At 43.1% G+C, this 60,948-nt stretch overlaps 4 protein-coding genes across 4 annotated transcripts; 2 read left to right on the top strand and 2 right to left on the bottom strand.

Moving 5' to 3' along the window:
- Window positions 1-27,474: 27,474 nt before the first annotated feature.
- arsa (arylsulfatase A) lies at window positions 27,475-32,203 on the top strand. Its single transcript, XM_084555194.1, has 8 exons — window positions 27,475-27,791; window positions 27,886-28,126; window positions 28,216-28,434; window positions 28,625-28,794; window positions 28,974-29,098; window positions 29,504-29,631; window positions 29,713-29,815; window positions 29,912-32,203. The coding sequence occupies exons 1-8, from the start codon at window positions 27,571-27,573 to the stop codon at window positions 30,205-30,207; spliced, it is 1,503 nt and encodes a 500-aa protein (XP_084411320.1). The 5' UTR covers window positions 27,475-27,570; the 3' UTR covers window positions 30,208-32,203.
- Window positions 32,197-56,503, bottom strand: mapk8ip2 (mitogen-activated protein kinase 8 interacting protein 2). The gene is made up of 14 exons (XM_084555192.1): window positions 56,174-56,503; window positions 45,309-45,414; window positions 39,583-39,822; window positions 39,405-39,483; window positions 38,812-39,015; window positions 36,187-38,425; window positions 35,837-36,045; window positions 35,233-35,308; window positions 34,506-34,678; window positions 34,307-34,416; window positions 34,097-34,219; window positions 33,876-33,946; window positions 33,685-33,783; window positions 32,197-33,121 (listed from the first exon to the last, which is right to left on the bottom strand). Exons 1-14 carry the CDS (start codon window positions 56,236-56,238, stop codon window positions 33,049-33,051), a joined length of 3,867 nt encoding a protein of 1,288 aa, XP_084411318.1. The 5' UTR covers window positions 56,239-56,503; the 3' UTR covers window positions 32,197-33,048.
- Window positions 47,082-49,487, top strand: LOC311496060 (gastricsin-like). Its single transcript, XM_084555799.1, has 9 exons — window positions 47,082-47,200; window positions 47,317-47,455; window positions 47,547-47,664; window positions 47,975-48,093; window positions 48,331-48,530; window positions 48,607-48,723; window positions 48,823-48,970; window positions 49,116-49,214; window positions 49,313-49,487. The coding sequence occupies exons 1-9, from the start codon at window positions 47,148-47,150 to the stop codon at window positions 49,475-49,477; spliced, it is 1,158 nt and encodes a 385-aa protein (XP_084411925.1). The 5' UTR covers window positions 47,082-47,147; the 3' UTR covers window positions 49,478-49,487.
- Window positions 56,504-57,913: 1,410 nt separating the features above from the next.
- LOC311496218 (zona pellucida sperm-binding protein 3-like) lies at window positions 57,914-60,295 on the bottom strand (the record flags this gene model as incomplete). The annotated part of the gene is made up of 8 exons (XM_084555981.1): window positions 57,914-58,267; window positions 58,412-58,545; window positions 58,627-58,709; window positions 58,835-58,952; window positions 59,045-59,222; window positions 59,309-59,412; window positions 59,619-59,737; window positions 59,843-60,295. 8 exons carry the CDS (start codon window positions 60,293-60,295, stop codon window positions 58,203-58,205), a joined length of 1,254 nt encoding a protein of 417 aa, XP_084412107.1. The 3' UTR covers window positions 57,914-58,202.
- Between the last annotated feature and the right edge of the window lie 653 nt (window positions 60,296-60,948).

Genomic DNA, 60,948 nt, shown 5'->3' on the forward strand with positions numbered 1-60,948 from the left:
GCACACAGTCCACAGGACAATGCACAGAAGAGCTGAAAAAAGGTAAAACAGCAAATAAATATGACAAATAACAAATTAAATAAAACAGTAGTTATACGTATGTGGTCTGCTGGGAGCAGGCTTGGTTGTACAGTCTCACAGCAGCAGGAAGGAAGGACCTGCGGTAACGCTCCTCCACACAGCCGGCTGCTGAAAGAGCTGCCCAGTGCTGTAACAGCACCATGAAGAGGGTGGGATTGGTTTTCCATCAGGGATGACAGCTTTGCTTTCATCCTCCGATCACCCACCACGGGCAGAGGTTCAAGAGGGGCTCTCTAGGAGTGCGAAAAGCTGTCTGATTGGTAAAGGTAACTAGTTTTATTCAGCCACTGAATGAATCCGGACAAGTAGCATCCAAATGCAAACTATAACTCAGTCACTGCCAGGTTCAGACAGGTGGCAAAAGTGCTATGATGAGTCAATTCTGAGAAGCATTTGCTTGGAGGTTGACGCCAGATACATATTTCTCTTTGTCAACAAGTGATTCTGCTCCTCTAGATAAAACCGGCAATAACCTCATCAATTTATGAAGTAAAATGTTTTTATGCATTCCTGGATAACAGCTGCTCATGTATGACCACGTCCAAGCAACTAGATTAATCATCTGCTGGAAGAACAATAGAGAGAGGGGCAGGAGAATCAAAGGAGTTGGCGAGCATGGGATATCTTTAAACTCTACACTACAGCAAACTTTCAAGCAGACTTTGAATGATTTCTTCACCAAGACACATACAGAAACACAAGAGGCGCAGGCCGGTCTGGATTCGCTCCCTGGGAACAGCAGTGTTTGATTTGTTGCGATGGTGACAAAGACATAGGAAAAGCGCCCAGGAGAGGAGGGAGATTTTTGTGAGGAAACATTTAATCTCTTTCACACGTGGCCCGATGACACTGCACAGAGACAAACACACAAACACACACACGAAGAGATCATGCTCAGAAATTGGTGTGAACAGGAAGTGGGATGGCAATCTCTCCAAAACATGCAGTGACTGAACATGGGATGATTTATTACTCATCCACCCACTGATCGGGTAAAGAGGTGACTTCATGTTACCGGATTGAGAAAATGTGACGGTGCGAATGAGAGTCACGTTGTGCAAGCTGGAGTTTGACTGACGTTTCCTAAGCCTCTCCAGAACATACAAACAAAGCCACCCTTCAGCAATGTTGACCAGCACATACACATTAACAGACAAATACAGACATGCATACACAAGGACACACAAACCCACAGTGACAGAAATGGGTGATAAGGAGGCCAAGGACTGGACAAAGAATGTGTTTCGCTTGTTTTTTTAGTTTTTTTTTGAGTTTTCACTGAGAGAAAAAAAGAAACCGGGAGAGATCAAGGAGTGAGTTTGGATAAGTGGGTACATTTAAATGCTGCTAAAATGTTAATCAAGTAACAAAAAACAAAAAGATTGTCTTCATCTGTCTAAGGGTATTTATTCTCCACACCTTGTTGTGGTGGTAAAAAATGGTTTAGATGCATACCACATAACTTGCAACATAAGATTTGTGACAAATCAAGAAAAAACATAATAAAAAAATCTGTATAAAGATATTTCCGAGGGGCAGAAGTCAAGAAAAGTACCATCTGTCTCTAACCTCCTGAAAGATCATGCAGAGTCATCTAAAGGAAGAATTAGGGGGTTGTTGTGGCAGCATTGGTAATATTTTCCTGCCAAGTGGCCATCTTTTGTTGCGTCTCTGGGGAGATGGAAATCAATCTCTGGATAATCCCAGCAGGTCCCGTTACATAGACAGATAAACGTCTCTCCTGACTCACTCCTTTGTGTGTCTTTGGGTCTCTCTTTTTGTGCTTGTGTGTTGAGTTTTGTGCTTGTTGTGTCAAGTATTCACATTAAAATCATTAAATCATATGATAAAGACTTTGCTTAAAGGGGAACTACTGTTTTTTTTACAACCTGGACCTTATTTCTGGCATAAAATACGATTGTTTACTCACCCATATAACTTTTGTGTAATTTCTAGTCAATCGGGAAATATTTAGATCTGCGTATGTCCATATAGTGGGAGTGACTGGGGCACCGAAACGCAGACTGCTATGGTTCCTGTAGGTCAATCTACAGACCCTGGATGATGATAACAGGTTACTCCGGACTCAACGGGGAATAGCACTAGTGTACAATAACAAAATATTGGTGAAATGAATGGGTTTCGTGGCAGATAATGCGTTATTTAGAGGCTGCGTTTCGGTGCCCCAGTCACTCCCACTATATGGATATACGCAGATCTAAATATCTCCCGACTGACTACAAATTACACCAAAGTTATATGGGTGAATAAACAATCGTATTTTATGCCAGAAATAAGGTCCAGGTTGTAAAAAACAGTAGTTCCCCTTTAAGGTCAGATGAAGGCTATTTTAACATTGGAGTAAGTGTAAGGATTAGGCAAGTTACGGTTATTGGTAGGGTCTTCAGGAAATGAATCTAAGTCAGTGGAATAAGAAAACACAACTGTGAGCGTGTACTGATTCATTTACCCCTTTGGTTGTCTTTGCTGAACACCTATCTGAGTCTTCATGGTGGTGCATGCGCTTATTAAAGCCGTCGTTCCTAGCAGTCCAGCTCATCAAAGACTACCAATTACTACCCACTATACAAAGCCTGCACTCGTGTAAATGGACGTGTGGTTCCGCTTCATATCCTTTCAACCAGCGATTGCCTGACTGTGGAGCTGTGCGCTGATGAGCCTAACAGGGCTTTGATTAACCTGACTGGGCTTCAGTGATGAAAGAGACGAAGTAATAGTCGAAACCGAGTTCCCGCGACCATTAGGATAAGTGCTTAAATGGTGTCAGAGAGTGTTCAGCAATGATACAGTCAGTTGTGCACTTGCGGTAAGACACCTGTATGTATGCACAGAAACTAAATAAAAAGCCGTTCTCAAAATATCGCTACTAGAGACCAATGCAGGGAGAGACACAATACCTCAAGGTCTCTTTTACTCTCTTTTACACTCTTTCTGTGTCCGTCTCTCTCTTCTTGCTGCAGAGTTTTTGCTGGGTCGCTATGGTAACTTAGGTTTCCTGCCAAGATCGCTTCCAATGCACCAGATCTGACATTCCTCCGTTCTCCATTTCCACCTTTTTCTTCCCTGTCCGTCAACCTGTCTTCCCTTTCTGTTCTCACCTCTCTGTGGCTCACCTGGTTGTCAAAGAAGAGCGTATCAGTAATCCACCTTAAACACCAGCTGGCATCAGTTGAGCTCAGGTAGCCCTCATCTTCCTCATCCATCCACCTATGTCACAAAGTGGATCTGTTCTTTGTTCGTGTGTTGACTCTTGGTTTATGAAGAGATTTTACAGTGTCTGGTTTTCCTAGTAAAAGAATTGACGCTCTATAGCATCATCTTGCACGCGATGAATTAAATCTGCGCTGTATCCACTTTTATAGTTACTAAAACTAATTAGCTTCATCAAGAGAAAAGCCTTCTCATAGCTGCACCACAAACATGTAAGTACACTTCTTTCTCTCCACTCATACACTCACGCAATACACGAGGAGCTGGTGTGTGTTCATTCCAGGAGCATAATTACCTGTGTTAATAGATGTAACTGTGTCAGATGTGTGGGGATTAAAGGTCCAATCAGAGTGTGATTATTAAGGCGTTACTCCTCACTGGCTTTTCCAGGGTGAAGGTTTCTCGAGGGTCTCCACTCCAACAGGGAAATCAATCTCCTTGTGTTTAGCCTCCCCTGAAACCAAGCGGCCTTAATGTCGTAAGAGCAATTATTTTGACTTACTGCACTCCTTCAGGTCAGCTCGGAAAGAGCACAACATTGAAAGTGATGACTCTACTATTTGTTACTTTAATGTACAAGGAAGAAATTATTTTTGCGCCAGGTAGCAAAAAACTGATAGACAGTTTTATTTATATTGGGTATACTGTGGCTCTAATTGATTTTTTTGTATTGACATTTGCAAATGACAATAAAATTAACCGAAAAAGTGGAAAATGTGGTCTTTTGTGCATTAAATGCATCGATAACCTTGCCCAAAACATACCATCCTCACTCCAGTTTGTCATGAGTGTAGACACAGGAGAATGTCGTACAAGGAGATGGGGGAAATAAAAGAAACTGTGCACCAAAAACGAACTACGGATGAAATTATAATGAATTTAAATCATACACTTTTAGTCTGAAACTTCACTTCTCACCAAACATTACACATTTCCATGTGATCAAAGCCACCAAAGATCTCCGGAGCTCCCATAAATCACATCACCAAGTATAATTTGTCCTATCCGAGTGCAGAACCTCGGAAAGTTTTAACAGCAGTATGTTTCTAGTGGCTGTTGTGCTCTGACCTTAATGTCCAGGGCTGTCAAGTGGCAACAAATGCTGTACGGGACGTTCAGAGGACAGAACCAGACTGAGGGACACACTTAATAAAAGACCGAGCGAGCACTGACCTACGCACGCACCGGAACTTTTCAAGGAACATCTGTTATGAAAGCAAACCACATACTGAGGTCAATAGGAAGACAGACTGACTGCATGAGCTCATCCAAACATGCACACAAGCGGATCCTATTCACATACTGTACATTCACTTTCAAAGCCACAAATCTTTAGCTTAATAAATGCTTGCCTTACACTACACCCTTACAGACACCCTGGTCTGTATTCTGATTAATAACCTTCACACCATGAGAAATCATTTTCCTAATGAGGTCTGGAAAGCCACCCTTACACGCAATCACTTTCCTCGGTTTTCTATTGCAGTGGGGCTTAGTGACTTCACAGGGATGAGCCCTCTCTCTTATTCTCTCTCCCTCCATCTGTTCTTTCCTCTGTCTCTATTCTCTGTCTCACTTTTTTTTCTCTCCTGCCTTATACACACACAAAGAATCCCTCCAAACTGTGGTGCCATCCACTAATTACTCCTCTTTCAGCTCCTTAGTTTGGTGGAGAAGACAGCGATCTGCTGCCCAAAGGGACCGTCTGGACCTCTGCCTGGCTATGAGATGAGAGGCTATGAGACCTCTTCCTGCTTGTGTCTGTCCAGTGGCCACTTCTGTCAAAGCCGAGACAGACAATGAGGACACAACTCGGGCCCAGACCTGATAAAGAGAAATACACCTGAGAGATATGACAGAGACAGATTAATCACCGTGATAGGACAGTGTTTGCCTAGCATAAATGCAGACTATGGAATCTTAAGCAATGCAGCATCATAGGATATTGTATAAATGGCCAGCCACTTCAAGCAACTTTAGTTCTTTTTTTTTCCATGTGTATTTTTAAGGTGAAAGATGATAATGGTTGAGCATAAGTGCCCAACAATGGCAGTCACTTCAGTGGCCACTTGAAGCTGCCTCCAAAGGATAATCATTCCCAGTAGACGTTGGTGTTAAGATGTCTAACACCACAGCTGAAATAAACACCTTTAAAGCCTGGTACAAACAATTTGGTTTGATTTTGGTCTCCTAGCAATCCCCATGCATAACAGTTAGTAGGAGTCAGGCCAGGACCCCCTCACCAAGCTTCAAAGGCGCTCCACGTATGGATAACATCACGGAGGGTTCTTTATAAAATGCATAGATGATCCTATCAAACAGTGTAATACACGTCCCATGTCAATCATTTCAATGCCTACTGGCCCCTGACATACACCCAGTCTCTCTAAATGTGAAGATTGATACATGCAATAATCCCAAGACCACTGTAAAATGCTGAAACTAAAAAAAAATAAAATGGACTGTGACAGTAAAGGAAAACTGAATTTGGGAAAGTACAACTCCCATTCATTTCAGATTTATGTTGTCTCATTACCCTATGAGACCATAGTAAGCGTCACCGAGGCATACATGCACACAGAGAGACAGATATATTTATTTCGTTTTGCAGAAACACTTTTTTTTTTGCAGCCTCCACCCAGAAAAAGAAAATGCAACTGGAAGGCCAGACGAGCAGTAATGAGTTTCTTTGCTTTCTTTGTTTTTTGCCAACAGCTGAATCGTGATCCGAGCATGTGTGCTACCAAGGCTCGGGATGGAGAAAGGGAACGGCACCGGTGAGTCATATTTTTCTTATTTTGCGCAGAGGGCACGACTTCAAAGACTAACCACCAGGACTCAGCTTCAACGCTGTTAATTAAGTAAGTTAATTTATGTGAACCAAACACAATAATTCAATCAGAAAGAGAAAGCGCAATCATTAAATCCGCATTACTATAGTAATTTTCTTCCATTAGTAATGGCTAAGCATTGCTAATATTGTTTATATTGAAAGTGTAACGACCGTATTGTTTTATATGCTCCCCTGTGGTTCTTTGTAATTGCAGTTACTTCATTCTGTTTGTTTGCGTACATATTCGTACATGACTGCCCTCTGTCTGCCTGTTCTTCTGTTTCTCTGTGTGTCTGGCTGTCTTTCATCTTCATCCAGAAGACCTAAACTCTCTATCCCACTTCTGTGGGTAAAACCTTCAGGAGCCAAAGCTGTAAGATTCAGAGAGACCCTGTCTCTGCAGCATGCAAATTGCAGCCCCTCAATCAGTGCCCAACCGTGCCTGTTTGTTCCATATCTGAGCTCACCTCTGCCACTGAGCTCTGCTTTCCATGTAAACAGCAGGTTACAGCTGAGACTGAGCCCTTCATCACCTCCAGGATAGCTCCATCTAACCCATTCCGGCTCTCCCTGATTATAATGGAGCTGCTTAATTGAGTTAACCACTGCACAGTGCTAGGGGCTGCTAATAAGAGTGCAACAGATTGATGAAGAAGTTAACCATCTAAAAACAACGGCGGTGAGATACTGTAGCCTTAATCCTCTGTTTAAAGCCTCGTTTGTGACTTTTAAAGGGTCACCACTTTCAGAGTGCCTTCTCTGTGTGAAGTAACCACAGAAATCTCTCTCACCTACAAGTGTGAAAGTGATATAATTAAAAACTGAAACATGACCCATCTCTTTTATATCGACCAACATATCCTCTAAATTGAAGCTGCAGAACTGAAGATGCTTTGCAACTAATCCATGAGTCCTTTTCAGGTTTGAACAGAAGGTGTCCAGGAGTCTGGAGAATTTTATTTGGACTGTAAAGAAATATTGAGGGACAGCATTATTCTATGCAGAAGAAGAAGAAGAGGCAGACCGACTGCTGCTCACAGCATGCCTCTCACAGATCAGATGTCTCTCTGCTAATTACTTTATGAACCTTGACAACCTTGGCAAGACACAAGCAATGGTGAATAGCAGGGGAGTCAACTGTGTTTTACGTACGCAGCAAGCCGCACAGAGATTCCAGTGAACAAACTGATGAGGCACATAAACCGCTATTACGTGCAGCAGAAGGGTGATAGAAGTCTAGCTCGTCTATTTGACCCGGCCTGCAGGTTTCATGGAGAGGAATCCAAGAATCCTGCGTGAAATAAAACCAAGGTAGTTGCTTTGACACCAGGTAATGTAGTGGGATTAAAGGAGCAAAGCATTAATGACTGGTGGTCCGCAGCTGATGACCCAAACAGGCCTCCCAGAGGTGTTTGGTTTGGCTGGCTTCCCATAGATGGAGGTCACACTGGAAAGGCAATGGTGGAAGTCCAGCAGACAGCAATGTGTGGCAAGTTGACTACCCGGGGCTCTAACCCTAACCCTAACCCTAACCTGGAGAGAACACATGGGCTAAAAGAAGCAAGCATTACTTGTAAGCATTACTTGTATGCTGAAAATCTTTTTGTCTACTTGGCTTGACTTGTGGGCAGTGGAGTCCTCTAAGGGGCTGTGATGTTCTGCTCACTGATCCCTTTGGAGCCACCAACCCTACGCACTGATGTTCTATCCACATCTATCACAATATAACTTCAGCCAATGAGTCACTTCTCACTTTCATCATCACAAACTACTAGTTGCTCCTCACACAATGCTGGTTGTTCTGAAATGTCGTGGTCCAACCACAAGATCAGAGCCTGAATCCTGACACGGTGGATTCTTTCTCGTTCTTGTGATCTCTCAAATATCACAAGGATCTTGGTATTTTACAAGATAAAGATTGGCCTGCAGCGCGTAGGGTTGTTGGCTCCAAGGGGATCAGTGAACAGAACATCACAGCCCCTTAGAGGACCCCACTGCCTGTGTGAAGTCAAGCCAAGTAGACAATTACAGATTTTCAGCATACAAGTAATGCTTACAAGTAAAGCGTGCTTCTTTTAGCCCATGTGTGCTCATAGAGCTTATGTCAAGGCGTAACCTTTCCTTTTTAGGCCTAAATGGAGGATACACATCTACTTTCTACAACCCTGCCAAACCTATGTAATGTATAGCAAACACACTAATATCTGCTCTACTTCGCAACAAAATAAGCCATTACCAGAAAACAGAGGCTTGATGGTAAAACCCATTCCTGTTTGAATCTGAGTGAATGTGTGCAATCCTGGGGTGGTTGCAAGAGAATTACAAAATAATCCATGACTTTATTAAACCTCTTGTTCTATTGATTTACATCTACAAGCATTGGACGTAAGCAAATTTCGCTTCTACCAGCAGAGGTATTCATCAAGCCCGTTTGGACAAAACATTGAATGAGTAGCTCTGCCACATTCAATCAGCAGAAAAACTGCTGCATTGTATTCAACAAAGATCACGTCCATGCTGGCTTGAGACGGTCAAGTCTCTAGAGGCACTGGCCCTTTAAACCAACTTTCAGTGCTCAGCATCCCAAAGCCGAAGGCATTCTTTCTAACTGAATTCTACAATTTACTCCCATAAATGTGCTTCATTAAAGAATAAAAGTGTATTACAAAATAATTTGAGCAGCACATCTCAGTCCCAACACATAACTGTGGGTACATTTTAGTTAAGATTTGAACTGTTGGTTGAAATTTTGATTATGCAAGCCTGGAGGACATTTTCGTCACCCATTATACAAGCATTATTGAGAACATACAAGAAAGTAGCTTGTTAACACCAGTAGGTGTTATACCGAATAGTGGGCTTTATTGCTGTTTCATGACGCTTTAAGCAGGAAGTCGACTAGTCGCGATCACGTGACAATAACAACACGGACGCCTCTGAAAAGACATGTGAAGAGCCTAGTGGGTCATTGCAGCAAACTATCAGCGGTTCATCAAGTGTGTGGAAATACTTCACTAAAGATGAAGCCTATACTACCGTGACATGCAGAATAAGTAAATAAGTACTGGAATACAACAAATGTAGACAATGCACACTCATCTGAAAAGACATCTGCTAATGCCACCAGAGGAACGGTCCAAATCCTCTCAACGGCAATCAGTTAACGACTTAACTAAACGTCCTACCGTAACAGAGAGAAGGAGGCTGCAAATCAATAATTTGCTGGTAAATTTCATTGTCTAAACTATATTAGACCTTTAGCTGCTATGGAAAAGGATTCGGAGATATACAGCATACACACTGTGAAGTACTATTAAATGCTGTTGATGGTGCAGATTTATGCAGCGAACAGTACTGATAAGCTCATGTGTCCATGTTGAGTTCTGTTGTGTGCTATTAGTTGGCATTGTCGCTGTGGCTGTAGAGGGTGTTTTTCTTTTTTTCTTTTTTTTTGCCGAGCGAGAGCTGCATATTGGAAGTGTCAGACTGACGGTGTTCATGGTGTTGTTCAAGCTTCAGTTACCTTTGAGAAAAGCCCCCGTAGCTTCTTTTGTGTGAGACGCTACAATATGCATTCAGGTGAAGAATATTGAGTTCATTGTTGCAAAGCATTACTTTCTACTGTGTTTTTATCTCATCGACTTGTCGACGTCGACTCGACTTTCACCACATATTAGTCGACTTTAAAAAATCTGAGGTCGTTCAACCCCTAAACTCTTGACATCCTTTATACTCTTGCCGGCTGAGGCTCAGAAGTTAACCATTGTCTATGAAGCAGAGGGTTAGTGGTTCGATCCCTGGTACATGAACCACATGCTGACGTGTCCTTGAGCAGCTGAAATCGAAGCTGCTCCCTGTGCACTTGGGTAGGTGTGTCATTGTGACTGTAAAGCACTTTGAGAACCAAAAGGAAACTGTTGGGCAAGTATAAATCATAGTTTCTGCAAGCATACATTTGTTATATCTTAGGCTGAAAAGGCACAAATACATCTTTCCCTAGTCACTTGAGGGAAATTAGAGAAAGAAAATAAAACATTCAGAGGAGTGGCGCTTCACTTGAGTGCATTTCTGAGGTCATTCTAATGTTAAATGCTGAATCAGTCCGAGCAGAAGGAGGGGACAGAGAGCAGACACATAAGCGAAAGAGATGCAGAGACGAAACGACAGTGGAAATAAGAGGGACAGCGGAGCCGGCGGCAAAGTCAACACTGTCATTACAGTGACGATTACATCAGCGGGAGGGGTGAACCAGGGAGCAGAGACGCTAAACACCGCTCAACGCAGCCGAGAAGCTCTGACGTGACCTTCACGAATTAGCCGCCCAGCACTCACATGACCCTGCAAAGCCAACGCGTGAACCAATAAAGTAATTAGAATGACCTCTGATAAAGCAACAGGGGCATCCAGACAGTAATGATTCTGCATTATGGGATTTATTGTTAAATAACTAGAGGGAAACAATGTCTTCAAAATGAGACTATCAAACTCGTTAACCTCCACAAAAGTATGTGCAAAATGAAGTATTATTATCTGTTTTTGCACGCACTACAGAGCATTTTAGAGATTGCATTTAGCTGACAGCTGGAGTTCACTGCAGATTAAGATTCAACATAATAACAAAACAGTGTAATATCTAAAAACACACCTGTCTAAATGCAATAAGCGCTTTTCAATTGTTGTTGTGTGCAGTAAGGGATTAAACACAGAGTTTATACTTAGCATCAAGTATTTTATATTGTTGTATTCTCCCTTTTATTTAAATAAAGTATCTGCACATTTCTTCCACCACTAATCAAGATACTAGTGACGCTGTATAGATGGTGTCATAACAGTGAGCTAGCTGGATTGTAAGTCGCATTGCAAGTTTTTGCTGTTCAACTCGGATAGCATTTAGTATTAATGAAATGTAACATTTGCAGCTCAGCCGAGGTGCTAATTATTCAACAAGTTCCGTTATATAGCTCACATAGAAGCCTCTTAATGAAATGATGAATGTTACTGACTGATTGGATTGTAATCAGCAGCACGAGGACAACAGTGACAGTCACTGACAGTTGGTTAAATGTGGTTAAAACGTGATTCATGCAGTTAAATGAGTTAAATGTGGCTTCTTTGTTCCTTTAGCGGGACATTGCCCTATTGTACTGATCATGTATAGAGGCCATATATTCATGAGCTGATGATAATGTGCTCAACGACTTGTCTGTACTTTAATCTGCATATTAAAGGAACAGTATGTAGGATTGTGGCCAAAACTGGCCAAAACTGGTACTGCAATCACTTTCAAAATACTGTGGAACGGTGTATCCCCTCAGCCTCCCCCCTGACTCGAGGTTGCCAGCTAAGCTGCAGGATCCAGCAGGAACGTAGGCTGCTACAAGGAGCTTCCAATGGCAAGTGACAAGTCCTACACAGTAAGTTTTTTTTTCTGTTAATAAAGTTTATGCTTCATGAGAGATGTTTTGCGAAGTAATTATGTATCGCAAAAATTTACTAATTTGGCGATTAGCCAAATATTTCGTAAAGATGTACTGTAATACCACATTTCAGTCGGAACATAGATTGTTTTCATACCGTGCTAGTGGTGCGATAGCGCTTTTTATGAACGCATTTAGCACGGGCGACCATGGAAAATCCACTGTCTATATGTACGGAAGCACGGGGCTTTTAGCCTATACCAACAAACATGGTAGAATATAGCATCCAAAAGTCGAGGGTCAATTCCATGCCATTCCGGACTTTGTCACGACGTAGTTCGGATTCATAACGAGGTCTTAGGTTTCGTAACGTTATACATGTTTTATCCGACACGTTCGTAGCTGCAGCTGTGGTAACTAGAGCAGAGCTGGCAACCCGGAAGACCAAACTCTACTGACTTCGTGATTAGTAGATAGCTTGAGGGTGGCGCCTCAGGCCAAAACACAACATGACAACATCAACATCAGTTGAGGGCTGCAACTTTCACTTTTAAATGACAATATCCTGGCCGGACCACTGTTGTCAGTGATATAAGTATTTGAAATGAACATGATTTCTTCATGTCTAGTGACATATCAGGGCCATTTTATGATTAATTGAAATACATTTCTTACATACTGTTCCTTTAAATGAAGAAATTAAATAAAAAAAAAACTGAACTCTGGGATACAATCTAAAAAAGATCTCATTTAAATGCACAATTTGTACAAACACAAGTTGACTATAGGGCGCAACATCTCTCTCCAACAAAACGAATCGGTTCACTCAAGGTGCACTTACAGTTCGTTTTCAGAAGCAGCACGACCACCTGTCCAGCTCTGGATGTCATAATACCTCAGGTTGTTTCTTGACTGATTCCACGTCTCATTAACTGTCGTCCAAACCATTAAAAAGCTATGTCTACACTCACACAGTGTTTAACCTCCAACGGTGATTGACCCTAGGTTCGTCGACCTCAGCATTGGTATTTCTGTTATATCAGTGAATGACATGTCGGAGAGAGAGAGAGAGAGAGAAACGGTGGGCCTGAAAGTAACAGATGAGTCTAACTCTTGCCCCAAAGTGCTCATCTCCTCTAGATGGGGGGTCAGAGACAAACCGTCAATCATCCTTTGCTCCCCCTACAGCTACCTCTCTGTCACAGAGAGATGAAGGAGAAACAGCTTCAGAGTGCACACCGAGCTTCATGACTAGATGGAAGGGAAAAGTCTAACTGCTGAGCTGAGAAGACACACGAAGACAAAAAAACGGATATTAAATAAATACGGCTTGTGTTTACTCACGGCTGTAAAGTGTTCCCCAGAGAGCATGGAGTTTGTCACATTACTCAGCCGTCTAATAATATCTCTATGTGAAGTGCACTTACTTTACACCTGTGAATAATAAGGTTGTGTGAACTACACAAAGTTACAAGGTCGTATGGGGGGATGTTTGTACACAGCTTCAAGTAACAGCTTTAAAACTGGGAGGAGCTTTAAGAGTTATTACACTTTAACTTCTGTGTGTGTGTGTGTGTGTGCGCCTGTGTGCGCCTGTGTGTGTGTGTACCGTGCACAGGGGCATGATAATTTCCTTAATCGTTGAAGCATTCTCAGAGGAAGACACTGTAATATAACCAATTACTCTGGTTTCCGCCATTAGCGATGACAGGCATTAGTTTGAAGGTAGGAGAAGCTTTAACGACGTACTCCGGCACTGAAATACAAAATACCAATCATGCCTCAGGATCTCCTTTTCATTCGTTTAACTTTAATCAGATTTTTCTTTTATCTTATGTTTTTTTTAAATGTGCTTGCTGCTCTTTCTTGCTGAGAGTTATATGAGAAGATTACCTTCACGCTCATGTTTGCACTCTGAATATAAAGTTACCTGCGGTAGAGCAGAAAAGAAGGTTTCCAGGCAACCAGTCAAAACTCCAGAAAGTGGCTGATCCACAGCAGGAAACAGTCCAGCACAACAACACGTGGACAGGTCTAGACAATTTTTTTTTTGAGGGGTGCACAGACTCAGAGAAGGGAATGCCAATGACGTTGTTCCATCCTATTAACTATTATTGACTGATCAGTTGTAACATTATGACCACCTTCCTAATATTGTGTAGGTCTCCCTTATGCCTCCAAAACAGTTCTGACTCATCAGAGAATAGACATGGGCCTTCTGAGGGTGTCCTGTGGTGTCTGACAACAGAATGTTGTTAGTGGGGGCCTTTGGGTCCTATGGGTTAAGGAAAGGGGCCTCTGTGGATCAGGCTTGTTCCAGTTCATCCCACAGATCCATCAAGGAGTGTCATTGCTATGGGGTGGGGGTGCCTGGTCTGGTCTAGGTGGGTGCTACATGTCTGAGTAACATCCACATGAATGCCAGATCCAAAAGTTTCCCAGCAGAACATTCATTGTATTATCACAAGATGGTAATTTACTTCTCCTGTCAGTGGTTTTAATGTTGTGGCTGATCAGTGTATCTGGTGAAAAGTGCAACTGACCATAATGTAATGACAAACCAGGTAACATCACAGCTTATATGTGGTGTCTAAATGAGCTTCAGAGTTTTTAGAAAGTGAATGTTTTCTCAGTCGAGCTTTCGTCTCCAATGCTAAGCTAACTGTCCTCTGGCTGTAGTTTCATTTTTAGCACACACATGAGGGTGGTATTGATTCTCTCATCTAACTCTCATCAAGTATGCAAATATGGGTACTTTGCAAAATGTTGAATGTTGAAGCTTAAGGCTGTATGGCAGAATAAATTCCACAAAAAAACATTTTATTGTGTCTCTTCATGTTGGACATTGATTGGAACTAAACTGGTACGAGGCTGCCCAGTGTTTAATGGGAAACGCTAACACCAGGGATGCCTGTGTATTTTTCTTTCTCTCGTTGTTAATTTCATTTTTAATTGCCAGACATTTTCTGTGCACAGATGCCTCCAAGCGTTCTGAATGAGCGTTCTTGTTGGTCTGCTGTGAGATTTAACAAGCTGCCTGCATGCCTGCAAGTGACCACAGAGATAGAAAGTCATTAGTGTTTTTCTGTCTGTATCTCCTCAATTCTTCAGGGAGAATGTCATTAGCATTTCTCCCTGTGTCTGACAAGGAGTCAAAAGAGCATCTGCTTCTGTTCTGCTGGTATCACATCCTCTAATGCTCCTTCCTTGAGGCACTCAACATTACGGTGCCATAGGTTGACCGAGCCAGCATACATTAGGCTTATCACAACCATATAGATCAGCGGCTTTTTTCTTTCAGTGGCGGAGCTGCAGGTCAAACACAGTCCTTTGCTGGTAACAGGCTTTAACACTTGTGATATTTGCAGGGCGCACAGATGTACAGATCTAAAGGCTTTTGATCACCTTCATAACTACATGAAGCACCCTGAGAGCATTTTTGCTAAGAACAGAGAAATGGATTCAGGCCTGAAACGACTCAGTCCCTTGTTCCTGTGCGAGAGCAGGGACACAGACTGGCAGACATCTGGGCCTGACTGTAGAATTTTAAAACTGCTCAGAGTTCAAATCTGGCTAAAGGTTTGACAGATTACAGAAAGCGGTGCCAATTTAAGCAGTGGTGTATATTTTATACTGACTATTTTATATATTTTATCAGCCAAAACATCAAAACCACTGACAGGTGAAGCAAATAACATTGACCATCTTGTGACAACACAGTGTTCTGCTGGGAATCTTTTGGACCTGACATTCGTGTGGATGTAACTTAGACATGTACCACCCACTTAGACCAGATCAGGCACCCCCACCCCATAGCAATGACACTCCTTGATGGCAGCAGCCATCCCCAGCAAGATGCAGGCACACACAAAAATGGTTTAGGAGCAACTCAATAAAACATGAAAAACAGCACAAGGTGTTGACCTGGCCTCCATATTCACTATGTCCCAAATTGATCAAGTACCTGTGGGATGCATTGGAACAAGCGTGATCCACAGAGGCCCCTCCCCTCAACCCATAGGACCCAAAGGCCCCAACTAACAAGATTCTGTTTCCAGACACAACAAGACACCCTCACAAGGCCCATGTCCATTCTCTGATGAGTCACAACTGTTCTGGAGGCACAAGGAGGGAGACCTACACAATATTAGGAAGGCAGTCATAATGTAATGCCTGATTGGTGTAGGTTAAGAATTATCTGTCCTCTCATGACTCTAGAGCTATCAACTGCTGACGTAAGTAGCACCTTAATTGTTGAAGTCTTTTGTTTGGTTTTGAACGATGTAACTGCTTCCTGTGCGACAATCTATGACTTTGCTAACACAGTTTCCAATAGCTGCAGAAGCATTCAGAAAATAAACAATCAGCAGAGTTCATATTTCTTGGTTTTGGACATTGGCCAGATGTTTCTCCGCCCTCAGCCTTTAGACTAAGCAATAATTCCTGGCTGTAACTTCATATTTAGTAAACAGACATCGATCTTATCTCTCTCCAGGCAAGAAAGCAAATAAGCATCGTTCGTTCACACTGCCACGTCACCTTTAGTGCATTATCTCATTTTCTTTCTTGTGGTTGCCACTGAAAAAGTGATTTGAGCATGTGGGAATATCATGGCGCACATTGTACATACTTCTTCAACAATCTGAGTTAAAAAATTTGCAAGTCTCGTTCTCAATTTGAGATAACATTTAAGAGATCCTGACAGCAAAGGAGTGCAAGATGGCCACCAAGAATTCAGCTCTTGAAACACTGCTCCCAAAATAAAACTCGTTTCATTTGTGCGAGAGAATGGGCCTGCGTACCAGATGTTTTTACACAATGCATAGTTAGTTAATACCATTACTCAAGGAGCTACAAATGACATTTTCAGGGAAAATGACATACAATGCAAGAAGATGCACAAGCTGAAAGGCATCACAAGGTTGACTGACCGGAAAAATTGCGTGAAAACATATTTTCCAGTCACTCTTAGCAAAGTGTGTCATTCAGCAGTATTGGAAACAGACAAAGCTCAGGGTCTTCCATTTTCACTGCTATCCACATTAAAGAGAAGCACAAACACCCTGTCAGAAAGGCTGGAAGAGAAAAGTAGAGGTAAGGGAGGTGAGGGAGGTGAGTGTATGCACGTGTGTTTGCATCCATGTGTCTACATATCCTACACTTCGTTTGTCACCCGCTACTCATCTCCATGTGCCAAACTGGTCCCAACATGCCACAAATCCTCTTGGCAGCCCCTTTATGGCAAAGAGCCGCCCGCCTCGTACTCTCACCTGTGCCAGTGAACCCCCCTCCCCCCAACAAGCACAGAGTGACTCCTGTTTGTCAGCTGTGTGCACCTGCAGCTCTGTGGCTGCGTGATCGACCTTTATGCTCCACCCTACACTCCCGCTAATTGATACAGATGGAGGAGTTGAGGAGGGTTGAGTAGGAGCCCTGAGGGCAGCATTGATGAAAATAGATAAAGAGGTGCAGAGCACGTCGAGGCCATCGGGAGAGGGCACTAACTTTTCAAGAGCATGTAAACAAACCCTACTTAGCAACTGGGACTCCTAAACCCTGCAAAGTTCATTCAGGTGTCTATTGAACTGTCTGACAGAACAGGCATCAGTTACTGCACTGTTGAATAACGCTTTAATATTTTTCATTTAATTTCTACTCACTATCCCCTACTTATTGAATCTGGAGCTTTCTAAATGTGATATTCTTTAGGAGATGTGTCATTATTTATTAAATTCCTGGCTTTATATAGCTGATCTAGGCTTCTCAGAAAGAAGCTCTCTGCTTTTTGCCTGAAATCAGACTATTTTTTCCGGAGGAGTCGTCACATTCATGAAACGTATGTGCATTTTTAAAAAAATATTAAATAGTTGTCATTTCAATTTGTGCCAGAGTTCAGGTCCTCCTCAGACAGTAGCTTTGGAAGGGAAGTCACGGAGGCCACTTCCCATATATTGGTTTCCAACTGAACAATAAACCCTGGTTCTTTTTCCTGCAGATTCTGTGTTCTGCCCTTGATTTAAAAATGAGACATGGATATTGCACTTTCTGCGGAAAATGTATGTTTTCTTCTGATGCTACTGTTATTATTACACTGCTTCCTTTATTAAGGCTACCCTAATATTACAGGCTCGTGAGAAGGACACTGTTGCGCTGACATTTTTCAGTTCTTTACTTTTGTTTCGGTCTCTGTGCTGCTTCAAACTTCTGAACATGTAGCGTACATTTGAGTTTGTTTAGTGTACCTGAATATCACATACAGCTTCTCAAAAGGCCCGATAAGGGTTTGGTAAAATATCAAAAGCTTTTTGACTCATTTGAAAACTTCAAAGAATATGTTTGGACCAAAGGAAAGAAATAACTTTTAGAGAAACAAGTTAATTCAATGAACATTTAGTGAGAATACAAAAAACAACAACAATGGGATTATAGGATTATAAGTGACCAAGTGCTAGTGTCACGCATTTAAGTTAAATAAATGGCTCCAATTAAATGCTCTATTAAACAATGTTAAAATTAAAAATGAAGGATTATTAATGTTTGAACACAGAATCATTATTATTAATATATTTTATACAAAAAATTAGATGAAAAATTAAACTTATTCATGAGTCCTACCTGAAGAGGTTATTGTTGGAAACACTGATGAGTCCCAACAACTTCACTTCAGAGGTGAACAAAGATGCAGACAAATTCTGTTGTGAAAAAGCAGCAAACTCCAACCATGACGAAAGATACTGTCCTCCTCTGAAATGCTGGAGAGAATGTGATTCCCTTGCAGCTTTCTAGACAGACGGCTGGGAAAAATGTGACTGCAGCTCTCAGACTGTCCACCGGCTACTCTGTCTGATCCTCTGCTTGTGTGTTGGTGTGTGTGTGTGTGTGTGTGGATGGTATGATGGCCTCTCTTTGTTGTCCATGGTAAGCGGATCCTGGCTAGTGAAACAATACCTGGCCATTCAAAAGGAGATGAACAGACTTAAGTGAGTCACGCTGAGCCAGGCTCGGACGGACCAGACAGAGGCGGGGGGTGGGGGGGGGGGGGGGGGGGGTACTGAATACCTCCTCTGTGAGGCGAGGAAGGAGGCAAAGCTTTCAGCAACCGGCCATGTCATTAACTTCCCGAGTGTGTTTGTGTGTGTGCATCGTGAAGCAGCTCTGAAGGTTCCCTCGTGGAGTCAAAGGGGATGATATGGCTGAGGGGGTCCGCTGGAGATGAAAGTGGGAATAGGAAATTGGGCAGATAGAGGGAAACGGATCACTTTTTACCTGTGTGTAAACTCTCCCTCTCTGCAGTGGTAATCCACACCTGCATTAATAATTGAGGAATGCTGTGTGTGTGTGCCTTAGAGGAATCCAGGCTTTGTTTAGCCGTACTGTGCGGTAAAAATCTGCACCCTGTGTTTTCGCCCTCCTTTGAAAGTCAACAGAAATCCATTTGGCGTATTATCAGATTTAAATTGAGGGAATAAGGATTAAGCTCTGATAATTACCACTCTCAAGCTGTGGCATGATGTCTTTATCAGTACAGTTATACTTCACACGGCGCGCACAGCCCAGCACTCCCAGACATTCACATATGCTTCCTCAGCTGGCCTAATATTCCTCTCACTCTTACTAGAAGGGCAGCGGCTGTCACTCATGTCAATGAGATTTCTGGGTCTTTAACAGTCTGGGAGTCAGTCCACTTCAGCCTCAAATTGATCTCATCTCAGATGGAGCCAAAAAAAGACAATTTACATATTCATGGTGAAACTGAACAATGCTGACTAAATTTGATGAGGGTCACCTTCAAGGAAAGCGGCAGCGGATTTCCCCTGAACAGTGTCAAGAGCTGTTCGTACGGAGAGAGAAGAAGGCAAAAGGAGAACAGTTGATGGGATGTCAGCACGCAGCCAGCATAGAAACGAATGCTTTTACATACATGCAGCTGCTCCTACATTTTATCCCCGCTCACCAGCGAAATATTCAAGAAGATGCGGCACCGATTTTACAGTGATTGCCAATGCATTACTTATTATTGCATTATTTTCTGCTTTGTCTGTCTTCGCTCCACTTCAAAGCAATCCGCTTCTTACCCCAGCACTCTTAACGGACCTCTTCCGCTTTTATACTCTCACTACTTCATCTCGATGTTCATTTTTGTACGGCATTTTATTTGACAGTAGCTTTTTGTTAGGGAGAAAAAGCTTGATGTCCATCTGTCTCACCGGGGACAGCGCAAGACTTTGTTGTCAGGAAAGTAGATGCTGAATTTTCATCAAGGAAAACAAAGCACTCGCCTCTGAACCCAATAGAGAGGAGGCAGTGTGCACATCAGTGTGTGTGTGTGCTGCAGAAGTGATGACAGCTACTGATTACTTGTGTTTTTGTGCAAATTGCTGCACATCGTTATATTTAAATAGACAAGCCTTTTGCACATAAATGACAGACAATTTATTTTATATGTAGAGAACTACTTAAAGGGCATGTTCACACTCACTTTGAAAACAGATTTATTGAGCAAACATTGGTGGCAATGCAGCAATGAAACCTCTTTCAGTTTGTCAGTTGAAACTTTTCTTCAGAGAAGAAGGTGATTTCATCTTGAGAACAAGATGGCAGATAAAGTCAAAATTTGAACTATGACTTTCACACCTGCAGGAGTTGTCTTACTCCAGCTGCAGCTCCGAGTCACTTCACAAAATGTGAAATGGACAATGCTTTAAAGATCTATGACACGAATGAAAAGCAGCTCCAGCACAGAGAGACAGACAATGTAGAAAGACGGGGAATAGATTTTATCGAGCGTGACACAGAGAAATGGGATCTGGGTTTGTGGGCACTGAAGTGGTAATTGATTCAAGGGCCTAGATCTGCTCTGAGGCCAACCTCAGAAACAGTGTAGTATGGGGGCTGATATACAGCGTGATAGCTTAAATACCCATTCGACGGAAAGGGAGATGCAGCTCCGTGAAGAGCCGCTCCTCAAAGAGACGTGGCTAATAGCTTGTCATGCAAATTCAGAGTCAAAACTGTAATTAGACACTTTGTATTGCCACACTCGTTAAATCATTTACATCCATTTCCTGCTTCCTCACCAGATGAATTCCTTGTGATTACAGCAATCTGGTTCTGGAAATGGAAACATGGTTGATTAGCAGTACTGTACTGTACAGTAGTTGAAGTCAGAGCAGAGACAATGGACTTAATTATGTAATTGAGAAAGACCAAAATGGTATTTATATATATGTCAGTTATATATAACTTGATTTTATCTGATTTTTAGCATTTATTAATCTGCTCATAATGGTTAATTACAGATAGTAGTTCATTTTTAAGATGAGATAATGTTGTTGTTTTTGTGAACAACTTAAAAAAATAAAAAATAAAAAATAAACGTGAAAAACATCACAAGATGTAGACCTGTGTGTACACAATATTAGGACATATCAGGTCATAATGGTATGCCTGATTGATGTATATGCATATTACACACATACAAACACACACAGTAGTATAAATGTAATAGTGTATATAGTGAGTTTAAATGTGCCAGTTTAGAATAAGAATGTCAAGGACAGAAAAGGTAACTCTCCCTCCTGCAGCTCTCACATTCAAAATGACTGATGTTGCAAGTCTCTTACCTTCTTATTTGCATATTATCAACTCTTACCTTGATCAGATACTCTACCTGGGATGAACTGCAGCGGAAACCACGTCTACCGACAGCCGATCAAGATAAATACAAATGGAAAAATAATCATTAAGTCGGCTCATGTGTTTTGCATTCATTACAGTTTGCGGCTCCGGCGCCGTTAGGAGGGATCTGGTGGAATATTGTACCCTAGCAAAGAGCTGTACACTGCTAATGAAGGGCCTAACAATCTTGTTTACATCTTCAACTGTGGCATATATTCTGTTAGCATTTATCAGTGTTTGACATCCGTTTGTTCAGTGCAATGACTGATAGAACCTGTGAATATGTAAACATGCTGCATTTACAGGAACAGAAAGTGTAAACGTGAGTGTGGTAAGTCAGACCCAAACAGTGCTCTGTGTTTATAATGGCTACACATTGGTGTCTATGGTATTTGCATTGCTCTCCGTCTTTGCAGAATGGAGCACTGTGGGAATTCAACCAACACAACGCAGGTACAAATGCTTGTTTGAACTGGAAAGGGAACAAGCAAAGCACACCACTAGTAGTATGTTAAAACAATGAAGGAGAGAGAAACTAAAAAATGTGACATAAGTTTTTTTGTGTCATAGGCAAACATTTTTGACAGCAACAGGTAGATGTGTCTTCAAAGCTATGTGTAGCACCAAAGCAGTACCATGCTGGAGCAAAGATGAACAAACCCTCTGTGATGTCACCCACAGACTTCCTGTAGAGCGTTTTTGAAGCTCTGCGTGGGTGGCAGTGGTCGTCGCCATCTTGCCAGTGCCTGAGTCCTCCTTAATCTACTAATTCAAAAATGCGTGAGACCGTTTCTCAGAGCTGCCATGCCTTTATTCATGCATAACTTTAAGCTTTATCATGATTCAAAGGGGTCAGTTACATAGAATTTCACCCATACACAGTTGTCATACATGGGTAAATCAGCCATAGGGTACCAAAAGCACTTTTTGTTAGAGTTGGTATACTGTGTTTATTTCTGCTGCGAATTTTAACATGGGCGTCTATAGGGATTGTCTCACGCTTGAAGCCAGTCTCAACTGGCCTTTCAAGAAACAGCAGTTTTCTGCACTTTATATTTTTTGTGTAGGCTTAATTTTCAGCCTCCAGAGGTTACCACCTGGCTCAAGCATTTACTTCACGTCACAACAAGCTGGGGGGGGAGGAGCATGGTGCAGCCTAGGGGGCTGGCCGTGTCTGTTCCAATTACGAATGATGACAAAGCAAAATTCAAATAGGAAAATGAAAGAAATTACCATTTACTTTCAACGGCAGCATTTGCATGAATATGGAAATAGACGAGCGGAGCTGGTCTTTGTGATTATACACTCTTGGTAGATGATAATAAATTCAGCCAGAGTTGTTTACAATCAAAGCGGAGAGTTTTCTGTCCCTGAGGACAAGCTGAGCCGAGGCGCATCTCAAGGTGAGCGGAACAGTAGATGGAGGATCTGGGGTGATAAACCTCAACACGCATGCACGTCTGCCATTTATCTCATGTGACTTCAATAATTTCGCAGCTTAGCCCACGCCGGCTATCTAATAGCCTAACACATGCAGCAGGAACTACATTTTGAGTTTTTGTTATCTTACTCTGCGACGGCCCGTTCCTCTTGAGTCATCTCTGTGTGCCTCTCAAGTCCGTCTGTCTGCATGACGAGAGCAAGGGTGATGCAGGAGTCAGCCTGGAAAAGAATAAATCACTGGGAGAGGTTTTGCAGTGTGGCAGCAGATGACAGCCTAAGGGTAGTTGGAGGATGGCAGTGGGCATGAGGGCCAGTCAGACTGCCTTTCTTTATAATATTAGCAGACAATTGTGGAGAAAATTGTTACAAGGGCAGGTCATGATTACCCCCACTGGTGTATTGTAAGATAAGAAATAAGGGACTTCACGGGGGACACGCCAAATGTATGTGTCGTTTCTGTCAGTGGAGCGAAGACAAAATGACAGCAGCATTCATCTGGACTGTACTGTATCTCCAGTATTTTGTGCACAGGTGACACGACGGGAACATTTGCTCTGTTTTGTGCGGAGGGAGCTTCATCGTGTGAGCCGAGAACGTCGACAAAAGCGCACATTATCCCGGCAGCTCCTCAAACATTTATGAGTTCTTCAGCTCGTGTTGCTCCGCGGAGGCCTGTTAGATTTCATTGCATAATTCTGTGCTCTGTTTCAGCCTCTATTGTGCCAGTGAACCTCTGTTTATTTGCCAGGATGTTTTCTATCACCGCTCCCTCAGCTCACAAGCCGGAATAACAATGACTTTTTATCATCAAAAGCACTGGTTGATCCCTGTTCAGACACTAGATTGTTACAAAATGGTCTCACACAGCTGCCTTGCCTTCACGGTATGCTGAATGTAGTCTTGCAATTAAAACTAAATTAAACTTTTACAATTTTTCTAATATTACACTGACAATATGTGTAATAACTACAATTTAGAACAATAAAGCTTGTGAGTTTACATTTTGTGTCTTTAATGAATGAAACAATTTAGAATATGCTCTTATTTATCACTATTTCTAAATCCTCTCTCAGGAGCTTCTTCAGAGACGTTGTGTATGCTGCTCCGAATGCGTGACGACAAGATAATAGGAGGCACGCTCATTTAGAGATGTTCTGCTGCTGGGGCAGAGCTAAATCAAAGTATTAAGAGCTGTCCATGGTTCTGAATTATCATTTGATTTACCCTCACAGCTTAGATTTATCTGTCTATCTGCAGATTTCAGGAAGAGGCAGACCTGTAGAAGCAAACATGAAGAAATCACATGAAGACATGAAAGAGCAGCTCAACTGTCAGACAGCTAAACTGCAATTTAACATGTGCTACAGACACAAAGCACTGCACGGCGGCTTTCATTGCTGCATTTAGCCATTATTTACTGCTCAGTAAATTGTGTAGCACAGCCTGAGACCAGATTGTTTCCCTTCGTGGGCACAGTTAAGATCAATGCGTTCACAGAAAAGAGGGGGAACCGTGATCTGATGGCGCCCACTGGTGTCAGAACAGTTTACCTGCACGCTTGAGGAGCTGCAACTGTTGTGGTATCCCTCGCAGTTTAGTTCACAGGTTCAGACTGTTGATATTACGTGAAATAACGCACAGCAAGAAGATGAAAACCACTTTTCACGATGGCTTGTTGGTGCTTGTTTTCTGCGGGCCTGGATCCCTCTTTACACCTGCTGTGCCTCCTGTAGGATCAAATATACTGGTAGAAAGTGTAGAAAACTGTGAGCTTATTCTTAAGTAGAAGAGGAGGAGGAGGAGGAGGTGAGGAGAGTGGATAAAGAAGTAGGGGAGGACAACTCTCCCTGCATGTGTGTTTCTCTCCTTGTTTTTGTGCTGAGGGATGATGGGAGGTTTCATTTTCTCCATCAGATCACCAGGCTTGCTTTGTAACACACCTCCATCTGGCTGATGCACTTGTACCCCTTTTTCTATGCTGCACACACAGAGACACACACGCACAGGTTTGCATGGTTATCTTTGTGAGGACATTCATTGACATAATGCGTTCCCTAGCCCTCTTATCCTAACCCTAATTATCTAAGTGCCTAACCCTAACCCTTATCCTAACCATAACCCTAACCTAATTGTAACCATTACCCTGAAATTACCTTAACCCTCAAACAGCCTTGTAAAGACGTAAGGACCAAAATGTCCTTACTTTGCAAAAATGCCCTCGTGCCAATGCCCTGGTCCTCAGAAAGATAGCTGTACAAGAACACACACACACAAACTCTGTAATGGGACATTAATTCAGATTAGTTTTTCTGGCAGGACATTCTGTGTAAAGATTCCCACATTTCTATCCCAAAATGTAATTCAGCAACACCATCCTGATGACACAGTCATAGACAACATGCTGCTTAGTCAGTAGACACACACACACACAGAGACAGGGGTGAGGACCCTTTTGTATCCTCAGCTGCTTCAGTCTGCTCCGTGTTTGGGGCTGACAACAGTTTTCATTTACTACCAGCAATAAAAGGTCAAAGCAGTCATCGTCCACTGAATCACAGTGAAGTGAGGACTGTGCACCACACAGACCGTCATTAGTCCACAGCGACCTACTCATTTTTCCCCATGACACATGCAAAAACATTCGACAGGCTGTCTGCAACACACCCTCACAAATCATCAGCGGTGGCACAAACGTAAAAGGTCATTAGCAGTTAGTTGTCCCGAATGGTGGCTGCTTCCGCTTCCCGAACTACTGGACGGTTGATTGATTTGTGGTTTACCTGAGCTGAGCATGGTGCCTTGAAAAGATTTGTGGTCTTAAATTTAAATTGAACACCTGCCATGAAAAAGCAGGGGAGTCAGTTCCCCTGCAGAGTTGTAACAACAATGTAGCTCCCCGCCGAGATGTTTCCAGGGCTCAGTGGTTCTTGAAGATTAGATGAAGGAATCTCCTGCTGCGAGGAAGTTCTTCAAAAGCTCTCAGCGATTGTGTTGTTTTCTTTGTCTTGCACGGGGAAAAAAATCCTCTTCCCTATCTTCTATGTGTGCATACATTTGCGTATAAGTAAGCGTGGGTAAGCATGTGCTTGTTCTCTTCTGTTCAGTTCAGAAGGTCGAACGCATACACAGTGACATGAATACAAACATTGCTATGCAGACACACACATAGTATGCACAGAATTAGCAGATTAAGATGATAAGCAGATGAACATCAGAACAAAAAAATCAAGCTATAGAAGTCAAACAGAAGAGAAACAGATAACAGCTGATAAAATTGTTTTATATCCCTTATTTCTCTTATCTCATTTTCCTCTCCTGCACCCTGTACCTATCCCTCTCACGCATGCACACACGTAGCAGCTGCTGAATGTAGGTCAGTACTGTAGAGAGATGTGAAAGTGAATAGTAAATCAAAAGTATCTATTTCCCCAAGGCTAAACAGCAGCAGTGCTGGACAACACGCAAGCTAACTGATGACCACACACACATAGAAATGTTTGTATGGCTATCATCGTGAGGACATTCATTGACATTCATTCCCTAGACCTAACCATAACCTAATTGTACCATTTACCCTAAAACCGAGTCTTAATCCACAAACAGCCTTGTAAAGAAGTGAGGACTGGCCAAAATGTCCTCACTTTGAACAACTGTCCTCACTCCGATGGAGTAAAATTAAAAATGGTCCCCCAGAAAGACAGTTGTACAAGAACACATACTGTACATGCACACGCTCTGGTGTTTATGGTGAAAAGGTACACCATGTATTTAATGCCCTCTGGTCATCTCGCTCTCTTCTTCTTCTCACACACTTCCCGCTTATTTAAATGCCCAAATCATTTTCTTTTGCTGTCCACCACACTGAAGGATGGCTCTGAGAATACATAATACATGAATAAATAGGCACGGTACTCTCTCTACATTACAAAATCAGCCGTGACGTCCATTTCAAAATGTCGAAATGGACGTCACGTCCATTGAAGTCGGTGGCTTCTACTGCACTGCACCAGCCAGCGATTTATTTCTCCTCTTGTTTGCGTAATTGACCATGTGTCAGGTCGAATCAGGGGCAGAGACCAAGGTTGCCACAGAGGACGGAAACTCTGCCGCAGGGCCTGAAACGAACAACTTCAGTCAGGAGGCGGACTAAACATCAGATGTGCAGGGTGCAAAAACAGATCAGGACTTTCTGGGAAGTCTTTTGCCTGCCACAGCCGACAGCACAGAGTTACAGCGTGCAGAGTTCTTTGCAGTGATACAACATGACTTTGCCGGCTGAGCATCTGTAACAAGTGAAATTCTTAAAATATTACTGAAGCCTTCATTGTGAAATGTTATCTAGGGAGGCAGCTGGAGTCCAGCTGAAGCACAATCTCACTCCTTTTAAAACGTTTGTCACGACTCTATGAATTTCTGTCTTTGTGCAAATGTTCACCTTTCAAATCACATGTTATTTAACTATGCAAAATTGTGAATTACAAACAATAGTTCTTATACTGTATACTGAAGTGTAACATAACGCATGCCAGTATTAACATACATTAAAATATATTAAATAAATAGTAGTAATTGATGAAAATTCGTTAAGAATAGCAGTTTGTGCGCTTCTGTTTACGACTCTATTAATTGTCGTAAACTGCTCTGTTATAAGTACGAGCAGATATAATCAAAACTTTATTTAGAGATAAATAAATTCGTTTACCAGAAGCACGTAGTCTAACATTACAAGTAAAACTACATTTCCTGGTCTGACGAACCTGCTTGACGTCATCCACGCGCGACTGTTTCGGCGAGTATCACATGACTTTCTGTTTTGGTTCCTTCTTCTTCTTTTTTTTGTTTTATAAACGCTCCACTTTAGTCATATTTTTATAAAGACCGTACAGGATGAACTCCAGCTGCTTCGCTTTCTTAAATATTTTCTTTTTCTGCGTCTGCTCGGCTTCACCGCCCAATTTCGTCCTCCTCTTCGCAGATGATCTGGGCTACGGGGACTTGGCCAGCTACGGACACCCGAGTTCTCTCACCCCCAACCTGGACCGACTGGCAGCGGGAGGACTCCGCTTCACGGATTTTTACTGCACCAGCCCCGTCTGCAGCCCGTCCAGGTATCTCTATGTAACATCTACACACATGGCTGAGTGACACAGATTTAATGTCCATATTTGTCACCTCTGATCGCCTACTTTATCTGCTGTCTAGGGCGTCGCTGTTGACGGGTCGCTATCAAACCCGCTCAGGTATCTACCCAGGTGTGTTGTACCCAGGCTCCATAGGGGGTCTTCCTCTGAATGAGACCACCATCGCTGAAGTGTTGAAGCCTTTAGGTTATGCCACTGCCGCCATAGGGAAGTGGCACCTGGGATATGGAGCCAATGGGATGTTTCTTCCAACCAAGCAGGGGTTTGATCAGTACTTGGGGATCCCATACTCCCACGACATGGTCAGTGTGTATGCAGCCTGACCTGTTACTTAAATAATAAAAGCAGCTTCGTGACATTCAGGGTATTTGTTCGTCTGTTTATTTCCCAGGGCCCTTGCTGGAACCTGACCTGTTTCCCTCCAGATGTGAAGTGCTTTGGACTGTGTGACGTTGACACCGTAACCGTGCCGCTGATGCACAACGAGCACATCAAGCAGCAGCCGGTCAACTTCCCTGACCTGGAGCGGGCTTACAGTGACTTCGCGACCAGTTTTATCACCACGTCAGCCGGGAAGAAACAGCCTTTCTTCCTTTACTATCCAGCCCATGTGAGCAACCAAAGTCTGTGGTAGTAGTCACAAAATAAAATGAGTAGAGTAATACAATCAGCGCAGAGTAAGGGGCCTGTTAGGCTTTAGAAAAAGCTTAAAATGCGATGCAGAGGATGCAACTACAAAGTTTTTAATCAGAATGTTCAATGTTTTTAACAATTGCACCTTGTTCTGTTTCTTTCTATAGCACACCCACTACCCCCAGTATGCAGGTCCTGGTGCAGCCGGCCGGTCTTTAAGGGGTCCGTTTGGTGACGCTCTGCTGGAGTTTGACAACACTATAGGAAGCCTGATGGCAACCCTGGAGAAGACCGGAGTGATCAACAACACGCTGGTCTTATTTACGTCCGACAATGGGTTGGTTTTCAGCTGTGACTTAACACATGAACTGGATGTTTTTGTAGTCAGTTTTATTTCTCCAAACTAGGAAAAGCCATTACATTACATCATACCTTTGCCTTCTTTTATATTTTATTTATTGCCCTTTTATGATATTGTGTTAGTAAGTGGTGTGTTATTTCTGTCTCTGTGTGTAGGCCTGAACTAATGCGGCGGTCCCGCGGAGGCAACTCTGGCCTTCTGAAATGTGGCAAAGGTACCACATATGAGGGGGGCATGAGAGAGCCAGCCATCGCCTACTGGCTGGGGACTATCAGGCCAGGTCAGGATACTTTAATGCTCAAAAAAAAAAGTTTTACTGTTGGGGAACCCAGTTTTCTAGGCAATCGATATCCGGGTAATAGCTTACTGATATCGATGCCGAGACTTTCTGCTCTCCGCTCTGGACGTTGTTCAGACTCTGCTTTAGCGATGTGAGAATAGGACTGGAATTGAGCGGCCTGGCAGTTCACGCTTGGTGCCTGTACAGACCTTGCATTGAGATTCGATGTGGGCAATCTGATCGCAAGTGACCAGCCTCAGGTACATGTGTTCAGACAAACATGCTTCTCCAAAGGCGTCTCCAGATCCTGTTATTTTAGTATGAAAGTAAACACTTAGTGAAATAAATAGAAAAACACTGACCTTTTAGTGATGTGCTTGTCTTTTTCTAAATGCTTCTGTTAAGGTGTGACCCATGAGATGGCCAGCACTCTAGATATCCTCCCAACCATTGCAGGCCTGGCAGGAGCTAAACTACCCCAGGTGATGCTGGATGGAGTCGATATGAGAGATATCCTTATCAACCAAGGAAAGGTAGTGGCACGCCTCACATTCTGTAGACAAAACTGATGTAGTATAATCCTTTTTAATAAAACGTTTACCCTTGTTTTGCAGAGTAAAAGGGAGACAATGATCTTCTACCCCACAGATCCCAGTGAAAAGTATAGCATGTTTGCTCTCAGGCTGGGGAAGTACAAGGCCCACTTCTATACAAGAGGTAGCAGACTTCGTGTACACAGAATATAAAGCATATAAAGTACACAGACAGAGATGAGACGGTTGTAACTCCTTATTGTCCAACTTGTTGCTTCAGGTGCTTCCCACAGCGGTTCCACACCGGACGAAGACTGCCCAGGGTCCGCAGGCCTCAAGGCACACGACCCCCCTCTGATTTTCGACCTGGAGGCTGACCCGTCGGAGAACTACCCTCTCACTGTGAACGAAAAACCAGACATTCAGACCTTGCTGGAGAAGATCAAGCTAGCCAAAGTGAAGTTTGAAGCCTCCATGGTGTTTGGAGAGAGCCAGATGTCAAAAGGAACAGACCCGGACCTCCGGCCTTGCTGCAACCCCCAGTGCAGCCCCAAGCCAAGCTGCTGCCACTGCTGACGGGGGCAAAAAAGAGTCATGAGAGTTCATGACGACAATGTGAGAAGCACTGCACTAATTTTTACTTTAGGATGTCTCGATAGAAGGACAAGAATGTGATGCTTTTTGTGTCCTTCCTGCTTACTTGTGGACAGCTCAGCTTTAAATTCTGTTCATACTGAAAAGTAATATCGCAATCAGTTTCCTCAGTGAGGAGATCGTTTTAATGTTAATACTGATTACATTTAGAACAAATGTATAACAATGTACTGTTCATCCTCTGACTACTTGCACTCTTGTTTCATCATCTGTGACGTAATTTTCTCCTTTAATATGTAAAACTGTTCAATCACACAAAACAATCTGAACAATAAAGACAACAATACGGTTTCGGACATCAAGCATATATTTTATTCATAAGACCAAACCCATGACAAGGCAGAGTGATTTCTTTTTTTTAGTTTTTTCTCTTTTTCTTTGTTTTCCCTTGAATTTTACAAGTCCTTGTTTTTGAAGATACAAGATAGGATATGTCACATACTGTTTTGCTCTAGGTATACAGTGAAGAATCTTGTTGAAGTAATAAAGTCAAAAGTTGGTTTAACTGTTAAATGTATGTCTTAGCGGCTATATGGGACTAGGTCATCCTCAGAGGTTGTTTTTGTGTAGCTGTGTGAAAAGATGGGTTTTAACTAGGCCGTAACAGGATAGAAAAAAAAGAAGAAGTAAATAGATACTGATTGAAGATGGGCCACACTGTTGGAGCTCAAAGGCGATTAGCTATAATCGGCAAGACACAATAATAGTTTTCCGGTGGCGCTATTCGGCTCTAACAGCAGACTGGTCAGTAGTCTGGTGGGCGTGTCACACGATAGTGATGTCACATCTCACAAATGTGTCCTAAATGTGCTGCTGAAGCTCGTCTGCGGTGAGTTATGGAGTTGGCAGGAACCCAAATGCCACCTGTGTGACAGAGACTGAGATAACACCTTGTGTGGAAACGTAAGACACTGAAATAAAAATTATTGCAGATCACAGATACTTAGGTGTTTTGTTTTTTTTCTTTTCTCTTCTTTCAGGGGTTTTCGTCTGGTCGTGATCTTTTATTTTTATTTTTTTTTAAACTTCTTTTTCATAAATGTACATATTCATTTCAATAACATACTCAACATAAAGGACACAGCACTATCTTAGATTTGCTATTGTATATACATGATCTAACTGACAGCGATACATATGCAGATAATAACCCTCCCTCCTGCCGTATCAACCCTTGACGCTGAAATCCTGCAGATCTGTGACGTGTTTGTTCTGGTGGACTGTGACTGTAAGCAGCAGAACAAGATGCTCAACAGCGTCTGAAAGAATGATGGTTGACGGTGGTAAATCTTAAAGCCTGAAATTTCAGATAACAGACACTATTTTTCTTTTTTATATACCCCCGTCTCTATAAGGTGCTAGACTGAAAACTATGGCATGAAACTACAACCCCAGAGTCTGCTATTGTGTAATGATTCTTTAACCTTTGACCAGATTAAAAGCAGTAAATTAAAGTGGGAACACGTGGCTATCCCTTCTATCCACCATACTTAAAAATAAGATTAAAGTCAAGCCATTTACATAACTATAAAACCTCCCTTTTAATGCTTTATTAAAGGTTTGATTCCACTGTGATACCAGGACCAAGAATTAGCAGGACGCTCACTGTACAGTAGGCACGCCGCTGTGTGCAGCATTACTGACATGCAGCTACTGGTCGGTCTAGTCATTCCTATTCCCTCGTTGAAAACCACCAAGTCAAAAGAAAACGGAGACTAGTACATCACTGAAAACCAGAGTCCACAACAGTCAGAGATGTGAGAATATGGCTTGTCAGACGGCCTTAGCTCTCTTTGACCTAAAAGTCACATCGATCATAGCAAAGCATACAGTGATCTACAAGTTTAACAGTTGAATGATTTGCTATGAAAGCTCCCCGCGGTAAGGTTCAACAAGCAGTGCAACTTTGAGGACAGGACGAAAGTAAAACGGTTCTGTCGTGTCATTCAATATTTCTGACAGTTACTACTACACCTGCAGAGCGAATGACATTCAGAGTTCATTCCCGGGGCTCCTAAACTCTCTTACACCTCCTCTCCTAGTGAGACACTGACACCCACATCCAGACAAAGAACAAAATCCCAACCGTCGGTTTGAGGCGCCTTTGTGTCTACTTTCTATACACGTATTTACAACACACACAACGTTTTGTACTCGACGAGGGGGTACGCTCGGACCAACGACCGCTCACTGTAATCTCTCTACTTTGCTCCAGTGTCACTATGAGTAGAAATCAAATCAGCTGTTTGTCAGAATCCAACAAAAAAACTTATTTACATTTAAGTTAAATCTCTTGATTCTACACCATTCCCTTGCTGATTGTTGAGCTGCTTGCCATTCACTTGGATATGTGTATTTCTTGGTGTGTCCGTGTGCCGTAACCCTACTAGCCATGCATTGAAAAGTGATACAGCAGCAGTAGGTATATTGTTTTCATTTCAAAAGAGGAACCTTTAAATAAACAGGTGCTCAGCGTCTTCGTTTTATATCATAGAAAAAGATAAAAGAAACAGGCAATCGATCCATCAAGATCATGGAAATAAACAAAGAGAGAGAGAGAGAGGGATGGATGAAATCAGTCAAAATGCCTAGCGTACTGTAGAAATGAGGATCCTGGTTTTAGAGGGACACTGAAGAGGTTTTTTTTTTTGTTTTTTTTTCTTACAACAGAGCAAAAAATACCCCATTGACAGCGCCCTCTGGTGGCAAACTTGATGAACATACACAAGCTGTGGAGGAAGAAGGCTGTCTCGTCAACTCTTCTTACTCCAGGTAGATGTCCTCGGTGGGGCAGGCGTACTCCAGATGTTCCTGGTAGTACTCCTGGAAGGCTCGCCTGCAAAACAAAACAAAACAAAACAAAAAAAAAGAGACAGAAATATGAGAACTAATGAGTCGCTTTGTGAGATGGAATTGGATCTTCGTCTTTAGACTGCACAGTCATTATTGGTTTTCCACGAAATGTGTGAGCACTACAGACAAAGAAGATCCCTAGTAAACATAATCATAGTGAAAATGCAGAATCACTGGGATGCTAAGTGTTTTATTAAATTGTTCTTGTGGTCGGATCCACAGAGAGAGAGCCAGATGAGAATCGTACTCATGCAACACTATCCTATACCCAACTCCTTGCTTTTAATGCTTCCAGTAATCTTTAATTATTCAAACCCAATATGTTTGAAAAAGGCTAATTCTATAATATCTTTACCGTAAATACATGTAAACAAGGCTAGCATACAAAATAAACCTGGACGTATTAAAGTACTGTAGTAAAGACACACTGCAAACCTTCACATATAATGTCACTGTATGCCAGGTTTACAGTGCAACCAATGCACAGAAACCCCTTAATATGCATTTAATGTGGATGGAAAATAATTAATAATAATTTGGACTGACCCAACACACTCTGCTACAGGTCGCATGGACTCCTGGGATACAAACACATGGCAAGCAAATCTGTTCAGCATCGGGTGCTTAGTGATGAAGCCAAAGTAGCTGCAGAGAGGAGAAAACAACATGATGCAATCAGTCAGATGTTGCGCTGTACGCTGCTAAGAGGAAGGCAGACGAGGGGCTCTTTTGTTTACCAGTTGTTCTTCGGATGACATCCGCAGAATGAGATGTTTTTCATCTGGAAGAAGTGACTACATCTGTCATACTGAAGAGGAAGAGAGAGAGATGGATAGACAGAGAAGTTAAAAGAGAAAAGCTGAATTAAAGAAAATCAAGAATGCAATATTAGTCTGTGCTAATGAGAATTGATTAGAGTTATTTATAAAATCTGTTTAGTTGCCTGTACAGTCTATACCTCATCAAGGGTGTCGTATTCATCCTCCAGGCTCATGATTAGTTTAACTCCTTGCAGGCTGATCTCCAGCTCACACAGAGAGGGAGGTCGCACGTGTACCGTCCGTTTCCTCGATACTGCGATCTAAAAGACGGGAATTGTGTTCGTGTCACAACAAATACCGTGCACATACGACTGGGCCTGTTTTTGCGTGGTTTCCACTTTTCTTACTTTCTGCATGGCGGCGCAGAGAATGCCGTTGCCTTGGTGATAGGGTACCTCCACAGACCCCAGAAACTGAACGCTGAAAGTCTCGATCCACGCTGGATTCCTTTTCATTCCTGCATGGTGCAGCATACATAGAAAGTGTGTTATTTGTGATATTATCAGTGACATGAAACAAGAGAGGTGGGTGAACCTCTGCACTCACCCAGCAACTCCTTAGACTGGCCTATGACCTCGTGGGCGTAGAAGGCAGGGAAGATCCCCCTCTCTCCTGTCCTCATGTTATAGCCCCGGTACCAGTAGTCATCCTCTTCTTCCTCCACATACAAAGGATCATCAACATCCAGCTCCAGCTCATCTGCATGTCTGGGAATAAACCTGCAGAGGGCAGCAGAGAGGCCAATGACACAAAAAGAAAACAGACTCTGTGAAAGTCTATGTCCTTACATTGTGTCCCTGCTGCTATAGAACTTAATTTGATCAAGAAGCATCTTGTTTAGGGTGCAGGTGACTCTCAGTCGGAGGGAGACAGAGAGGACTGAAGAAACAGCTGCCAAATAAAGATAATGGAGTGAGTATAAGAGGACAAAGAACTCCAGATACATAATTCTAAATACACTACATGTATACATCTCCGAGGGACATGTATGCAGTGCTTTCTTTGCGTCACAGGTGGTGGCTGATGTGATTATTGTTAGCCACCCTGCAGCTCTCGAGTCCAGCTATAACTAGGACATCTGCCCTCCTCCCTAACATAATTAGCAATGCACGATTGCTGCATGACCCCCTCATCACATGGAGAAGCAACTGCCTGTTCCCCACAAATGCAAAGCGGTAATTTGGAATTTATTTTGCGTATTTCATTATTAATTTGCTTCTTGCGGTCACTGACACAGTCGTCAAATGACAAAGTGTACCGTAGGTTGTCTTACCTGTAGACTGCCCTATGTGTCTGGTCCCTGTCCTCTCCATTGATGGTACAAGAGAAAAGCCCAAATGATTCTGTGCCTACGCAGGAAAGAAATATAATTTAGACTAAAAAAATAAAGTGATAAATGTCAAAAACAGTTTTGATAGTTTTTTTAATTTGTTTGGGGGAAAAGAAAGAAATTACAGCTGTTATAATGAGCCATTCATTATGTAAATTAGAGGTATTAATCTTGAGGCAAGAGAAGTGATTGATGGTGTTCTGGGAATCGGAGCCCTCCCATAGGTCACGTGTGAGCCAAATTTAGATCACATATTAATGTACTATGCTGACAGTGATGGGTCTAATGCATTATATTCATTTTGGGTGGATAATATTAGTAATAACCCCACTGGAGTTATTTATTTATTTATTTTACCCTTGGACAGAGTCAGACTGTTTCCCCCTGCTTCTAGTCCTCCCTGTTAAGCTACGCTAGGCTCCTGACAAATGTTTCATTCGTCAGCTGCAGATTTACAATAAATGTAAACTTCTTGGCTGACTCTCAGCAAGACATAAGAACATATTTCCTGAAAGGGTGAAAGAAAGTGGCCTTGTGTGAGACTTACTGGAGGAGCGGGAGGTGCTGTTGACGAACACGTTGAGGAACTTCTTGGAGAATGGGAGGTCAGCCTCAGGAGAGGAGTCTTCAGAAGAGCTGAGAAGTTCCGGCCTCACCCCCTCATCATCGCGACCGTAGCCCACCTCACCTGTCCCCAAAGGCTCCTCGTCGCAGAGAGTTGAAAGCTCGCTGTCGTCGCTCAGAACAGAGGTGCACCTGAGAGGACGAGACGGTGTCTAATCTCAGTGTAATGTCTTGACTAATAGAAATATCAGCCAAATGAAATGTGCATAAAAATTCAGAGCTGCACAAGGAATGTTCCAAACACAGACTTTCAAATATTTTGTCATGACATACCTTCTGAGGCTTACTAGTTCCAGAGTAGTGTTCTCATCCACCACTAGCGTGTACTTCATGGAGTCATAGGCCAGTCCATCATCTTCGTTCGGTTGCCTCAGAGCCAGCTCTTTCTCACACAGTGGGAGGTCATGGTCTGTTAAGGGACGATCTTGCACGCTTGAATCAATTGGCGGTGAACTGTCCAGCTCTAAGTCACTACCCCTATAAGAGTGCTTCCTCAAGCCACCCATGAATGGATATGAGTCCCCTTCTTCTTCCTCCTCTTCATCATTGTCTGTCGAGTAGGTGAGGCTGAAGCAGCGGTTGGTCTGAGCTGTGGGTATGTCGAGTGTCAGACTGTGTTTGACCTCGGTGATGCGCTCAAGAGAGGCAGAGGAGCGACTCGTCGGCCTGGGCTCGGTTTCTCGTCCTTCGTCCTTGTCGCTAACCACGCTCTCGGTAAGGCTGGGGGAGTCGAGATCCTTCCTTCCCTCCAGCATCGTCAAGTCGTTATTGGGCTCTTCGTCTTCCTCCTGTGTCCTTGCATTCTTAGATGGTTTGCTGTTTGTGAAGTTCTTGTCGCAATCTTTAGTGGTATACGAGGAGCTGAAATCTGGGGCCCCCTTCTCGTTGTTTGTGCATCGCTCCAAAATCACTGGGGTTAGGTTGTCATCAGTAGGGTTGCTCATATAAAGACGTGAACTTATTACTGCTCCTTCATTTGAAGATCTTGCTCCCGGCTCCATCCTGTCCCTTCTGTAGCCTTCATCTTCCTTCTCTTCTTCCTCTGATCCCTTCATTCCTGTTTTCTTCTCTTGGTCCTCATCATTGAAGCCATCTCCCTCTCCAATGTCTGAGGATGGTGAAATGGTATCAGACACAGACACCTTCCTCTTGAAACACTCCTCGGGACAGCTGATTGGGTACGAGCCCTCTGAGATCATCCTGTTGACTAAGTTGCTGAGCAGCCAGGGCGAGTCTGAGTTCTCGCTCAGGTCATCTTCACTCTCTGAATCGGAGTCTCCCTCGCTTGTTCCATCGTATTCATCTGCACTTGGCATTAGCCTGGGTCCCACTGGCAGGTAGAATGAACGTTTGAAGCTCTCCAGGCTGTGGTCTGGTTCTATCTGGAGCACCATCTGTCTGGACAGACTGTCCTCACAGCACTGAGCTGGAGGCAGAGTCTCATCTGGGTCAGCCTGGTGTTCGCAGGACAGCTCATCGTCCACATTCTGCAGCCCCATCAGAGCTTGATCAACATAGGACTCAGGGGGTAAAATAGGTGAGTCAGTAGGAGAGGGTGTGGCAATGGTGGGTGAGGGAAGAGGTGAAGGAGAGGGTAGAGGAAAACCTTCTTTGATTGGGTCAGGCTGACCCAGCAGCAGAGACGCTTTCAGTCCAACAATTCCACTGTCCTGCTCTAACTCTGTATCTGGGTCCAGTTCCTGATCTGATGTAGGCGAGCTTGCCTCCTCAATGGAGTTTGTGAGGTGAGACGAGCGTCCACTGCTACTCTCATCACTAGTCAGGTCCAGCTCTGTCTCTGAGATGGATGAGATCATGTTGGAGACATGAGGACCACCACAAGCAAAGGCTGCCTCCAGTTCCCCTTCAATGTCAGAGTCAGACCCCGGAGAGCTGAGGTCCTTGTCTTGGTCTGAAGTCACATAACCACGCTGATTCATATCTGCTATCCCTGGGTCTGAGGAAGGAGAGGTGGAGTCGTTAGCTGCTGCCTCTATGGAAGAAATTGCTGCAGCATCTGAACTGTTGGACTGGTCAAAAGCTTCTGAGCGGCTAGATGATATATAGCTGGAGAAGGATGCAAGCTCAGAAGGTTCAATGGAAGGGAACTCCACATAGGACGACTGATTCTCCTTACACACCATATCATAGGTCTCCTTACACATGAATTCCACTTCGAAGTCCTTCTCAAGCTCCTCATCAGACAAGGGCGTATCGGCGCCATCATTACCTCCCATGGGCGCAGTGGATGACAAGCAGCGACTGGTGCCATCCGGGTCAAGCTCATTCTCCGGTTCCATGCCCGACTCGCTGGTGATTGTGTAGGTGTCTGTGGCTCGCCGGTTTGAGTGTTTGTGGTTGTGGTCGCTGTTGAGGTCATGGTCCACCTCTGTGTCTGAACACTGGGAGTGCTCGTCTATGGAGGGAACTCTGGTTGGCTGGACTGAAGGGTCTGCCTTTGGGTCAGTGGCATCACCGGAGGATGGACGTGTCTTGTGTTGACCGAATGAGCCTGTGAAGATATAAGGTGCAGTATGGCACAGATAATTATGAAGATGATAATGCAAAAAAAAAAAAAGAGACTAAAATGAGACAGGTTGGAAGAGGTGAAGAGCAACATTTAAAGACAGAATAGAAATGAAACACAAGAAATAAAACAAGTTCGGGTGCAGTTTTTCTGTCTAGTTTATAGTGAGCTAAAATAAGATGTAGGATGAGCAAGTTCAGCAAACTCTTTCTGATTAAAAACATACAAACTTGACAGTGTTTTGCTGAATCCATGTAACACTGAAGTCAAATTCACATCACATCACGTCACATCAATTCACATCACAGCACCACATTAAACAGATGTCAGTGGAATGAGCTCTAAGCTTGCTGGGCTGGCCTTGTTGTTACCGTATTCGGGCCTCTCCCGCCTGTTGCCCTCCATGTCACAGAGGAGGGGCCTATGAGGAGACTGGGGGTTCCCGCCCTCCCCTGCCTGTATTGGTGGAGTACCTTTGCTCTGAGACCCCGGGGCCAGGGAAACTGGAGAGGCTGGGCACTGGCCTGTCACATGGCTACCATCCTCCACACATGAGTGGGTCGGAGACAGACGGCCTGGAGGTACAGTAGACGTTTATTTGCTAACTGTGTGCAATGCCTGCACTTTATAAAAGCTGAGCTTCAAAAATGAAAGGCCTTGAGGTATTCACGTAACCTTTAAATACTGTTAAACCTAATATGACAGGGTGGCTATGCCAAGGATACCAAACAAATTTGCATTTTGTGTTAATTGTAAGTTTGCTGTCCGGATGAATTCTGTCAGTGTAGTGAAAAAGATGAATTAACTCAGCGATATATTTATTATACCAGGATTTCCTCAGTTAAAGTGTTTTTGTGTGACGTATTATGCGTAATGGACGGACAAATGAATACAAATGAAAACATATATCAGTCCACACATTTTTATTTTTTTATTTATTATCGATAATTAATCCTGTTCTCACCCTGTGTGGCTGTGTTGCGTAAAGAGTCCTGCCAGCTTCCTTTCTTTGGGGATAGACTGCTGTTGTTGTTCAGTGAATCCTAATGAAAACAAGGAGATGGTCATTATTTCAAACACTCTGAATTGTACTTAATCTGTGATTGCTGCGAGTTTAAGGCCCGGCGCTCCAGTCTGCTTGCCTGCGACACAGCAGTGGTGAGGTTCAGTGTGGTAGGTCTGCTCTTTAGAGTGCCAAGAGTAGGAGAGAGAGGAGGGGAAGCCGAGGGAGACGGGGGCCCATCGGGGTCAATGTCTTCATCCTCTTCTTCCTCCTCCTCGTCCTCCTCGTCTTCGTCGTCAATCATCTCGAACTCTTGGAAGTCATCTTGGAAAGAGCAGACGGGGTGGTGTATGTCACTCTTCTCCAGAATGAGGGAGTCCTGAGAGCAGAACAGAAAGAGCTAATTACGGGGACAACGGGACGAAACAAACTATGATCTACGTTTCACACGCACTCAGCAAAGTTGAGATAAAAGCCACGCTAATTGGAACAGCTTCTGTTCCGACAACAGAGGGGAAACAACAGAGAGAGATGAATGCAGCTAGGAGAGCGCAGATGGACAGTGCGCGACATAATGTTCTCAGATTCCACAGAGGGCATTTGTAAATCGCGCACAAATACACATATTCAAACATCAGAGCACTGTCGGCTCTGCAAGAAGCTGCTCGTTTTGCTGACCTCTTCCTTTTTGTAGCCTCAGGCCTTCCCTGTGTGTGTGTGCATCCATGAATACATCTACTTGCCTTTGCCAACACGTGTGTAACTGTCAGTCAGCAGTGTTTCAGAAAGTTACATCGTGATGAGTAACTGTCTGCTGAAATATAGACAGTGTATTTGCTGTGCTCTCCCACTGTGAAGTCAGAAAGAGGAACCTTCATTTTACATCTCTTATGGTTTGGGGAGGCATTAGAGTAACTGGAAAACTCTGGTGTATAAGACATTGTATGAAATAACGTGGCTTAAATTATGTTCTCGTGAAATCTTGCTGTGCAGATCAGTACAAATCAGTTTTACATTTTTGAAATAATGTGATATCATTCTCGTTGTTTACCATTAGGATATCATAAGCAAGGGAAGTTTAGTATGTTTTTATCTAATCTTCAAGTGAAAACCCTAACAACTACAATTTCTGCCTTTGTCTTTTTTCTTGCAAACATTTTGCAGAGAGCAGAATAACAGAGATGTCCAGGGGTTGACTATTTGGAGAAGAGAGGAGAGAGAAATAGTGTAAAGAAGATAAATGAATGAAAAAAGTATGGGGATGGGGGGGGGGGGGGGGGGGGGCAATGAAATGGGAGTGGATCAATCAGACGTCTCTCAGGTTTCAGACGGTTTACCGGAAAGCTTTGCACTAAATGATACCGTGGTTTAATAGACCCCACCTTCGTGAGTGTGTGCGCGTATTGTTGTGCAGTACGTTGTGCCAGAAGGGTATCGATGGACTGAGGTCTATAAGGCAGGTTAATGACACGCACCTCATAATAAGCATGGGAGAAGGGAATATTGATTTGACTGCTGGAGTGTCTGCGACAAGACACACATTCTCAAACAGATGTTTTGTGCGAATAAAGATTTCTGAGTGAGATTCTTTAAACTTTCATCCCTACCAAGATAAAAAAAGTATTGCTCATGTTAACTGTAATTTAAAAAAAAAATGCATTGTCACATGGAAACATTTGTGGTTTATTTATTTATTTATCTATTTATTTTATCACCTCATTCTATATTGGAATTTGAAAGTGCTATCGGGATCGATTGTTTTTTTTTTTTTTCAGTTTCAACAGCACAGCACTTTCTCTGCTTCTCGGCACAGTCTGTTTAATGGAGGAATCAAAGCTCATCCTCTCAGCCATCCACTATTCAGTTCTGCTGACGCCTGGTGCATCCACTATTGGCCTCAGCCACTGAAATCTACGCTCAGTCTAATATCCACAGAGTACACATGAATAATCACATTCACATATCCACATTGCTATTTTTTGGCGACACTACCAAGAGTAAGAAAAAATGGATTAAATATTTTACGTGCTCTCGGTTCATATTCTATTGTAAGACTCACAAAGCTGTTTTCCTGCGCTGACCCATTCATCACAGAGGATATGTGACCAATAACTCTGTGAAAGTATAAAAGTCCGAACATCCATCAGTGGGCTGTGAAAATGTCACATCTATCCAGAGAGAATAATCTGCACTGTCAGGAGAAATCCCTTAGCAAGGCCACCTGACAGACAGACAGGCAGGCAAGCTTAAAGAAAACACAAAAACCTATAAATAAGAGTTGTGTGTTGGCAAGGATCGATCCCCTACGGTCTCTAGTTCCCAAGGACATCCCATCCAGCCCTGTGTCTGTCCTTACAGCAGACACAGGGCAGGCCTCCCTGCAAGTGGGGGGGAAGTATTGTGAATGAATGTAACCCTTATCATACAAAAGGATTCAATGTGAATCAAATTAAAGGAAATAATGGTATTATTCACGTGTATACACAGACACTCAAAGACAAAAAAAAATACAAAAAAAGGAAGAGCAGCTTTGAGATTTCTAATTATGATACCTGCTGACTCTCCTGCTGCTGCACATCAAAAGATCAGCTATAAACACTGTCCCCATCGGTGGAAGGAAAAGAAGACTAACCTACGGCGGACAGCATCAGAGAAACTGAGGACACGAGCCTTAAACCTGATCACTGGCTGGTATAATGGCTCCGCAAATAAAGAGGACGCCAGGGAGTCATAAATCTCAGAGAAAAGAAGCAGATGCTGAGTGATCGTCTTAGCGTCTTTAACGGGGAGCGGGCGAAGGGAAATATAAAGGGTCCAGGGAAAGTGCCTAGTGCCTGGGGGAAAGCAGCTTACTGACCATAAATGCTATGCTGCACAGCTATTGCAGATGTGCAGGGCTTCTCTCAACCGTTATCTGAGATAATGTGGTAGTGAGGGGGATAGTGTGTCTTTTCTGTGGATAAATCCGTGTAAACCTTTAGAATACAGATGCTACTATACAAGAATAGATGACAACATCAACAGATTTGGTTTGTCCCGTGTTTTATTTTGTCAATATATTGCGTCTGTGTGTGGGCGAATGCCAAATTTTACACTGGTACAGTACATGTGACGGATCGGTCTCCCATTAACTGTGGCCACCTTGTGAGTGATGGCCTCCATCCATCAGTGTATCTGTACATTTCAAACTCGGAGCAGAGCCGCAGCTGAGACACGCTGAATTATGCATGAGCTCATGCCGTTCAGTCGGGACTCTGGAGAAACAGAGACGGCTATTAGAGAGACAGGAAGCGATGGATCAGGGGTGAGTCGAGGCAGATAGCAGCAGGGTGTGTTTGTGTGTAATCCAGCTAACAGATTTAGAGACAAACAAAAGGGAGAGATGCTTCTTTGTTATGTTGATATGGTGGGCTTGAAATATAGTCAACTCTAATCCCTAGCGACAATACAACAGATAGCGTAAAAGGACGGCCTGGGTCAGAAGTGCAAGATCACTTCGGTATTAGCTCGCCAATTACCGCAGAGAAAATGAGAGATGGATCTTTAATTGCCTGCCTTCAGATCCAGATGACAGAATAAGCTGTAACATGTCATGCATGTGTCTGCCTCTTTTGTATATGTGTGCCCATTTCACAAAGCTTATTGCAGATTAAGACCTGAACCCCGTAACGAATTAGAATTAATCAGAGCTGGGGATTGGGGACAGGGGTTAATCTGACTGTTTAGATTGCCTCTTCTGCCTAAACATCAAAGATGTGCAGCTCAATATGACCGAATCTTGCTGACGTAAAAACCAAAAGCCTCTCTCTTCATCAGGGGAGTGTGCTGCATTAGAGAGAGATTGCTGCTGCTGCTGATGATGAGCTGACAAAGTGTCATACACCCTTACTGATGCAGGCAAAATCAAACACCACGTGAAGTACGGCGCTCATGAAATTCTCTGTCTCGCCTTTCTTTTCTGTGTAATTTGAACGTACATCCACACACGACTCAAAGGGCGAATGTGTCCCATCTATCCCATGTCAGCAGGATTACCTCCTCTGGGCAATGATGCAATGTAACAGGGGTCGACACTGTCTCTGCCTTGTGTTTTATTGTTTGTGGGGTGAGCAGTCAGGACTTCTGCTGATGTGTCTGTTTTAACACATGCGTGAGGAAGGGGGGAGAGGAGGTGAGGGGGTTTACTACGGTATGACATTTCTCGCATAAGAAAAAAAAACTAGTCTCTTTCTCTGGAGATCCTCTGAGATGCTATGCAAAAACAGCTCCGTTGCAGCAGGACTTTACTAGCTATGCATAATGTGTTTTGTTGGTGGATTAAAGTGGAGTATATATGTAGAGAGAGAGAGCGAGAGAGAGAGAGAGAGAGAGAGAGAGAGAGAGAGAGATTTATATAAATATCTAGCACAGATTTATGCCATCAGCTTAACCCTCAAGCTCAGGGGGAGAAGAGAGAGAGAAAGAGGGAGAAAGTATAGGAAGGGAAGCTTTAAGACAGAAAGCAGGGGAGGTTTGGCGGAAAATGAGGAGGGAATGTGAGCCCCGTCTCTAAGCAACACTCTGCATAGGGAGAGAGGGAGGGAAATGCACTTGGGAGGGAGGGAAAGGCGGAGTGAGGAAAGGAGGTTGTCTCTGCATAGCAGCAAACTGCACTGGGTCACCCACCCTCTGCTGCAGCCATGGCTCAACGCCACCAGCATAAAACATTTACATCCAACAGGGCGGACGGAGAGAAATAGAAAGGTGGTATGAGATACTGGTTCTTAGAAATTGCCTAATTAAAGTCTAAGCCGGTCAGACGTGCAGGATGATACGGCTAATGACTCAGTTATTTGCTTATACTTCACGACACAATCACTTGAATAAGGTCCCTCGGCGAATTGCTGCTTGGCTATTATATGCTGAGTAGTTTACTGAATGACCACAGGTCCAGTATGTGTGATGGATGATGATGATTTGTTTGATGATCAAAGTACATGATTCACTCTTTCAGTTAAACAAACACACGCGTGTTTCTGTTTCCTCTGGTATTATACTAGGGATAGCTGAAGCTTAGGTAAGCTCGTTGATAAAAAATCAGAAGCTACATTCATTCACCTACAGCCAATTTAGAATCACCAATTAACCTAACAAGCATGTCTTTGGACCGTGGGAGGAAGCCGGAGTAACCGGAGACACAAGGGGAACGTACAAACGCCACACAGAAAGGCCCCAGTCGGCCTGGATTCGAACCCGGAACCTTCTTGCTGTGAGGCATCAGTGCTTTTGCAAATAAATAGTTCATTAAACAGGTCAATCTCCTTGGTTGTTTCTCATGGATTCACATTTGTCATTTGTCACTCATGTCGCTCACCATTTGTCACCTTCAGCTTGTCATTAATTAACCATGATAAGAGAAGCGGCAACATATTTAAAGCTGTAGTGTAGGACTTTAAAATATAAATCAGCGTTTGTTATATTCAAGCCCAGACAGGCTAGTCACTGCCCTATCGCTCTGTATAACGTGAGGAGGAATGAAAGATAATACAGGAAGTGTTCAAACGAAAGCATAGCTGGTGAGGACAAACACAGACTCTTGGTGTTGATTTTCCTTGTTGGAGTGCACTGAAAGAAGAGAAGAGACTAACGGGGCTTCATACGTACGCGTCAATGGTGTTCGTGTAATTGCTCTCACTGCCACAAGGGGGAGACAAAAGCTCCACAGTGTACCTTTAAGTTTGCAAGCGCTGGGAAGGCTTTCAACTGGTTTATGCGGATGCAGATCTAATTCAATTCACATGGTAGCATGTGCATATATCGTGCACACAACACAACAACAAACTGTAAAATATCAACAAGTGGGACAATATAAAAACAGAGCCTCACCTTCTCATATGGATCAGAGTCATAGTTGAGTCCAATCCCACAGTCGTCTGTGATTTCAGAGAGATCTTCATCATCGAACTCCTCCAGACTGATATCGTGGGCCGGCCTGGGAACACATGAGAGACATTATATTCACGACATGTCAAAAGATGAATGAACATCAGTGATCGGCAAATCCTCCTGAAGAGAATTTGTTGAATCTATGCCCACACACCGTGTTACAGAGGAAACCCGTTGTTAGGCTCTGTCAGGGTCTCAGTCACATTACTGGACAATGCATGACACATTTGAGTGGTGCTGGTGAATAGCAGCAACGCATTCAGCAAAGCCAATAATTCAAATCCAGTAAGCTGAAAAAGTTCCAAGTGAATTACCAACAGTTGTCTCTTACACCACAGTTTCTGAACTTTCATTTCCAGCACCCGCACTCCACAGCAGGGAAGTGTTTACACTTTGCAAGTTTTCTTAATTATACTCTATCCCATCTTTGCTCCATTAGTTTCAGCAGGCTCATGTTTCTACAGCAGTCGACTTGCAGCGCGTTGAAGGAAATGCTGCATTGCAGCTTTCCTGCAAAGAAAAGGACACTCCACATATCACATATGGATGCGAGCTTACATCACACAGTCATATAGGTGTCCTGTCTACACAATGTCAGTGGTGCCACGGCACAAACGAGGACATGCTGATGCATCTAAAAGTAAAACCAGAGGGGTCATGAAAAAGTTAGTGGCCTGCCCCTGGCCTGTTTTAATGAGCAATGACTGGAAAAACTTGGAAAACGCAAAGCTAATCACGACGGAGACGTTGAAGGCAAAAGAGATTATTGATAGAGGATGAAGCTAAACCACAAAGTGAAAGTAGTACAATGAATAAAATCAATTCAATTTAATCTTACTGGTTAAATAATTGACATAATAATGTAATGTTGTAAATGGAACGACTCAACAAAAAGTTTAGATTTACTTTATCACTTTATTTGAGTAAAAATACATTACATTTAAACTATGATTATGAAAAGTTGTGATAAGATGAACGGCACAAAATGTTTTGACTAAACTGTTTGGTTAAGGTACTGCTGATACTGAAGCCTAGATATAATACATTAATTTCCATCTGGGGAAAATTGCTGTTGCACATACGGTACTACTTAAGCTTGACCTTGCTGCTGATACACATATCTTATCAGATAAACTGCTACTAAAAGTGCATGCTGAGCATTTCCAACAGACACGTTGTGGAAAACAACAGTAGACTCTTTTTAGAAAATTGGTTCGCAATCAAACGTCACATTCATAACTTCTGACTCAGCCCCAGGAAATACACATGAATTTGTAATAACTTTATTTTATTTTGTGTTATTTAAAATTATGTGTTAAATTAAAATAAAATAAAATAAAAAATGATTACAAATTCATGTGTATATCCTTGGGCTGAGACAGAAGTTATGAATGTGACGTTTGATTGCAAACCAATTTTCTAAAAAGAGTTTTCTGTTGTTGTCCACAATGGGTCTATTGTTAAATAGAGCATCTAGTCAATGTACATTAAGTAAAATAAAAGAATGAAGTAAATCTAATCAATTAATATACATTTTAATGAGTAGTTTTTGCTGTGTTTGGTTAGCGCCGCTATCACAGAAGGTGGTGTGTACCGAATAATTGTTAGATATGAAAACTAAGCATGTAGCACAAAGGGTCACCCTGTCCGGACTGATATGGCTCAATTTCCGATAACAGTCTGGGTGATATGGGGATAAAATCGTGTATATAAGGCTTGTCCAGTTCCAAGTTTAGTTGTATCCGTCCAGGAGAGGTAGGTGTGCACAGAGAAGGGATCATGAAGTGTCTTGTCGCCGTTCTGGTCTGTGTGGTGCTCGCAGAGGGAATCAGGTAAGATCCATGGTCTTTTTCTCTGAGAACAAAATCGTAGATCTAACTTCAGGAGCCACTGCTAAAGGCACTGACACTAAAACGCACAGGAAGTCAAAATCCTTTCTTCTTCTTAGGATCCCTCTGCACAAGCACAAGTCTATTCGTGAGGCCCTGAGAGAGAAAGGGATCGAGATTCCTTACCAAGACCCAGCCCAGAAGTATCAGAACAATGAGTTTGCCGCCGTTGGGATGTACATCAACAACTATGCTGATGTAAGAAATCTATTTTTACGTACTAGACGCAACATCTTGTTTAAAGCAATCACCGATTTTTTATTCGGTCCGCCTCTTTCTTTACCTCTAGACGACCTACTATGGAGCCATCAGTGTTGGAACACCCCCTCAGTCCTTCCAGGTGCTGTTTGACACCGGCTCTGCCAACCTGTGGGTGGACTCAGTCTACTGTAACACTCAGGCCTGCAGTGAGTACAAGTCTGCCACTCACTTCACAGGATATTTGCAAGTTAAAAACATCCAAGAGGGCTTACACGTGCTTAGCTAGAAGCTGCACATGCAGATGCCGTGGTTTGTGATCCTGTTTCCGACAAATTACATATTGAACATGCATGATGGGATTTAGACGCAATTACAGGACGTTTCTGCAACTGTCTTAGATAAAATTCAGCGTGTGGCTTCTATAAGCGAGGGAATTACCAGTATGTCAAAAGGCTCTGGGAGGCATAAAGACATGGAAATGGCTCCAGAGCTAATCCAGATCTATGACATTTACAGACACACACAAGAAGTTCAACCCCAAGCAGTCCTCCACCTACTCCGCTAATGGTCAGACCTTCTACCTACCCTACGGAGCTGGAAGCCTTGATGGAGTCTTTGGCTATGACACTGTCAATGTGAGTCAGCCCCACTTAACAATCAACAAAGCCGTAGCCAGATATGTAGTAGGCGTTGAATTAATACATTTTTTATACAAAACTGTATTTAATGATTTGGTACTCCCATAAAATAAAAGATCTCCAGCGAGTTCATTTATTGCCATAGCTGTCTAAAATTCTAGCCTCTGAAAACCAAACAGATATTAACTACATTTATAATTTGCTCATAACATTGGTTGGTTTTGGACTCTGTAGGTCGGCGGCATTGCAATCTCTAACCAGGAGATTGGTCTGAGCACAAACGAGCCTGGTCAGAACTTCGTGGTGGCCCAGTTTGACGGCATCCTTGGCTTGTCCTATCCAGCCATCTCAGCTGGAAGAGAGACCCCCGTCTTTGACAACATGATGTCTCAGCACCTGCTCAATGCCGACATTTTCGCTTTCTACCTGTCTAAGTATGACAAGACTGTAAACAGGTGATATAAATGCGTAATCGACCTCCTGCCTCACTTAGTTTGCTTTGCGATATAGAAACGGACAGCAAGGCAGTGTGCTCTCTTTCGGAGAAGTGGACCAGAGCGTGTACCAGGGCCAGATCTACTGGACTCCTGTCACCTCTGAGACCTACTGGCAGATTGGCGTGCAGGGGTCGGTGTTTTTCAAAATTGTATCTGCATTTTCTTGTTACTGAGACAGTGCCAATTTGTGCTTTATATGACGCAAGTAAAAATAACTTTTGGCCTGCAGATTCCAGATTAACAATCAGGAGACTGGCTGGTGCTCGCAGGGATGCCAGGCCATCGTGGACACTGGAACCTCCATGCTGACAGCTCCAAGCCAGCTTATGGGTGGCATCATGCAGTCCATTGGAGCCCAGCAGAACCAGTATGGACAGGTGGGACAAATGGACTGACAGCGACAATATTATTCCTCATGAACAATCAAACAACTCCTTTGGCCGCACCATTCAAAAGTACAAGATAACGTTCCTAAACAAGACCTTTCTGTTTCTCTCAAACCGGATCTCTTTTGTTCTGCAGTATGCGGTGAACTGTGCCCAGATCAACAACTTGCCAACTCTCAGCTTTGTCATCAGCGGAGTTGCCTTCCCTCTGCCTCCTTCTGCTTACATCCTCCAGGTATATTTTTATGGCTATGCTCACCTTAAGCCATGCTTTGTATTTGGGAGTGTGCGTGCATCGACATGAACGTCCCAATCTCCTGTCTCCTTCTCTAGCACTACCAGAACGGATACCAATACTGCTCCGTGGGCATCACCCCCACCTACCTGCCCTCTCATGACGGCCAGCCCCTGTGGATCTTTGGAGACGTGTTCCTCAGAGAGTACTACTCCGTCTACGACCGTGCCTACAACCGAGTCGGCTTCGCCACCGCTGCCTGAGTGACAGTGATCAGTGTGACCACCGTGCAGCAGAATAAAAAATAAAGAGCAAAAAAATCTATCCCAGCAAAAGTCTGGACATGTCATTTGTTTTTAAAAGAGCTGTCATTATCACCAAAAAGAAAATGACTTTTCCAGCAGGTACTCTCTTTCAGACAGAGCTGCAAAAGTGTGCCATGCAGGCTGAGATTTGGTTTTAGGGTTAAGGTTTGAATTTGCTTTATTTTAGGGTTGGGGTTAGGCATTTTGTTGGGATGGTTATAGTTTGTGTAGGCAACACTTTATGTCAGTGAGTCCTCACGAAGACACGAAGTACAAACGTGTGTAAGTGTGTTTGGGAGTACGTCCAGTTACCCATAGCTAAACTGTAATTTCTCTCATATCACGGCAAAAGAAAATGATAATCAGTTGAGTAGCTCTGTTTTTTGTGTTACTGGAAAGAGAACCCCAATTTTTGCTTTACATCAATTTTTTTTTCTTATATTACCACTTCGCATGCAAACCAGCCATAATACTGTGTACAACGGTGGACTCGTTCGTGGCTTTGCAATGTAACGACTGGTGTAAGAAACCATCATATGGCACGAAATAACATCTTTTCATCACCGCATGAAATAGTCTCAACATCAGTGTCAGTCTGGAGTCAGGACCTTTCCACATGGATCAACACGCAGACAGAAGACAACCCAAAGCTAACTCCCTCAAAATAAAAAAATAAAAAACGCATCCAGACCTTTGGAAAAAAGGGTCATTAATGAGCTCTTTGGGGAAAGCTGTGTTTGTAAGTGTAGGTGCGTGTGTAGGTGTGTGATTAACAATGGAAAAACACCACATCAGTGCATCTGTATCTAAGGCGCTTGACAAGTCCCATGGTTTGTGTTTAGATAAAAAAAAAACTGAAGGTTACAGCAGACAGATATGTAATCAAAGGAGTTGAGATGAACAAGGAGGGGGAGAAGGAGATGAGAATGCTGAAGCCGGGAAAGGAGAAATTTTGAATTCAGAGAGTGTAGCATAGGAGAAATAATAAAAAGAAGGTTAAGAAAACACAGCAACAAAAGCAATAGCTTTCAATACAACAGAAAGAGCAGTATAAAGCGCAATATCTGAGCTGACACAACAGAGAGGACACTGTTTCTGGACACTGCTGTGACAACCGCAAAATTCCATTGTGCTGGCAGCTTGAAACATAAAATGGTTTGTCACAGAAAACCACCTGAAGTCGTCCTTGATACAGTTTAGAATAATAAATAAATAAACCGGCAGGTAATTGCAGAAAGCATTTGTCTACCATAGGCTTAACACAACACAAAGCTTTGGAAGCTGCTGGCAAGAAGACAGTGTATCTAGCTTTGCTGTCTGACCATCATCGCACCTATTACACGCCTGTGTTCGCCGTGAATTCCATTCGCCGCTCCTCACAAGATGCTGATCGGTCCGCACCTCTGTGGATCAGCCAAAAGCACAGAGCTAGAGGCCTGGCAACACAGATTGTCAAATTACCTTTTTGACTCATGAATCTCATGAGAGTCCAGCTCCTGGTCGAGGTACTTATAGTTTGATGAAGACATAAGTCTCAGAGAAAGATATCCCAACGTGTGGACAAATTGATGAATTGGCTTGTTATGGCCCCTGCCATTTCTGGAGTCTTCCCTCTGGAGACTCATCGCCACGCCCCTTGAAGGGCCGATTGGTTGGGTGGATTCCGTTTGAACGTTGTGCTGCCGTCACTCTGGGGCAACTGGAAGCTCCCCTGCAGTTTGCTCGACACTGGTGTGCCCAATTGTGAATCTGTGCTTATTGTTCTTTTGAATTACTTCCGAAATACTCAGTCCGTGAAAATCTTGTTAATTAAGTACTTGGTTTAGTTTGCCTAAGAGCTGGACTTTGCATTTACACATATTTTGGTTCACTCTGGCTAGTTTCTGTTTGAATAGACACATTAAGGTTCGGTGTGTTTTGAGTTTGGTTTAGGAGGTAAGGTTTCTCCATACCATGGCTCCATTTTGTAATTTCCTTGTACATTTGTGCAAGTAGCTGTGGCTCCAGAGCTGTGTGTTTCTGATTTATGATCAATGACCCAAATCCCTTATATATATTGCTCATCTTTTCTCTTTCAGACTTTCTTTCTCCCCAACCTCTGCAGGCAGATGGCCTCCACACCACCCTAAGTACGGTTCTCTTAGAGGTTTCTTCCTGTTAAAAAGGGAGATTTTCCTCAGCAATGTTGCCAAGTATTGCTCAAGAGGCAATTGTTGTACTTAATGTTGTGATATGGGGCTATATGAATAGAACTGAATTGAACCCATTTTTCATCCAGTTGCTGGTCTCCTCTATTGCTACCTATTGTCCTGTGTTTCCAGACTCCATTTTGTTGGTGTGCTTATGTATCTGTTTGCACTGTCACAACGGAGCGTGGCCCCATTTCCCCTAAACTGGAAAATGTAAGGAAAGTCAGTAAAAGCTTTAGCCATAGAGTAATGTCAGGAACAAAGGCCTCGATAATGAAAACACAGGCTGAACTTAGACGATCTGTGGCCTTTTCTGATATATTTAGTAGTATTTTGATATCAGAATCCATATCAGATGCAGACAGGGGCATCGCAGCAGCACTGAAGGTATCCAAGTGAGCGTGCAATGCCTCTCACATTACGTGGTTTACCACTCCCTGATTACACGGCGCCGCACCATGTGACGTCACTTGCGCGTAATCCATCTCTGCTTGTTCCTAATAATTAGGATGTGAAGATGAGACCTGAAGCAGAACGAGAATGGCCACCACACAGTACCGATCTTCTACTTCACATCAGCCTCCATATGCTCTGAATTTATACCTCCTGGAGAACGCAAGTCAGCGCAAAATTACTATGTTGGTGCAATGGCACACCCAGATTCACCGCCACTAGTTCCATCTCTGTGTCCTGAGCTCTTTCTTCCAACCTGTCACCGACTCAAACTATCTCTCCGGCCCACATTTGTTCTCACAGCTATTCTCCGTCGTCTCATCTCGGATGCTGTCGTGTCCAGGACAGAATCTGTCTAACCAGCACACTGCTTTTCTCCGCATCAGCTGCCTGTGTGTTTAACAAACTCACATTCGGACAAAAACACCACACCATAATTGGGACTCTTACAGTTATAGACCTGCAGCATTTAAGCCAGCAAACATAGTTTTGAGCAATTCAGCTGAATTATCTGTGGTCGCAGTTTTAGAAATTAAATGAATCCAGAATGGATGTAAATGATTATTGTGCCCCAAAGATATAGACACTATGAAGTTATTTAAAATAAACTTGTCACACCAAAGGAATACATAGTAACTGCTTATAAAAATATATGCAGGTATAAACAGAAGGCGTCCATTGTCCAAAAATAAAATTTGGATGACACTCTTATGACAGTACTAAATAGATACAGATGCAGTTGGGGGATGGGTCGCAGGACCTATGCTGTAATTACGCTGCCTTTTAACCATGAGCACCTGCTTCACAGTGACATCATCCTTAAAAGCCAAGGACATTTGATGTGACTGACTCATTAACGAGATCACTTTCCCAGGCCTTTCAACCGCCATCAGTCTCCGGTAAAGTAGAGACAGGCACAAACACACCCACACACACACATAAGCACTCCAGCACACACACACACACACACACACACGCGTATGAGTCATACGTTTATCCTAATGAAGAACTCTCTGTGGTCTGTGTCGGATCCAAATGTGAAGATCCCGATATTCGTGGAGCGAAAGTGGCGATGATGCATCGGTGAGCAGATGATTACATATGGATCTGTGTGGATTTGGATTAATGAAGTCATCAAACGTACAAAGCCAATGCTGCTGTGTACGATGGGATCCATTCACCTTTCTCATACTGATGGGAAACAAACGCCACGGACGGCGCAAGTATGTCGCCTCATTTGATTATAGTTAAGTGGAGAAGAAAAAGCAACAGCTGCTGTGAGGACTGACAAGAGAAAACATGGTAAGTGAAGTGACGGAGAGAAAGAGGAAACGCAAAAATACAAAGAGAGCGACAAACAGACTGACAGACTGACAGCAGGAATGCTTAAGCTAAAATGAATCTGTATTTGATTTAAGCCTCTTACCCCATGGTTACCATATCCCCCCCCCCCCCCCCCCCCCCCCCCTTCAAAGAGTTGGAATGAAAAGTAGAACATCGACTGGTGAAGACGAAGAGGGGGCATATCGGGAGGATGCTTGACGGAAAAGCTGTTTATTTAAATAGTGGTTTGCTTCTATGGAATACAGCTGGAGTTTGATCAGATCCGAACACTTTGGGTACTGATTAATATTCAGTAATATGCAGAAAAAAAAGGAGAAAACACTAAACACACATCAATTGATCAACTGTCAAAATAAATGTCTATGTATGTTCATTTATTTTATACCTCTCTGAATCCTTTTAGGTAGACCTGAAAACATCAATAACTTAAATCCCTGACTCTAAAGTAACCAAACTGACACATTTAGATAAATCCCTGTGTGAAGGTGCATTGAAAATACCGGAGACAAATAGTCAGTGATGCATTTACTGCATTTGAACTGGTTCCAAAACAACAGTACCAGAACTCAACACTACATACTCATGGCCTAACAACAACAAAGAAAGCTTCTCGCAGGGATGCAGTCAGACTGCTACCTCAGAAGATCTACCAAAGACAAAAAACAAACTTTCACAAACTATAATCATTTAATTCCATGGTATGAGCTCGTACATTAAAGCACAGCAGGGATTATTTTTGATGAAAAGTCAATGGCCCACCTCCATGGAGTTCATTACGTATTTCTGTAAGATCAAGCCTTGATGCAAAATAATGTGAGCGTGAACTGATTTGTGCATCATATTCATCTTTTAAAGTTTATATTCCCCATAGAGAGGCTGTTGACTTGGAGCAGGAGAAATCGTAGTCCGTCATACATTTTTTTTGGTGCCCAGGCGAGAAAGACGGCCCCCATAAAGGATTAGGTTGCCCATTGGAAGCAGTGTTAGCGTTATGTAAGGCAGATTACCGTACCACACTATGACACCACCGGTGGCTTCATCCATGAATCAGTCACACAGAAAAGCTTAGGGGAAGCTCAAACATGCGCAAGGATACTCATGCTCGTAATCAAATGTATGTCATTTTACAGAAACACAAATGTACACTCTCTATTGCTGTATCGTCCATATGTCAGTCTCTCGTTAGTCTGAATCTGATAACCCAAAAACTAACAAACAACCCGTGTACTCCTGGACGCACATGAATCTAATTAAAAACAATGGAATGAAACTCATTAGTCTCCAACCACTTCCAATAATAATCAGGTTACTTCCTAATTATTATTGATGGCCAAGAAGTGACCTGCAAAAACTTTGAGTGCATTTGGTGGGCAGATCATAAAGATTAATACTCATTTGACCTGTTAAGATTAGGTTCCTGTGGCTTTTTGCCAAGGCTCTTTGATTTGAACTATAAGGTCACTGGTAGTCAAGCAAAAAAAGGAAAAAAAAAATCTATTGATCTGATATGATCCGCCCATGAGACTGAACTACAGTATGTAACTAAATCCCACATGAGGACATGCTGGGGATATAAAATCCACTGGGACTGGCTTGCTAATGTGATTGCCTCTGTAGGACATAGGGCATGTGGAGGCAGATACAGAGACAATGAGATGCAGCTGCATTATATGTATTAGTGGAGAGAGAATCTGCTGTCCAGGTGAATGCATCAAAAGCATACATGTACAGTGCCTTCACATTTTATTTGGTTTTGTTCCTGCCACTGTATGTGTAAAAGTTCCTGGATATAGTAGTTTCGTAATAATACGGCATAGCGGGACACTTACAAATAATAGTCATGTGATTGTAACATATTAAACTGGAAACTGAATTACACACATTCATTTCCTTTCCCGTGGCTCCATCAGGTCTGAAAATTGTACCTCCCTCCACAAAAATAAATCAATAATACGCCAGAGTTTTTGCAGAATCCCCCCACTCGCTTGGCCTTTTGACACCCATCAACCAAACTACACCTCACAACGCCTTTTAAACATAAACAACCTTGGAGAGAATAGTGTAGCTGCATCACTGCTTCTGCATCATGTTATTGATCTTTGCTGGGTGCCAGCAGAATCCCACTCGCAATTATGCTTAGACAAGAAGAAAAGCAGATTTGTCGCAGAGGTCACATTAGAGGCGTTTGAAACAACATCAGTATGAGTGGGACTTCCGTAAATCATTGTTCGGCAACGTGCCCTTGCCTGGGTTGGACTCAACAGGGCGTGGGCCTCACACAGAGAATGCGCAAAGCGGGTGACTGCCGCGACAGTTAAAGATCAATCATTTCAGTATATTCTACCATTTGCTCTTGTTCATTCTTTTCATAGAAGAATAAAATGTGTCCTTTTAAAGGTGCCTTTCTTAACGTGATCACTTCCAAAACATAAACAAGCAGCGCTGTTCAGATGCAGCACCTAGAGGCGCGCAAGGAGGCATTAGCAGGCCTAGCAGGTTATTCAATATATCTATCACTACCAAGCCTGAGGATGTGCGTTTTGCTGCAGTCGCCAAAACAAAACTGACGGATATGCATCTCGCATTTATTGTCCCTTTCTCCTCTCATCAACCGTGCGCATCCATCATCCCTCATCCCTACACTGTCTCAATACTTGTAAGCGCTTACCTGCACCCAGGAGGAGAGAGGGAATGGAAAGTGGATAGGGAAAACATCTCAGCCCTGTCCGCCATCTTCTTCCACAAATGACTCAGAGAGACTGCAGAGAATTACGGAAGGAGCGCAGTCCATTCACAGTCACAGGGCAGAGGATGGACGCTGTCGTGGACAGAGGTTTCCCCGTCTGCGGCCCCACAAATGCCCCCCTGGCCGCGAGCCTTCAATCAGACGAGCCTGCTCAGCACCATCAAATCTGCAGTCAACCATCCACGCAAGCAGGACAGGAGGGGTGTCAGGGCAGAAACGGCACTCAGACACCGCAGAAATTCCCGTGTTCCCCTGGTATGTCCACACGACGCATACAAGCGCGCAGTTCGTGACCGCAGTCCGCGTTTTGCTCGCCAAATGCCTGCCGCTGTGATGCTGCTTCTGATACACAACAGATACGGGAGCAGCAGTGCGGAGACAGGCAGAGACAGAGGATGGAGCGAAGGGGAGGGGGTGTGGAGTAGAGACGATATAACGTCAGTGCCGTTGCCGTATGAGCAGGCTGCCCCGAGTGGATGCAGGCTGGGGCCAAAGCGATAGGCTCGAAAGGCAGCAAAGCAGTGGCGTAGAAGAAACACATACGTAAAGTTTTTACAACGAAATTATTACATAGACTGTGAAATTTGCAGCTAGAGTGAAATGATGCGTTTCCCAAACTCGGGTCCGCGGACCAGTAGAGGTCATTACATGCGCAGTTTTCCTTTAAAGTATAAATTAAATTTACTCTTTTTTTTATTGTTTATCTTCCGTTAATTGGAACGTAGCAGATCTTGTGTGTCAGACATATTGATCATGTGGCCCATAAACACAGGGATTACACAGCAGACTTGAAAAGAACAATGGCATCAAGGGGTAAAGGGGCTGCGATGAGATTGTGCTGACGGGAGAATAGCAACAAGATGAAATTGACCAAGCAAGAGATCAATGGCACGAAAGGCTTCCGATAGGATGAAGCGCACGACAACAACAGGAAGAACTACAACGTACTATAAATTTAAAATGCAGTGTATGTAATGTAAAATGTCACAGGAATAACTGGTTTTATATAGTATAAGTATATCCTGGTGAGTGTGGTATTGTGAAAAGTGTAAAGGCACATAGTGTCTGGTTATTTAGATCTTATTCAACAAAACATTTATCGCATACACTTTTTCCAATAGGAGAATTTTTGGGGGGCCCCATCGACATTGGCAAAGCTTCACGACAATCAGATGTTACAGTTCTGCATTCTTTTCATTCACCTGTGGAATAAGCCGATTAAGTAATTTGACTTTATCTGACTAAATCCATGATCATCAGTGGATCGTGCTTTACTGAGCAATGTGTAGCTGTTCACTGCCTGTGGTGCTGAAACGGTGCCTCTCGCTGAGCTGCAGTTTACTATCTCCGCCACACGGGGGCGGTAAATACTCACTGAGTGAAAACCTGGTTACCCTGAAAGAACGGTACATGTCAGGACAATTCACTGTCAGTTCGTCAGTCAGCATTGGACTGGGATAAATGCTAATAATAATAATAATAAAACAATAAAACCGGCATCATCGATATAGTAGATTTCTGTAAAAACTAGGGGACTGATGGACAGTGTTATAAACAGAAATATGGTGTCTCTTTTAAAGAGTTTTTCTTCATCGTTTTTATTATTTATGTATTCTTCATGTGTTGTTTGCGTGGAAATAGTAATAAAATTTTCAGTCAGTGACACAAGCGTTTCATGTAATTGCGTTTTTATTTCCATCAAGGCGAAAGAGTTGCTGGGGTGTATGAACTGGCCAGAGGCGGTTCACATGTCCATATGTAACATTTATTATTACACAGAGGGGAATGTAATAGCTATGGCATACTTTTTCAGTTTTTCAATTGCATTTAATGGAGTAAATGGGGTTTTCCTTCCTTGTGTAGATCAAACTGCCAACAAGTAGCAAGAGAATAACATACAGACAGTAATGAATGAAGGCTAAGTTTGTTGTGATGGTCATGGACAACCGTGTTAAGCGATTACCCTCTCTTTGATGTCGATGGGACCCACGGTGACGTCACCTTCCCATTCCAAAGCTGAGAAAGAAAACCAGAAGGCACATTATAGTACATCACCGTCTTACAACACAGGCAAAATTGCGGTACGAATTTATCTGGTAATATGGTGACTATATGACATAAAACAATATATAGAATAGTTTTTTATACAGTATAACATACTTTCAGTTTTAGACAAATCACGGATCTTCCTTTCTGGAACTTGAGGATAAGTTGGGCCACCTCCCCAGCCACCATCAGGTGCACCAGACTCACAGGATCCACAAGCGCCATTGACTCCACTGGCCTCACTCCACCTATGGAGAAAGGGAAATGGAATCAGTGAACACCCTATAAGTTCTGCAATCATCAGCATTAACATAGATGCACACACTCACCCGTTGATGTAGGAACAAGCTCGGTGTTCATCATCAATGGCACAGGCAGTAGTTGTTGCTTTCAAGTGGCAGGTAATGTAGAGCTATTGGAACAATAATAATAATAAAAAAGGTTTGGGTTAATAAAAGATTTCAATTCGTGGCATTAATTGTGTAGCAGAGAATTGTAGCGTAATTAATCCTTTAGCTGAGTGCTGGAGGTGCATACCAGTCCACTATCGGCGTCCTTGAACCTGAAGGCCTCCAGCAGGAACTGAAGCTTGTTGTCTGCTGTGCGAGGCAAGAACCTTGAGGCAGAGCCTGTGACCCGAGCATCAATCAGACACCTGTCCACGAGAAAAACACACAAAGGACACGTTTACGTTGCGATGATCTAATCTGACCGTAGAGAACAACTTTGATTTTCTCATTCAAGTACCCATGGTTGTCAATGAAGGCATATCTGGGGCTGGAGTTTGGGTCAGAGGAAAGAGTACCCACACAACTGTCCACGTAAACACGGAGGGACGTGTGGAAGAACTGCTTGACGATAACCTCGGCATAAATGATGTCTCCCAGGAAATACTGGTTGACTGGCCTCTCATATAGCCAGTCATCTGCGCAACAATAACATGCAACAATTTAATAATGTCAACACTTTTTTTCCCTTTCAAAATCACAGTTGCATGGAAATCAAACTCACCAGTCATGAGTTTCAAGGTGAAGTACAAGAATTCCTCAGCCACCTTAACTGCAGCGTATGGGATCCACTGGGGGTCAAGAGGAAGGCTGCTCACATTGTGCTTTCTAAGAGATAAGACACACCCGCTTAGAACAGAAAACTAAAGAAATCTTCAGTGCAATGTGCGTCTACCACTGAAATATATGCAGATTAGATTTCATGATGCATTTCTGCTAAAGGCTACACTTTACATTACATATTGAGATGATTATTTTACTTGTGTTTTGGTTGTTTATTGTCACACATCAGTATACAAATTCAGTATACACACCTTGGGTAGTGGCATTCCACAACAACAGCTGCACTGCCAGTCCTCACTACGGGGGAGGCACCCAGAGGTCGGGGATTGTAGTTCAGAGTGAAGATGTAGATCAGGGAATCTGCTGTCATCTAGCAAAGACACAAACAAATAGAAACCTTGATAACATATTCATATACGTTTCATTATAAGGTATTATTTAGTTTTCAGTGGCTGGCATTATGCATTTTGCTTACCACTAATGAGCTTCCACAGTCATGCAGTTCAGCTACAAAAATCAACACTTGAGCGGCAGGATCCTCTGCGACAGCAGCACAGTGCCCCAGGGTGAGGTCATTCGGATTGATCAACTGGCCAGTCCCAAACATATCCTTCCTGACTTCCACATGAGCATCACTCTCCCTGCACTCAACAGCAACAGATGCAACAGGTAGAGGACGTATCGGCTCAAATGGCACTTCAGCCTGAGGTTCAGGCGGGGGGGGTGCGGGGTATGACCAGACGAGTGGTCTATCAAACGTCTGCTTTTGCTGTGGAGGCTCTTGAGGCGGTTGTTTGGGCTCTTGCTTCGCAGGAGGGACTGCAGGTTTCTGTTGTTTGGAAGGCTTGTAATCTCCCCACTGAGCATCACAGACGCTGGCAAGTAGAGCCAGTGCCACAAGGCAAGTAGCAGTCCACTTCATCGCCATGGCTCCACAGCAACAAGCGATCTGAGGGATTCTCGAGGTGCTGTAAGAATGGTGGGAACTTGTTTCTACTTTTATAACGCTGTGAACCTGCTTATTTTCATTACTTCCCCGCCCCTTCAGTTGGCCGTCCCTCAACAGACTTGTAAGCGCTAGCCGTAGCCAATAAAATGCAGCTGTTGACTGAAAACACGGTTTACATTTTATTTTTTGTGGGATGAGACAAATACAGACACATTTTGTGAAAACAAATTATTAAAAAAAAATCTTTACAAATAGCTTGAAGATATATAGAAAGACAGAATAAAAAGAGGCAGGTTAAGGTTATGTTGACCCTGGGTTAGGTTTACCTGCCCTGGACATGACAGACTGAACTCACTGTTTTGCCAAAGTACATTTTGTGAATGTCAGCCAGTCGATATGGCTCCAGACAATATCTGCTGAGATTAACCAGCAAACACAAAGAGACAGTGGGCAGGTTGTCAGCTTCATCTGCAGTAAGTTGGGGGAACTCTAAGGTGCTCTAGAAGGTCAAATAAATGGATACAGGAAAAAAATATATATAATGTTCTCAGGGAATTATAAGGAAATGAGGGAGAAAACTGGAAAAACCTTTAAATATTTTTAACCATATTATTTTATTGATTTAAGACTCT

Source organism: Chelon labrosus (assembly GCF_963514085.1).
Source record: "Chelon labrosus genome assembly, chromosome: 11".
NCBI lineage: Eukaryota > Metazoa > Chordata > Actinopteri > Mugiliformes > Mugilidae > Chelon > Chelon labrosus.

What these genes read in the sequence shown, in the direction of transcription:
- arsa (XM_084555194.1), top strand. Translation starts at nt 27,571, where the DNA reads ATGAACTCCAGCTGCTTCGCTTTCTTAAATATTTTCTTTTTCTGCGTC. An exon ending in TCCCATACTCCCACGACATG is followed by an intron (nt 28,127 to 28,215) that starts GTCAGTGTGTAT and finishes TTTATTTCCCAG; the next exon opens with GGCCCTTGCTGGAACCTGAC. An exon ending in TTATTTACGTCCGACAATGG is followed by an intron (nt 28,795 to 28,973) that starts GTTGGTTTTCAG and finishes CTCTGTGTGTAG; the next exon opens with GCCTGAACTAATGCGGCGGT.
- LOC311496060 (XM_084555799.1), top strand. Translation starts at nt 47,148, where the DNA reads ATGAAGTGTCTTGTCGCCGTTCTGGTCTGTGTGGTGCTCGCAGAGGGA. An exon ending in TTCGCTTTCTACCTGTCTAA is followed by an intron (nt 48,531 to 48,606) that starts GTATGACAAGAC and finishes TTTGCGATATAG; the next exon opens with AAACGGACAGCAAGGCAGTG. An exon ending in AGCAGAACCAGTATGGACAG is followed by an intron (nt 48,971 to 49,115) that starts GTGGGACAAATG and finishes TTTGTTCTGCAG; the next exon opens with TATGCGGTGAACTGTGCCCA.
- mapk8ip2 (XM_084555192.1), bottom strand. Translation starts at nt 56,238, where the DNA reads ATGGCGGACAGGGCTGAGATGTTTTCCCTATCCACTTTCCATTCCCTC. An exon ending in CCAGTCTAAGGAGTTGCTGG is followed by an intron (nt 34,417 to 34,505) that starts GTGAGTGCAGAG and finishes TGCACCATGCAG; the next exon opens with GAATGAAAAGGAATCCAGCG. An exon ending in TGTCATCCGAAGAACAACTG is followed by an intron (nt 33,784 to 33,875) that starts GTAAACAAAAGA and finishes TCCTCTCTGCAG; the next exon opens with CTACTTTGGCTTCATCACTA.